Here is a 71,180-nt window from a genome sequence, read left to right on the forward strand (position 1 = left end):
ATGAATCATGATTCTGTTACTGCGTTGCCTATTTCTTAAATCAAATGTTTTTAGAAACATATTTTAGTGTACTGTTTAGCTGTAAAATTGGAAAGTTTGTGATCACCCACCAGATGGAACAACTTTCATATTTTACATCTTAACAGTAGACGGTACAGTGCAGGGACATGATTTTTGTCATGTACTCCTTTCAGAATATAAAGTCATCTGAAGTAAATATGACACATATTTTCATAAAAGTTCCAGCTGTATCTTTAATGACTCCACTTGATGTACTGCCAAAATTATTTAATTATTTAATTGGAGCCCATGACTGAATCATTACAGGGGAAGATTTAATTTATAGTAGAAATTGTATCTTGTGCTTTCTCCCTCCCTCTCTCTCTGTCTCTGACCACTCCCGGACTCTGTAATTTTTATTTTCTTACCACTTAGCTTCAGTTTCCATGTAAAAGAAAAAATTTATTTATTTGTTATTTATTTATTTCTTGACCCTGAGTTCTTGCACATACAGTGTTGCAAAATTAAATTAGACTTGGTGTAGTATAAACAAAAATCTAAAAACAGTTACATGATGAAGTTATATCAAAAACGACAAATTTCATAACTGATAGTTTTCTAAGTACTGTAAATATATATATATATATATATATATATATATGTACTTATATGAAAGAAAGGTTATTGATTGTGACCCACATAAACTGTGAAATGTCATCATAATTTCTTCCCAACAAAACGTGGTATAAGCAAGGACTTCATGTACTAAATGCTGAGCTTCATGACTGTATGACATTTTGAATAAAACCACATAAAATGTGACTCAACACTCACAATTATTGTTTACAATTATTCTATAGACAGTTACATGAAATTAAATTAACAAAGAACAAATATCATAGCTTTCTTAGTAATACAGATATATATATGTATATAAATAAGAGAGCTTATTGATTGTGAACCAAATAATTTGTGAAATGTCATCATGTCTTCCCAATAAAATTGGGTATGAACGAGGACTTTATGTACTTGATGCTGAGCTTCATGACTGTGTGACATTTTGAACAAAACCACATAAAACGCGGCTCAACACTCAAAATTATTGATTGCCATGAAAAACATTTCTTAACAGCAGTGCTTTAGGCTCCCTGTGTCACTCTGGATCAATTATTTTCTGTACAAACAATTTTTCACATAAAAAACTGTTAAAAACTGCTTTATGTGATTTTTGGACATGTGATAGGTTTGGGGGAATTTCTTTTCCAGAGCCAACACTTTCCATTGTGCTCTGCTATCACAGAAGTTAAAATCTTGTCTTGTCATTCTCAATTTCACAGTAAAATGAGATATGACACAACTCTTTATGAAACTTTTGAATTTGATTTTTTTTTTTAACTTTTAACTACTTTCACTGTTACAAATGACTTTTACCATCATTCCATATCTACTGCTTGTTGTCACATTGGCTGTTGTGGGTTTTTAATAGGTTCGCTTTATAAAAGTTTCATCTAGTTTTAGGAACAGAAATCTTTATGGTTTGACTGAACTCTACAGTTATTGTTTGCCACATTAGAGTAATAGTTTGACATTTTAGGAAATAAAGTTCTACTTAAAGTTCCAAAAGTATAAGTACCCATTATGTAGAATGGCCCTTTTCAGAATAATATGTATTATTGCCTCCTAATTAATTTTAATTTTAATTAGCACACAAGATTAGAAAAAAACAAGTAGATAATAACAAACATAACAAAAGCTGTGCAGGAGAGGTTAAAATACCTGCAGGGGCTCATCGTAAAAAACTCCCCTCTAGAATTTACAATCTATTCAAATACTAACGATAATTTCCCCCTTAACATGACAATATTACAGACAAGTAGTTATACTAAACATAAATGAAAACAATTCTTGATGCACTGATGTGTACACCATAATAATGTTGCAGCTGGTAAAGGTGGGGTTAATTTTAATTACTTCTATACTGCTGGGTTGTTTAATATATAATACGATATCATAATTTATTTGTCTATTTGTATTTTATATCAATAATCTAAATCTTCAAAGTAACTAGTAACTTAAGCTGTCAACTAAATGTAGTGGAGTAAGTACAATATTTGCCTCTGAAATGTGTGGGAGTACAAATAAGTGAGTATAATCAAGAATATTATAAGTAAATTAAAACTGTACTTAAATAAGCTTACAGTACTTGAATAAATCCATTTATTCATCACAACTGTAAACACAAATACATTTAACTGATTTCCAATCTTTAGTCAAGACATGTTTTTAAAAAAAAGCAGTTGTAAAGTAATTTCTTTCAGTAAGTATGAGCGCTACTGTGGGCAAATGTGTCAGTATAGCTTTAATTGACCATTTTTGCAGTGTCCTACATTTCTGTTTATAGTTTAGTTTAAAAAAAACAACAACAAACAGACCAACCAATCACAGCACAAATGTAAATTAACACAAACAAATGTAAAATAAAGCTTCCATACTTGATTAAAGAAAAAAAATCCAAAAGTAAAATGTATAATAGCAAGTAAAAGTGACAACAAAACTAAAGTGCTGAAAGATCAAAATAAATAAGCCTGTGTAAACAAACTTTTTAACAGTTGAATCAGTTTATTAGTATGTAAAAATAGTTGGGCTACACACTACTGCCCTCAGAATTAAAACTGACTTAATCCCAGAGGCGAAAATTCTGTTAATTCCTTCAATAGTTCAAACTGACTGGGCAGCCAGTAGGACAGTACCTGGGGTGGCCAGTCAGATTTCAAGGGGGGCCAATACCGTCCTATGCCATTCCCTAAACACACCCCTGGCCAGGGTGCATGTAGAGCATTAAAACAGAGCTTGTTTATCAAAAAGATGAGATAATCATTTAAAAGTCCCACAACAGGGAAATTTGCATTATTTCAATAGCAAAGGGATATCAAAGCAAGATAAATAATGCAAAAAGAACAATATGAACAGTATAAAGAAGAGGCAAAACTCAAATTGGGGATTAAGTGTATAAGGGTGATTACGTCAATGGCATCAAAATCTCTCTCCAGCCAGTCAATTGAAGTTGGCTGACCTGAATTATGAAACTAAACCCAGAAGACAGTTAGTTTCGCTTTAAGACTGGAAGCAGCGAGAAACAGCTTACAGGCTCTGTCCAAATGTGTTTGTACAGATTAAAGGACTGACATGTAACATGTTCATTAGTGAGCCTCAGGTGCTGGATTTTGTTCCTTCAGACAGAGCCAGACTGGCTGTTTCCCTGTTTCCATTCAGCTAACTGACTGCTGGCTGTAGTTTTATTTGACCGACATGAGAATGGTATTAATCTTCTCATCCATCAGCAAGAATCTGAACAAGCTTATTTTCCTGAAAAGTCAAACGATTGATTAAAAAAAAAGAAATTCAAATCTCCCATGCTGCACATACAGTGTATTTGATTATATTTGTGTTCTACTTAACTGCTGTTTTTCCTCAAATGAAGTTCTGTACCCACAGAGCAGCATGAACATGTGACTGACAGAGGGATATGATTAACCTCAAAAAATAGCTCTAACCTCATTATTTACACTTGTCTCCCCTCATTTTCCCCCTCTGACTCCCTGGCACTGTATGAAGTCCCTCTCACTACATTCCTCGGCTAATAAGGACATTCTAGCTTCCACTTCTTCTTTCACTCGACAAACACGGCTTCAAAGGACAGATGAGAGCAATTTAGTGTTCATCACTCGTCACTTTGGGTTGAGACATCCTTCAAACACTGTTACACGAGAAGTTACGAAAATAAATATTCCAGCACAAGTCAAATAGCTGAGTGTTATTCACGTTTGAAATCTTTCCTGGAAAAAGGGGGAAGAAAAAAAAAAGAAGAAAATGGAAGATGACCAAGTTTAATGTCTTTAATTTATTTTGCTAATCGTTCCAATGAACTCAAGGCTAATAGACATTTAACATACATATTTATGACACATCATATGTTAATTCCAACAAAATACAAAACAGAAAACTGTACAAATATTTGAATGTGACATTATCAAAGCTTTTCCAACTTTTTAATGTATAAAAAAGCAAACAAACGAAGGTAAAAAATGTTTACAGTTTGTTTGTAAAACTCGTGTGCGACAGCTTCATAGTCACACGTACATGATGCTCTTCATTCCATGGGTTGCTCCTGCCTCTCTTTGAACTCATTAACTCTTGCCTGGAACAAAATAAAAGAAAACAGAGTCAGAACTGGAGTTAAGACCGCATAGGGAGCGCAACATTTAATCACAATGACTGACTTTCTTTCTGCTACGGGACTGATATCCAGAGCCATCCAGGGTTTATTCATGTTATTTTAGTGTGATTTTCCATGTGTGGAAACTAGAGATCAGAGCTCCGGGGTCAGCTCCTGATTAGAAGCCCTGATGCAGGCAGAGACTCTGCAGGAGGGCAAAAGTCACCAACAACTGACAAAGACTAATGGTGCCCCCTGCTCACTACACAAGCCGTCACTAAACTTCTAAAGATCAGTTTCCATCCAATACAGTCAACACATAATGAGAGCAGGCGAAATATCAGTAAACTGGACAGATTTTGGTCAGACTGTGTTCCACTAGCACGTACTTAAATCTGGGACTGGAGCTAATTTTTAATTATTCAGATTATCCTTCCTTTGATCATTATTCAGTTTTCATATTTGAAAACCCCAACACTTCACAATTAAATTAAGTAAATAATTAATGAATGCAGATCTCCGTGTTTATAATACATTGATTTATTGGTGGTGACCTGTCCCAACATTAACACTGACTGCCACATATTGATTTTTAGGGATGGACAGTATTGGATTTGTTGCTAATATCTGATATGCCAATATAAAATTGACCCATTTTGCCAATTACTGATACCAATATCTATATATATTTATACATCCACTTTTATCCCCACCTAATTTTAGTGATCATCAAGTCTCTCCTGTAGTGAAATAACATTGTTATGCATATTGTTATCGTGATGGCCCACCAGCAGATGGAGCCATAAAATACAATGCTTTTAAATGTATGTAATGTTAATTTAGTGTGTAAAATAAGAAGAATATATCATTTTGCATCCCTAGTTAACACTGGGATTCTAACATTAGCTTTAAAAACAAACAAACAAAAAAAACAACTTAAAAGAAAATTAGGGAAATTATGAATTCATAAATCTCAGTGTTTGGAATGCATTGATTTATTTGTGGTGGCCTGTTCCAATATTAACACTGAGCGCCACATATTGATTTTATATAGATTTTTAGCTTTTTACTAAAGGTCTAGTGTGTAGGACATAGGGGGATATATTGGCAGAACTGAAATATAACATTCAAAACTCCAATTTCCATAAACTCCACATATTTGTTCACAGAGAGCTGCTCCTCCTCTCCCACAGTAATTCATGAGGTGTGTGTAATACTAGGTAGATGAGTATGTTACAGAGGAAGAAGTGGGTATCCTGTCCTGTGTGATGCAATGGCATTTTGGCTGATATGTGGATTTACTGTAAACAGCTATTAAAGAAGTGAGTACAACCCCATACATCTGCACATACCCTCCACTAAACCACTGTCCCACAGAGTCCATGCTGCTTCTGTAGTTACCAAGAACAGACAAACCAAACACTGTCCATGTTTTCACATTGGCCACCATTGTTGTCCGACACACTTGGCACATGAGAAAAGTTTCAGTTAGTTGCAATGTGGAACCTCACCATTAGATGCCACTAAATCCCACACACTGCTCCTTTTAAATGGGTAAAATCTTATTTCATTGTAGAGCCTTTCATTGCTCTGCAACCCACAGTCTCTTTGCCTTCCTGCTGGCCGGACACTACTGCTGTGGGAATGTGAGCTCCACACAGTGACAGGGTTAACTAGCATAACACAACTGATGTTATCCAATAGTTACTATCAGGTTCAACTACAGGGTCAAGCCAGTTGGTGTCACTGTTAGTTTGTTTGGACTGTTTAACAGCTAAGAGCCAAATGTTAGCAACTGCTGTGGTAGTTTATGCCAACCGGACAAACGCTGAGCTGACTGATTGCAGGTAGCAGGTACCGAAGACGGTCCCTCAGCGCTGAGATTAACCAGTGTATGTTAACATAAAACACTGAATCTCATAGACATAAATCTCAAAATCTTAAAATTGTTAGAGCTGGAATAGTGTTTCTGCTCTTAGGTTTCACAGCACTTTGTCATATGATGTTATCTGGGATTTGGAGCTTATTGCTATGAGAATTTTATTTCCCCCCTCCTTACTGCTATCAAAGATCGGATGTCGCTAAATTTTTTGCAGCTGAATACTGACAAAACAGAACTTTTGGTCATCGGCCCAGACAGAGTTTCAAAGACTATTAATCCTTACCTCAGTCTGCTAGCAGGAAATATAAAACCATCTGCCTGAAATCAGTGTTGCGTTTGATCACAATCTCAATTTTTACCACCACATTAAGAAATTGGTTCAGTCTTGTGTTTTGCAACTCAGAAATACCATCAGAATCAGTTCAGCTTTGCCAAAGAGCATCGTGGAGCAAATCATCCAAGCTTTTAATCTCTTCCCGCCTGGATGACTTTAACTCCTTATTTTCTTATCTAAGCAGGTCTGTTGTTGTTCTAGATCATTAGGTTCAGAACGCAGCGGTTAGGCTTTTAACAAATGCTAAACAAGGAGAGCATACCACCCCCATTCTAATTCTCTTATTTTGGTTTCCTGTACACTTCAGACTTGAGTTCCTCCTGATTACATTCACAGCCCTCCATGGCACCCGCTTATATTTCTGAACGTACAACCAAATACTCTGCACCAAGATCACTCATTTTCTGACTAATTGCTCCTACAACCAACTTAAAAAGGCACGCTTTTTATTTTTGTGATTCTTTTGGTTTTAATTGTCTTTTATTCTGTAACTTTATATTGCTTTTATTGTTGAGTCTCTGTTTCTGTTTTACAAACTATTTTTTTTTGCTGTTTTATGCCGTGCACCACTATGCTTTTTTTATTAACTGTGACACTTTTGATGTGCGGCTCTGAAAAGTGCTCGATAAATTAAGTTTATTATCACAACCCCAATTCTAAACAATTTGCTATGTAGCGTTTAAAACTTTGTTTTGTCGATGGAGAGACAAACTGTTTTCTGACGAAAGTTTTCCAAAGTGTTCCTGAGCCCATGTGATAATATCCTTTATGCAATCATGCTAGTTTTTGATGCAGTGTAGCCTGAGAGGTCAAAGGTCACTGCCACTTATGACTGGATTTCAGCCATGCCCATTACATGCAGAGATTTCTCAGATTCTCTGAATCTTTTGATGATATTGTGGATTGTGAAATTCCTAAATTCCTTTCAAATGTGTTTTGAGAAACTTTGTTCTTAAACTATTGGACAGTTTTTCACAAAGTGGTGAACCTCACGCCATCCTTGCTAGTGAACGACTGAACCATTTGAGGAAGCCCCTTTCATACCCAGCAAATTCAGAATAAGTGTATAATTACAAAGTTTGAACATTAGGTGTTTTGTCTTTGTACTGCATTCAATCTAACAGAAGTCGAAAAGGACTTGCAAATCTTTGCATTCTTTTTTTAGTTACGTTTTATAAAGCGTCCCAGCTTTTGGGGTTGTATGTGATTGAACCAAATGGACACACAGGTTTACCTGAAAGGTGTTGAGAACATGTTGAGAAACATCACTGAGCTCATTCAGGCCCCTCCGCAGCACCTCTGTGGCTGGAATTCCCCCTGAAACAGAAAACAGATACCTCTGAAAAAAACAAAACAAAAAAAACAAAAAACTGCACATCTGATAGTAAAAACAAAGATGACATGAGTGATGAATTGCACTTCATGGGTCAATCATCTCTGCAGGATTCAGCAAAAGGTGGACTTAGTTCTGTAGCAGTGCTCCCCAAACAGCTGTAGAAGCTCACACCTTTTTTTTTTTTTACATTCAGTGCTGATATATGCAGCCATGCTGAAGGCTGTCAGAGTTAGTAAAGAAATCAACAAACTGAACAAAATGGGAGATGAGGGGCCCATTTCAACAAATTAGCAACATGCAAGCTGAAAATAACAGGGATAATTTTCCATCTGCTTCTCACTGATAAAAGCTACATATTTAATCCATGTCAAATTTATAAGCAATTGGCAGGTGACAATCATTCCCAAACCATGAACTGCCACTAACTGCAATCTGTTTGTGAGCACTGGCTCACAAACTGCCTTTAGGGGAAAGGGATGCCAGTCTGATCAAGCACTCAACCAGACAAATTACAGGAAATGCATGTTTCCCTTAAAAACTGTGCCAGAGAAGTCTGTTGCAGCATATTTAATTTGATCAAAGCCAGAAGTGACACATCTGTCCTGGCCCTTGAGATAAACATATTTTTAATAAAAAAAAATAATGCAGTTGATGTTACAGGAAGTCAACAGGAAATGAAAAATCAATGTGAATCAATCCAAAGTAATTACAACTGTTCACATATACAAAAGAGTTACTTGTTTATTCAGGTTGTTATAATCAAAGACTGCCTACTTTTGCTTTATTGGATGCTGATTAAACTAAGCAAGAGGTTTTTAGACATAACTATGCTTGAGTATCTTATTGAGGGATGAAAAAGTTTGACATGCAAAAGAAATGAATTACAAGAATTGTTTTCAGCCCCGGCCCCCTTTTCCCTATTTATATGGAGGACGTCTAACTGCCCATTTTCATTGTGGTCATGGTGGGGAATAAGCAATAAATATTGAAATATCTCTTTGCTGAATATCTGAAGGCACAGTGGAAATTGTTTTTCCTGGTGCCTAAAAAGGTAATTATGTTTTTCTTTGATGAAGCCATAAGAAAAAGAGCCTTCAGGCATCTTAAAACTTAATTCAACAACAAAAACAAGTTGTTTTCTGTCTCAGAGTCCTTTCATGTGACAGGGCTGCTGTTATCTGTAGGCACTTTGTGCAAAGCGGATAACAGATCTATTTGTAACAAGGAAAGTGGTAGTTCTCCATGGGGAGGAACAAGAGAGGGAGTGTATGTGCATGTGTTTTACTTTAAGTCAGCCACTGGCTTTTCTTGTTCGGCTGAGCAGACAAAGTGAAGGCACCAGACTCCAATCAACATATTTACTCTCAAACACAGCCCCTAAAACTTTCCCTCTATAGCTGCGCCAGAGAAGTATGCACACCTAAAAACTAACATTCATTGTAAGAAACAAAGATTTAGTGACAGAGATTCAAGGAGTGTCCCTCACCTCGGGTCTGAATGCGAAAGTTGATCTTGCTCTCAGACGGATGGGTGATGGTGTAGCCACAAAAATCCACATCCACGCTGGAAGGAAAACAAGAAAATGAAAGCAAGATTTGTGATTAACTTCCATGTTTTGCTTTATATGGGTGGAGGCATATTAGTGTTATTACAGTGTTTCCAACATCAACTCATTCCAGCTGACTGGGGCTGAATGAGAACCAAAACACTGAGAACATTAACATTTAAGAGTCCCTTTGTCATGTCACTATTACCAATTGTCCGATTGACGTCAACGCGTTGTCCCCTTCAGCTGGATTCAAGTCACAAACTACACAAATTAAACATCAGTCTTTGTTCTTTGGACGTGTCTTTTGAGAGCAGAGGGAAATGGTTTCAAATACAAAATAAAAAAAGAAAACAGGTCAAACCCATGATCACAACATGCTGAATTTACAGCAGCTGATTGTTAAAAAAAACAACAAAAAAACACCTACGTCTTCATGATCATATATCTGAGGGAGTTGCCCAAAGTATGGTCTTCATCATGCAGCACAAATGTCACACAGCCTTCATCAGCCCCATCAGCCTGGACCTAAGACGCAAAACAAGTTATTATTTATGACATCACACTTAATTCTGAACAGAAACCTCCTCAGAGATTATTCAGTGAGAATCAATCACACTGAGAATGAACTATTATGTACTGACAATTCATCCAATACTTATTATCTCACAGATGCACATATAAAAGCGTCAGCTGAACATGTTGAACCGAGAAGCTGAGGGACTGTTTCAACACTGCCCCCCAGTGGAGAAACTCTGAGCCAGCTCTGGACTGAGACCTAAAGTGGGTAAAGTGATGGCTATATCGTTTAACTTTGACTGAACATTACATCATACCACGAGTGAAAACAGCTCATAACCATTGTTTCATTAAAGAGAAGCAACTTTTAATGTAATTTGCGTCACAGGTGGAATAACGATGGCTGTTTTTACACTGCTAGCTTCTGTGGCTATCTTAGCCACGTGAGACGTTTACGGGCGGTCGAAACGTTATTGTTTGCTTATTTCGTTGAATATTTTCTTACATACAGAGTTAACAATGACAATGGAATCTAGCTACATAAAATATCAAAGTGCAAAACGCATTTAATCTTCTTACCATCGCCAGCACTTTCTTTTCGCTTTCCCCAGCCATGCTTCACATACCGACCCTGTACGTCAACAGAGACGCCGTGATGTTTCAGCCCTCACTGTCGTCTGACAGGCAAGAGGTAGGCCTTTGTCCCACGGAAAGGGTTTTTTTGTTTTGTATACTAACGCAGGCAGGGTGCGCGATTATAGCCGTAAATCAAATTTCGAAGTATTCTAAAATATGATAATTAAAAGAACGGAAAAAGGTCCTATATTATGCTCATTTTCTGGTTTTTACTTGTATTTCATGTTTCTACTAGAACATGTTTGCATGCTTTAATGTACAAATTACTTATTATTTTTTCTCATACTGTCTGCCCAAATATTCTTGTAATAATCTAATAATAATAATATTTTTTATTATTACTGTTGTTGTTGTTGACAAAATGAACATGTACAAAACCCTAAGATAAAGTATTTTTCTTATTTTGCAGAGTGAATAAATATTACTTACATTGAAATTCATTGTATTTTATGTCTGTATCTGCTGGTGGGCCGTCATGATAAGAGTATGGATAATATGACGTTAATTCTACTACTGAAGAGACTTAATTATCACTAAAATTAGGTGTGGAATGAGTTGATATATATTAAAATATCGGATATTGGAAAAAAAATCCGATATTGTGCATCCCTTAATTTATTGACTTTTTTAAAAAAGTAAATATTTTAAAGAGCATATTCCTGTTTATAGATATATAATTAAAAAAAGTGAAAATTAGTCATGGCAGCAACCATTAATTTGTCTGTAAGACCTTGGGTAGGGATCTAATACCCATATCAAATCCCCCACCCACTTCACCCCAATTTGTCGCCATAACGTGACGTAAGAATGAAAACATCTGACGATTCACTGTATGACAGGAAGTTAAAAATGTAGTTCTAAAAAATTAACAATATAATTGAGTAGTGGGCCCAATGCATGTAGTAAGGACTACATTTCCCAGTACAAGAGTGAATTCATTTCCGGTCTGGAGGTCTTGGCTATTTGCAAAGCAGAAGTCACTCGAAAAGGATTAGCTAGCTTGCTAGCAGGTGGAATCTCTTTAGATGTTGGGATTTGCGCTAAATGAGCTGCTTTGAACAGCACTGACACATCGAGGTACTGTATCTATTATTATATGCCACGACTAACTGCGTTTGCTCCGTTGCTATAGACGATAATTGGTATTGCGATGAGTCGAAACTGTTACCTACCAAACGCCGTCATGTACATTGGTCAACAGCATTATTAGCTAACTAGCTTGTTGTTTTCCTGCCACAGTTAATCTGACTTTCGTTTTCATTTCTCGTGATAACTGGATCGTGTAGCTAGAAGTTAGCTTTGAGGCTATTAACGGTAATTGAGTTATACATATTCACATGCATAATTTCCTTTTCTTTGTGTCTGTATTATCTGTAACATCTCTCTGAAATGTTTCACCGGAATCATCCTCTGTTAGGCAACCTCCTCTTTCCCCAGCCGGTCCTGTTAGTTTCCAGCTCTTCCTGTAACATCTCACCGTTGTGTTTTTTTTACTGTGTTGTCAGCGAGTTACAGAGCTGAGACTCCGGCTGTTGCCATGGCAATCCTGTTTGCTGTGGTGGCTCGTGGTACCACCATCCTGGCAAAGCATGCATGGTGTGGCGGCAACTTCCTGGAAGTGACTGAACAGATTTTAGCCAAAATCCCATCAGAGAATAACAAATTGACCTACAGCCACGGCAGGTAGGACTTTCACACACACTGCCTTACACATCTGTCACACGGCAGTCACACACTTCTGTGTAATCAAGTAAGGATCATCTTTTCTAAATCTGCAAATGAAAGAAAATACACGATCTTTATTAAATGTCTCAGTTGGGCCAAGCTAGACGGCCAAACTAAGTATAGAGCATATTAGTGCACCTTGGAGAAAAACAGTGGCAAACTTACCTAAAGAGTGCTGCCTCTTACCTGATGGACCAACCATGAAGGCGTATCTACCCCCATGAGTTCCCAGTAAATTCCTAGGGCAAACTTTGGTTGTCAACAATTGTCAAATAAGACTATGTACACAAAAACAGGCTACACCTGTCTACAGATTAAGGCAAGCCATTGTGTATATGTTTGGCCATGTTCGAGTGATATTTCTAAAATACCTGTTATCATGCAGTTTGATCAGATTTTTTTTTGTCTTCTACAAAATAGTGTGACATTAATTTAAGCCATGCGCTTTTGTAAGTGTCGATCAGCCATGTAGATCATATATACCTGCAAATCATAACTTTTTCCGGTTAATTTGGTATTGCAGTTTATTGCTGCCAGTATAAGCTGATATGATGAATTCCTCCGACATCATTTGGCTTCCATCACGGAGAGTCTTTTTCATGCACGTAGACACATTTGTGATGTCATGAAGAACGGTTTTTGTTGACAAGTAATCAAGATTTTCAAGCAGAAATACAACTGAGTTCACTAACTTATTTTTGAAACCTAGAAAAAATAACAGCGATGAGCTCCAGATCACTCATAGCTCAGATGTTACAGAGGACAAGGAAGCACAACCTGAAACAATAAAGTGGTATCACATGCTACAAAAATACATAAAAGAAGGTGTCCTTTAGAGTTACAGCTTGTTTTCAACTCTTTATTTGTAGTTAATGTTTTCTGAGACGTTTGATGCTGCATGGAGGGTACTGTGTTAAAGTGCGTACTTTAAACTGTATATGTAAAGTGTTGACACATTGTTCTTTTTTTTTCTTTTTCAGCTATCTTTTCCATTACATCTGCCATGACAGAATCATATACCTGTGTATCACTGATGATGTAAGTATAGACTTGGCTCAGATGTTTGTATCATTTTTAGTGAAGGGGTGAGTGGGAATAGTGTGTTTATGTATATAATTGAATATACAAAGGAGTTCAGAAGTAGAGTTAAGTAACCCAGCCACTTTGATAAACAGAAATCAAGCTATTGCACCAAACTCCAACCCATGTTTGCGGTAGGGGTCGACAGATAATCATCCTGGCCAGCTATTGGGACTGATATTTAGCATTTTGCCGATTATCTTTATCGGGATTGTATTTTAATTAACGCATAAAATAAAGATAAAAAATTAAAGATAAAATAAATGAATTAAAAAGTGCAAAGAGAGTGCCAGCATGAGGGGAACATTTACTTTTTAAAACCTCAGGGAGCTATTTCTATTTATTCATTTTTTTTAAAACTTCACTTGACTTTATTAAAAAAAAAAGTTGCTGGGAAGTTGCCGTATATGATGTTAAATGTTCAGTTGTGATGAAATATTTGCTAAAGGCATTTAAATGAAAGTTTTGTGCTGGAGTTTGTTATATTCCAAACTCTAAATATTGACAGAAAGATTTTCATTTTTATTGTCAATGCATATCGGTTCCAGATATAGGTTATTGTTCTCATTAACTACCAGTAATTGGTATCAGTATTGGCCCCGAAAAAACATTATTGGCTGACTCCTAGCTTGTAGAGCAATATATTGAGCAAGAAGCAGAATAATACACTTTGAGACACATGGTGACAATATAGAAAATCCCTTTTCATTGGACCTCGTAATAGAAATGTCCTTAAAATAATAACCCTTTTTTTTTACCTGTTTATTGCACTTAAGGACTTTGAGAGGTCACGTGCATTCAGCTTCCTCAGCGAAGTCAAGAAGCGCTTTCAGACAACGTACGGGTCCAGAGCGCAAACAGCCCTGCCTTATGCCATGAACAGCGAGTTTTCCTCAACACTGGCAGCTCAGATGGTGAGTGTGAGAAGAGCCTGAGCATATTGAGCAACATTGTCTTGTGAGCACCCTGTGACTGCTCTGTAGTAATGTAGTCTATAAAAAAACATAACACACATATCAGATTTAGCAATCACACATCTGATCTCCTTTCATTTCCTTCTCTTCTCCTACCTTTCTCTTTGTAGAAACACCACTCAGACCCGCGAGGATCAGATCGTGTCACTGAGACTCAGATGCAAGTGGATGACCTGAAGGGCATTATGGTCCGCAACATAGGTGAGGTTCTCATTAGTTTCCCCATGGCACATTGATGCTTAAAGGGATACTTTACAGATTTTGTATAGTATGTATAAATGAACTGTGGTGCCCTCCCCTTTATCAAACCAATGCAGAGAGCTCCCTCTTTCCACCCCAGCAAAACACTTTTTGAGATTATGCAAAACATGTCACCCGACAGTGTTTTGCTGGCTCTTAGGCTGTTGCTCCAACTACAGGCTGTACTTCTGCATATTCCTATTGCCTGCCACCCATCCCACCACCACAGACACAAAGAGCATAGAAGTGCACCCCCCCCACCCCTCTTTCTCTCAATCTAATTCAATTCAGTTTGTTTTATTGGCAGGAATGTTTGTAAAACAATATTGCCAAAGCCTCATATACAATTAAATGATTATATAAATAAATACAAGAAAAAAAATAATAATGATATTTTAATCAACAGCAATCCATTTGATTTGTGTGTGTGTGTGGTATTAAAAAAATGAAAACAAAAAGTGAGATGTGCAGGAGAAATATAGTATAAACATCATGTCTCTCTCTCTCTCTCCCTCTCTCTCTCAAACTCAGACCAAACTGTGATCAAACAGTAAAACTAGGAAGTGCTGATCAAATATAAAGAGTTAAAGATAATGTAACTGCACCACCTATTTTTTGCCTAAAAGAAATTCAAATAAATAATTTAGCGCCCCGTTTAGTTTGTGAACAGGAAGCGGGCGCCATAGTGCTTCCTGCACAGTGAAAACAGAGGCTGAAAAACTGAGCTCAAACCATAAAACCACGCAGCGCTGATCAAACATTAACCAAGACTCTCTGACTGTGTTGAAGACGTATTTTGCGCTTTGAGAAAAATATTTAAGCGTACAGTTTAACTGTAATATGAGTGTTACCAGCCAGCTGCCATTGTGACACGCAGAGGTGTTCCCATTATGTCACCTACAAGGGAGAACATCTGTTGGTCTGGTGTGCAGTGCATTCTGGTAGTTGTAGGTTTTCTGCCTCTTGAAGCAAAAGTGAATACCACAGTCCTTTTTCTCTGTTTTTCTGGTCATGTAGCACCAATTGCAAAAGTATTTGCATCTTTTTTACAGCATAAGTAGCCTATTCTTACTAAAAAAGACTTTCCAGTGGTGAAATAGTTCTTTATATTGGATTAAAAACAAGCTTATGTAAGTGTTTTTCTTCACTTTGAAATGAATGCAGTGTGTAGAGGTCGCGTCAGTGACCTCTACATTATGCTATGCCAGTGAAGCTCTGGTATTTGTTGGCCTTTTTGCCAAAAGCAAATGCTCTGGCTGAAAAATTACACTAATTTAAATACTTAAAATTCTGATGAAAAGTGGGAGACCACAGTCTCAAATGTCAGTCAGATTTTACCAGCCATTTAATATCAACCTCACCACACTGGGCCTTCTGTGTCTCCCAGGTTAACTCCCTTGGATCTCTCTGTGTATTTTTGCAGATTTGGTAGCTCAGAGAGGAGAGAAACTGGAGTTGCTGATTGACAAGACAGACAATCTGGTTGATTCAGTGAGTTTGAAGACCAATGTTTATATTTTGACAATAATCTAGAAAGCTACTTATCCACTGATTGTTGAAATCACTGATGTCACTTTCTCTTCCCACTTCATTTAGTCGGTCACATTTAAGACCACAAGTCGTAACCTGGCACGAGCCATGTGTATGAAAAACCTCAAGCTGACTATTGTCATTGTGCTGGTGTGCCTGGTGAGTACAGACAGAAATGGTAATGGATGAGATGTTGGTTATTAGTGGGACAGTTTCATGGTTCTTTAGCATATTTTGTGGATTACTATTGATACTGATAAAGGTTAACTAAGGTATTTTTCAGTCTGGACCCTCTTTTCGTGTGTTTTTGTTTTTAAAGGCATAATGGAGAAAAAACATTTTTTAAAGTGGTCCAGTGCTGAGCGAGACCACTGTAGCCGACTGCAACCAAAAAGGCTGCAATGTAACCACAAACATGGCCACATTTGTGCACTGTTAATTTATGTCACTAAAAGTGCTTGTTATTGCCACTGATGTGCTCAAATAATTAGTCTGGTAACATAATGGAAAGGATCCCACCAGAAAAAAAGGCAGTTTTGTTAAAGAGTAAGATCCTTTTTGTTTAACCGGAAACAGTCTCGCCACCATCCTAATCAGACCACATTTAACATAACATATTTTCACAAATGACTGTGTTAATTAAGGATTTAAAGCTGAAATATTTGCTTTTATTAATAGGACAGCTATGTAGACAGGAGAGGTGAGGGAAAGAGTGTGGGAATGGAATGCAGCAAAGGGCCAGGAGTCAAATTGAGTCTGTCATTGGCAAAAACAAACACTTTTAGTGGATGTCAATTGACGGTACACAATTGCAGTTTAACGTTATATTGCATTCTGTTTTGCAGCTGCTAACTGCAGCGTTCTCTGCTGGATCAGCTGAGTCTCTTAGACACAAAAACATAGGGAAATAGTGTCCAGGCTGAAGAAATACAGAAGTTACCCTTGAAGTAAGCTCTGTATTGTCTTTCTTAATGAGACCTTTTCTATGTGTGCACATCTTGTTTTATGTTTTATTTGTTGTGTGTGGACCCCAGGAAGAGTCGCAGCTTCAGCAGTTTCACCTAATGGGGGTCCAAATAAAGCACAACTTTTTTCATTATCATAAAAAAAATACCCAGATTACTCAGCCACTACAGCTTTGAATTTTAGCTATGATGAGGCTCGGCTGCCTTGTAAAACTGCTATAATATTCTTCACATAATTAACTTACTGAAAACACGTTGCTGTAATGATCTTTCCGAAGAGGGCTCTTCAGTATTGTCTGACGCTGACTGAAGGAATTCCTCTTATGTCTTGCTACTGTACGACTCGCTGTGTGATAAATCAAACAGCGGCTCAAGAAGTGAACTTTTGTTTCTGTGCTCCTCTTTAGGTGGTCCTTTACATTATCGTTTCTGCTGCCTGTGGAGGCCTCACCTGGCATAACTGTGTCAAATGAAAGGAGAGCGGAGATAAAAGAGAAGGAGATAAAGGAAAAAAAGGAAGAGGAGGAGAAGCATTTGTTCAACTCTGCCTGCCAGCGGACACAAAAGGAATCACAACTTTCCTCCCTTTGCTCCTCCAGCTTCAACATCCCCAGAAGATACATGCTGCTGCTGCTGCTCCTCCTCCTGCCTCCTTCTTCGCCCCCTCTTTGATAGTGTGCACATTGACTTGCCTTCTGGACAGGGAGTCCCACCTCATACCCACACTAATGGACAGCAGCCATGTGGCCTAAAACTGATGTGGAACAATAATGTTGTCTTATTACGTTCATCCTGTCTCATGCACTCAGTGGCCTGATGTATCATTTTGTGATACTGTCCTGCACCAATTGTGTATTTAATCCATTCAGACTGATACCATAGCAAACCACAAAGATAGCAAACGTTGCTTGTCCTGCTTTTCCTTCATTGTCCACAGAGATATATGTGACCTGTATAGGTAGCATGTTGCAGATCCACCAAGAAGGAATCCAACAATAGTGTCTGGCCCTGTGTTATATTAATGTAAACTAACTTTTTTGACAAAATTGATGCAGTAAACAATATGTCTCAAGTGTCGAATATACCATGGTAGTGGTTTCTCAATAATGAGGTAGCCTGTTTTTGCTCTGAAACACAGATTTCCTTCATGTTTTACCACCAAGCACAGTAGTATATTCAAAATGGATGTTGTAAAATATCAGATATGATCATATAAATAAATATTGTAAATTGGATTGATATCACTGACTCTAAAGATGTAATCGTTTCTTTTAAATCAAGCCTGATTTTCCTTCTTTTTTTTCCACCTTGGTAGGAGATTTCCTCTCACCTCTGCTGGGATGTTCAGTGTGCCCTTATGTTCTTTCTGTTAACACAATGCACTTTTTACATTGTACATAGATTTGCTTCCTGGCATCATATATGGTTTATAATCATGTACTTATTTCATTATTGTACATCCAGATTTGAAATAATAAAACCTGATGTTATCAAGTGATTGATCTCTTCAGATGGAAAACAACAGAGATATGTGCCTCTCATTTTAAACAATGACCTCATGAGATTGATAAGAGCTTAATTGATAAAGTCAGAGGTCCATTCATTGATTGATTACAGCTATTAGTGACTAAATGTTAGTTGTAAGGGCCAACTCATCTCACTGTGTCAAAGGTCAAGCTACTAACAGTAGTTCATCACTTCTGCAGGACAATATGAGCTGAACTCTGGTGTGACGGTCTGTAGTTTTTTTGAATGACAGAGTGACATTTGATTGGTCAGGATGCTCTGAAACGGCCAGGTGAAGATAATTAGGACGTCGTGCGCGGCGCGCCCCCGTCGGTGCTGCGCGCGTCTGTGACAGGTAACATCACAAGAGATAAAACAAGTGCTTTGTGGACTTTTTACGTTTAACAATGGACTTTTCATTAACTTAAATGATAACTTACTTGTATGTCGTAGTTGTTGGGTAAGTAATAAAGCAGTCTATATATTTTCTACCACATTGCTTTAACGAAAGTTTTGTAATTTCGACACTTCAGGTATCAAAAAGTCAACGGAAATTAATGTTAGCACCGTTAGCTAGCTAACACAAAGCTAGCCTCTTTTTTATCAACCGCTGTGCGCTATTTTTGTTTTTCCACAGTCATGGTTGAAACTGAGCTAGTGGTAGTCCGCTGTATTCCTAACTATATTCAAGACTGCTATCGTTAGCCTAACCCACGAAACATTTGAACGTTTCTTAGTTTATTTCGTAATCTTCTAAAGCGACTCAAAGCTGTTGTGTAGTCTGCTGTGTTTAAAGCCATTTATGGACTTGAGTATTTTCCTTGCTATTTGTAGATGCATACCGTGTTTACTCCTGATCTAATAATAGACCTAACTTGCTGGAGGAGGCCTCACACAGGGATTATCTGTCAGGTACAAAATGTTGCTACCAATGGCCTCATCAAGTGTTACTCGAGGAGCCGGGGGGGATAAGGTACTACAAACACACTCAGCAAGATTCACACAAGTTATTTTCGCGAAAAGCACACCTTTGACAAGATGTTTGTGGACTCACTATTTTTCTGCTTGCACACTGATTATACTGTGCTTTTAGGACAAAAATTCAATAAGCATGTGATGTTGATGCACGCCTTGCAAGATGACAAGAAATGTTTAGCAAGGACAGTTTATAGATGGTACAGGCAGGTAAATTATTCCCACAATTGGTTCCATTTTTCAATTGCTGCAGTACTGTGCAATTACTCAGCTGTGCAGTATTCTTCAGTATACTAACTTATTCTCATCAACACCTCTTGAATGTATATTTAAAATATAATGCACATGTTGTACATATCATTTCTATTGACATATATATTGAGTTGAACATTGTAGCATAATACATAAGCATAATAATTTTTATATTTCTGAAACTTTACATACAATTTTTATACATTGTAATATATCATAATGCACATCTCTCTCTCTCTCTAAATATATATATATTAAACTTTACATACTTAGCACATTATACATATTTTATTTTTATTTTTTACATACAGATTTCATACTTCTCATTTCTACTTTCTTATAATTCTGTATGCTTTACATCAGAGCGACTGTAACAAATCACAGTTTTCCCCCAGGGATCAACAAAGTCTTTCTCATTATGATTTTGATCTGATACACACAGTACAACTCTAAAAATACTCTCAAATGTTACCATAAACATAGTGTAAGTATCACAGTTTTGGCTGACTGAATGGGTAGCTGACCAGGATGCATTTGCACAGCTGCTGACACATCTGACATGCCTCTGTTTTTCACTAGATGGCATAGGCCCCACAGCTTTGCATTGAAAGCCTTTTGTATTTCTTCTTGCCTGAGCAGACTGACTGATATTCTGGTGATTGAAAGACAGCACTGTGCTATTCTTTTAAGCAGGCTCATTGGTGTGGTTTTGTCCCCTGTGCTTTACAGAGGACAGCGTTGTCCCTGTGGTATGCTGGCTGGAATCCCCCAGCTTGACCTGGTGCCCTGCTCCAGTGCAGTGCAGCTCTGTGCCAGGGCTTTTGATGGCTGTCCCAGCTACTCATAACTGCTCACTGTATGATACTGATGTGTCCAGTCACCCGTACAGAGTCGAGGAAAGGCCATTCTGGCCTTTCTGCACAGTGCCTGAAGGGCTTCAGAAATAGAGGAGCATTGTTCTGTTTGTCTGACACTTTTAAAATTATAATTCAATTTGAAGGCAGTAGTCTGCATTGGTTTTCTCTTTGAGTAACAGACGTTCTTGGTGAGGCCATATATGAAACGGTAATTTTGTTAATGAAACTGCGGCAATCACATTCTAACCACATTTTATTGTTTGACAATGCAGAATGTACTGGGTCCAGCAGATGGCATAGTACTTGCCAGTTTACTGTGAGTGTTGGGTATCAGAGAGCTCTTGACCTGCCATCCTTTTGCTTTTGAATGTGTTGTACATGCTTTCAGAGTGTATACTGTTTAGGAGGCAGCGTACATCACTGAGGTTTCAGGCCTGAATCTCGGACTGGAGACTCTGCTAAAAATACAAGGTCCAAGGTAGATTTATTTGTCATTTTTCTTAAATGTGGTTTAATGAGAAGTGAAATTAAGGTTGACCCTAAATCCTGCTACATATGTTTGGTGTTGAAGGAGGAGTTGAGGAGTCTCACAGCCAGGGGATAGAAGCTGCTCCATAGTCTGGTGGTTTGGCAGCGGAATAAATTAATAATTAATTAATTAATTCTGCATTCTTGTTAACCAAGACAGCTGAACACCAGTTTGAAAATGCTTAGATTACCCAACTAGACCCACTAACTAACAAGTATTATAGGATATAACCCATGGTCCCTGCATATTAAAAATCTCAAAGGGCACTGAATTCATAATTTGAAAATAAATCAATTATTCAAAAAAACCTTAAAAATTTGGAATTGCATTGTTAAATCTAAAAAAAATTGGTAACATCTTTTTTTGTTTTAATTTATAATAATTTACCAAATGCCTCTTGCATTAACATCATACAGATCAGGATGAAATCACCAAAGCTCATATTTTGTTTCTGGCTGGGATACTCAGAGCAAAGGATCCACTGTCTGCTGGCTAGCTTTTATTGTACTGTACTGTTGCTGAAATGGGGAAATAAATTCAACAGTAACTCGCTATTTTCCCAACATTTGGCAGCATGGCTGCAATCGGTATCAGGCAATGCATACGAGGCTTGGTGTATTTAACGCAAAAAAAATTTCAAACACTGCGTGATGGGAATCATGGCAGTGGAATCCAAAAAGGAACAGTGCGAAACACAAAGTTGCCATGAAAGCCAGCCACATAAACAGAAGGTATTTCCTAATTCTATTTTACCATTATCTTCGTCATGCCTAGAAAATGTTGATGAAATAGATCATCTAACTTTTTATTGGCTGAAAATGCAATGGTTTTTTTTTTGTTAGAATAAACAAATTGTCCCTACCCCAAGTAATTGATATCTGTTCTTGTTTTTTTTTTCCCTTTTGATTTTGGTTATAGTAAAATTTGTATTAAATTTAATTCAGAGTGGCATTAAAAAGTCTTAAATGTGGCTTGCCTTAAGCTATAATCCCCGAAGCCTAATTCTCAGAACTCTGAGGCGATAATAAACCAGCTCTATACCATGATTTACATCTTGTCTCTAGTTAAGATTAGACTGTAGTTCCCAGGGTCAGGGGCCTTGTATAGATTAAGCAGAAATAGCATAGGTCTTAGGGTTCTAAGACTGGTGTCACACCACTGCTGCAGTGTTGGGATCAAGTGTCAAGTTGTTTGTGTACGACATGAAGTGGTGTCATCAGACAGTTACATTATCGGTGCAGGACTTTGGAGAACTTATCAGCTATAACCATCACTTTAACGCATCTGGGAGTAAATTCGTTTCTATGCAAATTCTTGTTGTGACCTACCATTTAAAACTGCCAAAGCGCAACATTCTCCGAGAGACCCAGGCCTCTCGTCATTCTGCTCCTGTTTTCATGTATCCCTTAGTAAAAAGCAGTCTGATCCATTCCCTCATGAAAGAGGGACTTTGGCTGCTTAGCAACACTGAATGCCAACGCTGCCTGGCAGGCCATGGCCACTCCCCCAGAGCTGGGCTCGGCATGGATAAGGTGACGTGTTGCTGTCTTCCTTACTTGCTCCCTCTGTAAACTTGGGAGTGGAGCTTTACATAGAGTGCAGTTTCTAGCTGGACCTTGACATGCCTGCAGTGGGGAGCAGTGTGCAGCCAAGTCACTGATGGTGTCTGACACAGTGGATGGTTTGAGAGATTGCTGATCCACTGCTGCAGTAGGCCTGCTGGACTTAGTCACGTTACCTCAGGGAGGGGAGGGAAAAAAACTCTGTAATGCCTGCACAGGGAGCACCCTCATTCAAGCTGTGATGTTACTGATGCACGGTTGACTCTGAACACGAGGAGGGAGGAGTAGTAGGACGGGGGTCGTTGGTGTGTTGGCTGGGCACACTCGCACACCACTGCCTGCCCAGTTGGCTGGATTTAGCATGTTAGAAGGAAAGCAGTAATGGGATTGTCTCTGAGAGAGTAAAATAAGCTGGATGAACCTGCAGAAAACTGAGTGATCTGACGCTTTGCATAGCAGGACACACAACTGACAGTGGCACTTACTTTTCAACTCATTGAATGAAGAATGGCGGTACTGAGTTAGTTCGTACAAGAGTTGATATTTTTCAGGTAAGTGTTGTAGACATGCTTTTAAAAATTGTTTTTCTGCAGTGTTGCTTTCTATTTGTTGGCTCAGTGTCTTGTGGCTTATTTTCATGGCTTTGTTTTTCCATAAACATTATCAGGTCATGGTTTGTCTCAGGTGCAGTTTTACTTTACATAACAATGTTGTGCCTATAGTCACGATTTAACCAGCAAAATCACTGTTCTGCATTGTTTTATTGTGTGGGTAGATACTGCAGTGGTGTTGAAGGTGCAGTTCTTGCCAAGGTTCAATGTGCACAGCAGCTTGCCAAGGCTGTATATTTTATCTAATTGTACTGATTGTGGTTATGTACAGTAAGGTGTGTTGTTTCTCTGCCTGTCTAACAAACATATTATTCATCCAGATTTAGACATGTTGATAAAATCAGAGCTTCGTTGTAATAGCTTATCAGCAGCAGTGTCAAAAGCAAGGCAGATTTTTAATATTGACACCTAATTATTTTTGGTTGTATTTTGGAAATATGAGTCTGCCAAATGTCTAAGCCAAAGATTACTTCCAAATCTAGAGTAAAACGCAAATATTTCAGATGAGGACTCTTAATTCCTTCATGACATGATTGTCTTTACAGACTGATTGTGCTTTAAGGCTGAACATTTTTTATCATTTAAAATTTAAAAACTGTGTCTTTGGAGGCTTTATATTATAGGAATCATAGTCAACATGTGCCTTGTTTGATGAAAAATGTATTCATTTGAGTCAACACTTGCAGAAATGCTACAATGCTAAAAATTAAACTTCTATCTTAGTAGTACTAAACTCAGACAAGCTACATGCAAGCCGTGTGCTTCTCAAGGATGAAAACATGAGGATAATATGCTGAATTTTCTCAACTGAACCATCACTTTCATTACACATGTAGGCCTGATGTTTTGTGTTTTTAAATTGGAATGCTCTGACAACCACAAGAAACTCCAAAGCAAAGGTTTTTTATACCTCTGCACTGGTAGTAGATGTGGCTGGAAGCATTATGTTTTTTGGGCTGTACATACACTCGCCTGTCCGTCCAATTTTTGTGAATGCAAGATTTTGGTGGTCAAAAGTCAAGGCCACTGTGACCATGCACCCTTGTCACTCTCACAAACGCAGTATCTTAAGAAGGGAATTACTTCAAATTTGGCACAAATGGCCATTTGGACTCGAGGATGAAGTGATGACATTTTGGTGGTCAGAGACCCAGGTCACTGTGATCTTGCATCCATCTCATACTGGTCAGCGCAGTATCACAAGAAGGCCTAAAGGGAATATCTTTAATTTGGCACAAACATCCACATGGACTCAAGGTTGAACTGATTACATTTTGGTGGTCGAATTAGAGATCACTGTGACCTCACAAAACATGTTTTTGGCCATAACTCAAAAATTCATACTCTACTTATGACAAATTTTCAGACAAATGTTTAACGGAATGAAATAATAAAGAGATGACATTTCATATCATGTCAAAGGTTAACTTCACAGTGACATCATAATGTTAGGCAGAAACATTTTCTGTCCAAACCTCAGGAACAGAAGGGGGGACATTTGGTCAGATACTGAATTGGTGACGTAATCTTGGGCAGTGGTGGATAAAGTACCCCAAAGCTATACTTAAATGAAAGTACAGAATTCTAACCAAATGATTTTGGAAGAAGTTAATGTCACCTATTAGAATATAAATTCAGTAAAAGTCTTAAAGTATCTGCGATTTACTGTACCTAAGAACCAGAAAAAATTGTATGATATTAAATGTATTTTAGTATTGACAGTAAAAGCACGGGTAAATAGTGTGAATACAAAAGCTAGCAGTCAAAACTTTGAGAATTCTGAAATGTATTTATGTGTACCATACACCACCTTAAATATGGCACATACGTTGCAATTGAAGAAAAGCTAGGTCCTTTTTTTTTTTTACAACTTAATGGATTTAAAGAACAGAATTATGTTTTTCATTGACCCCCATTCCTACATTTGTCCATCTGTCCCTCCCCCTACCTTCCCCATCTTGTAGTAAGTAACTAAGTTGCTTTGGGGAAATGTAATGAAGTAAAAGTATACATTTTATTTGGCAATGTAGTGGAGTAAAAGTAGAAGTTGACAGAAATATAAAACCTCAAGTGAAGTACAAATACTCCCAAAAAACAGTTAATTACACCGCTGATCTTGGTTGTCCATCTTAAAACTGTGCTGATTGTATATATCTTATGTGCTGCAGTATACTCTCTGTCTCATCAACCTGACAGAACTGCAGCAGACTATGCACTTTTTTTTCCCCCAATCAAAATCTAAGATATCTTTGAGTTTCATTCACTATTTTAAGGTGATTACACCTGGGAAAGATGGACAAAGTCAACATTTTGTCATAGCAACATGAACATTATTTATGATTCTGCTTACCTTTAATTGTTCAATTTTCTTAAATGCAGCAGGATGTCTGGAGTCTGGTTACTGGAACATTTTCAGGCTGCTGGTGACTTGATATCTTACTCTCCGGTGGTACATGCCACAATGGTGCTTTTGTTGTTGTAGTGGCTGTCTGGCAAGCTTAGCAGTCCAGTCAGCTTAAAAAAACACAACAGTACACAACAAAGCAGTTAAGACTGCCGTTTATTTCTCATGCCAACCGTATGTCGGCTTGTTTCAGAGTAGCAACACGACTTGTAACGGCCGGTCCAGACTCTCAACTAAGCTTTAATGAAAGCCGGTGGGACAGCAGGTATGTCTGGTAAAACATATCTTTAGAAAATGCATAGATATTCAGGTAATCTAATATTCAACAATTTTAATGAAATTACATATTGTTGCACTTAGCACACCTAGGAGATAATTAAGATAGACTTGCAGTGCAGTATACTCCAAGCATGATTCTAATGACTTTTGCATTTTTCATTGAGCTAAGTCATAAATAATTAGAGTATTCAGCTACTGTTACAATGACCAGTGGCTGCAAAGGTTTACCAGGGCAAACTAAAGCCTTTTTGGACCTATGAGCTCAGTTTGTGTTGCTCCTGTTAATATTGTAATTGCTAAAATATTAATACATCTTATGTAGTAACATGAAAACAAAGATTCTACCTTTTCCTTCTCTTTACAGATACTAATGCCTGATCAACAAAATTGATGGATTATAGTGCTGCCAGCTGAGCGTGAGGTTATTTACAGCTACAGAAGAAGTCCTGTCTCAACTCCAAAATGTCTAATACGACATTCAACATGTCAACTGACAAAGTTGAGAGCACAGTTCCTCTGCCCCACAGAAAGGCCATCTCCCCTGAGAGTCATTACAGCAACTCGTCACTGTCGCCTTCACCTGACTCCAACAGTAGTATTTCAGATCAGAGTGACAGAGAGGCCAGTAGCTCCCCAGACTTTAACATGCAGGTCTGTCTCAGCGATGACTCCTCTGTGGATAACCACTACGACACCACCTTACCTCAGGGTAATGGACTTTGTGGTGTGAACAAAAACATGAACTGCACTTTTGTCACATCTCTCAGTGGCAGTGGGGATTTCTGGAATGAAAACTTGAGTCTGAGCAACAATGATACAGAATCTGAGAGGCAGCAGACTTTCAGTGAGAACACAGAGGATGGAAGTAACAGCGCAGTGACGTCTCCAGAATCTGCTGGGAGGGAAAGCCAACTGAGTTCAGGTGAGACCTCCCGTAGAGGATCCACTGAGAATGACTGCTGCTCCCTGAGCTCTGGAGAAATGGTTTTAAGGAGCAACAGTTTTTGCCTGGGGGATGAGTCACTCTTGCTAGTCTCCTCTCTGGAGGAGTCATCAGTATCTCTAGCTGCAGGCCATCCAGCATTGCCTGCTGAATTTAACCTACTGTCAACCACACTGCCGGATGTCCTTGAAAAATCCACAGTAAGAGTCGTTGAGGAGAACACAGGCCATCCATGTCTTGGCATGACTTTCACTCAGGCAGAGCTCCCCACTGAGGAAAATGATATGACCACATCCAACTCTCTTGTAGCTCTGCCAAGTCACTATGAGGGAGGTCTTTTGATGACCTTTGTTTGTGAAACATCTCCTCCAGACTGTGCAAAAGAGACTGTGTTTGCTACTGCTGAGGTGGAGCCCCATTTCCCTGAAACATTTACACCAGAACAAGGCAAGACCTGTGTGTCCACTATGTCAGCTTTCCAAGACGCCAATAAGGATATTCATACCTCCACTCCACTACAAAACAATGGAAACATGATACTCAGCCTCCCCTCCTTCTCAGACTCTCCCTGCAATGGAAGCCAGGCGGCCAGCCCAGGACTTCACTTTGTTAAACGGCAGCCAATCTCTGCGACTCCTAATCGTTTGGTTGCAGGACTACCGCTTTCAGCCGGCAAAGTCAGGAAAATTGGAATCAAGAAGTTTCCCAAGACAGATTTCAGCAACGTAAAATGCAAAGTCATGACAAGAAGTGTGCATCAAATGTCAAGGCCAGGTCCAGCTCCTCTGCACAAACCATCACAAGTTAATGAGAACGATGAACGCACTGAAGCACAGAGAGGAGCAACCATCAGGATTAGTCCTGCCAAGATAAGGAATAGCACTGCTGTTGTCTCTACCACCACGAGAATGATCAGTGATGCTCAGAGAAGAGGCAATACAGGAGGTGTTGATTTGGGTGCAGCAGTTGCACAGTCACCTGGGCATACTGCTGTGGAGGGACAGGTCAACAGTACAGCATCCCAACCTAACCACCACCCAGCTGCAAACCAACAGGCTCTAACAGTCCAATGCAGTAATGCCAGCCCTAAAACAGCACAGGCAGCCTCAAGCCAAGTAGCATGCGCTGCAGCACAGCATCCTGGCAACCAAACCTTCTGCCTCTCATCCTTAGAAAAATCCCCAGATAGAAGTGGCCAAAAAGATCACAAACCAACTCCAAAAAAGGGCGTGTTAAACAAAATTGAGGTCAGATCAGGCTCAGCTTTAGGTCAGGACAAACCTCCTTTCCTGAAGACTCGACCCCGCTGCTCATGGGAGAGTTCATCATTGTCATCTATGCCACCCAGGGAGAAAAGAACATCTCTAAGGACCTCGAATAGCTTTACCATTCCCAACGCTGACGGCCACCTGGGCCAGACCAGAACAAGCAACCTCACTTGCTCCTCTCAGAATAAGCAGCCTAAACAGGCTGAGACCACGAGCAGACCTGCTGGAAAAGTCACAAGAGAGGTTAAGAGGCTCAGCCTGGTGGTAAGTATGGAATTATAATGTGAACAATTAAAAATTTAGCAACAATTAATTTCCGTTAAGTACTGTCAATATTCATACATATAAGCCATACATAAATTCATACATAAATTCATTTAAGTTCACATAAGTAAGTTGAATAACACATAGACTTGGTTGAAGCCAGCAGGGAACATTTTGTGTGTGTCTGTGTGTGTGTGTGTCTGTGTGTGTGTGTGCGTGTGTGTGTCTTTGTGTCTGTGTGTCTGTGTGCGTGCGTGCGTGCGCGTGCGTGCGGTGAACCATTGGAGCCCATTGCATAGAGCTGAGAGACTGAGAAATTGCTCTTTTTGCAGGCAGAGTCCAGCAAATCACCATCAGCAGGAGCCTCATGGGATGAGAGCAAGAGCAGATTTCGAGGACGGCCATATCCTAAACAAACGAGAGCACCAGCAACTTCACAACCTCCATCTGACAGTCCCAGACCAGCTACTCTCTCAGCCAGGCAGAGGCAGGGCACCCTGGGGAGGGATGAGTGCAGGACCTCCAAAGCTGTAGGGACACCACAGTGCAAGCAGAGGAGCAGTACAGGTGAGACTAGATCATTAGATTATTATCGTAAATGCTTTGTGTTTTCCTTCCAGTTAAGCTGAGCCTGTGAAAAGATAGCAAGGGTCTTGAGAAAAGTTTAAAGGGTGGTTCCATCTGCATTCAGGGCTTTTCAAATGAAAACGCTCGGCAATGTGGGTGAGAGCAGTGAGTGCTGATGACAATAACAGCTGAAAAGTTTAGTTTTTAAAGTGGGGTTGTATGAGGTACATCGTCGGTGAAATATATTCATTGCTTTGCCTTGTTGTCAGACAGTCCTTCTCAATGGGGAAGTGAAGCCATTATCACTCTTTTTACACCATCAGAATCCTTTGACCATAGCACTAATTTTACTTTGCTTAACACAAGAGTTGCTGGTCTGCCATTGCCTCAGTTAGTTTATTTGTTTTATTTTGTGACTTTACGAACTGAATGAAAGGGTATCCACAGCAGCACATAACGTTATTTCTGTGTTGGTTAGGGGTTAGAGGAATATAGCTATTTTTTTTAGATCAATAACACACAATTCTCAAAATTTGTATGTTTTGATTTAAATACATAAGATACAATACTGTAAAGCTGCATAATGATATCAAAATCTCCAAAAAGCAAAAAAAAAAAAAAAATTTAAAAAAATGGTGGACTTGCCCTTTGAAGTTGTCCTTCAATTGTTTCACAACTGGGAAAGTTGACCTATAAATGTCAGTAAATAAACATTGACAGTAGGTTAAAATCAATACCCTAACAAGACTCATGACCTGCCTTTGACTAAGCTGGGAGCTAATGATTTCTTAACTATTTCCTCTGTTGTGTAAACAGAGGCAGTTGCGCAGTAGGTCTATGTGGCCCTGTGTGTAAGTGAAACAAGCACAGTGGAGAAGTTGACTCGAAGTTGACGTGTACTGTAGCTGCAGTAGGATACTTCAAAGCTACAAAGTAATGACACAAGATAGTGCTTTATACTCTTCAGATAACTAATAGAAATGTTTAACTTATTCACTTTCTTGCCGGCATCATTTCAGAAATAATGAAAATGACAAGCAGTAATAAATAAACAATGCTATTTGATTATTTTGAAGATCTGCTCACCCAGATACTTCAATGTAAAGTTAGAATATTTAGGTTGCAGTAAAGCAGTCTCACCATCAGAGGGTGACATTGAGCAGTTCCTCATATAGACCTTTTCTTGTTCCTCCTGATGGGCTCAGCCATGTTCCACAGGAACAGTGTTGGATACAGATGTCAAGTCCGGTCTCTTGTCCAGGTCTTCGGGACAAACGGCTAGCTCCCTCTGCCCTTTTGCTCCTCATAGTAAGAGGAGTCCTGGGGAAGGAGGGGGGACTCTTCCTCTGATGGGAAGCCATCTGTGCAAGGGGAAAAAGCAGGGGAAGGAAAGGGAGGTTTGGAACTCACCAGCAGTTTTAAAGCGTGAAAACAATGTTTGAAACAACCACCCCGAGCACAATAAAATAGCAGTAACCTTCTCAAACTACAGGGACACTTCACAGGGATGCATTATTTTGCCTAAATTGCAACCATTTTTTTTAGTTTGTTTTTATTTGACATGTTTGCCGTAGTGAGAAAGATACATGCAGGTAAGTTTTGTACATTTTTTATATTAAATTTGATCAAAGTAGGTAAGCTGTGGGGGGGGTCATATTTTTCTATTTTTTTGGGGTGTATTAACACTGACATTGTTTTCTGAGCTTTTAAAGGTATACTCTGCAGGATTTTCCTAAATATATAAGTGATAGACTCAGACAAAAGTAATCCTTCTTAGTCATCACTCATGGCCCACGAGCAGTCTGTTCTGTTGTATTTATCTGTAGAGACTCTGCCTGTATTTTCTTATTTTGTTATGTTCAGGACATTCCTTGGAACAGCCTGCAGGTGAGGTCGTGACTTTATATAAAGGTAGCAACCATGTACCAAATGCACATCCAAGAGGAAGCTCTGAAAATCTCTGGGCTTGACTTTCACTTGCGATACTATTTACAAACAGCTTACCATTCCTTCGTAATATACCTTTTAAATGTGCTTTTTACTAGTTTTACATAGAGACAAATGTCTCTAAAATATCCTCTGAAAGGACTTATTATAATAATATCTTCCTTAAGGGAAAGATTGACCTGTTTATCAGGCCTTCTTGGCCTGTGGGGAGTTCTGTGGACATTTTTAAAGCCCACACTTGTATTTATGACCACTACACTGGCAAGCTAAAAATGTGTCCTTTTAATAAAGTGAATATCGCTGCTGACCTCAATGTTTATTTTTGCTCCGTTGCTTCCCAGGCAGCCAGAGGGCGCGGGCAACAGGAGAGCCATCCCTTGGAACTGCCTCAACAGCAAGTGTTACGCCTCAACTAAATGGATCCCGACCTCCTCATACTCCCACTCGCCCCTCAATTATGGGCCCTCCCCCTACTCCTACTTCTAGACCACCACGCAAGGCCCTAGGGCAATCAAGGAGCCTTACTGGAAGTGAAGATGGGGCTACACCAGGTAAGCCTCATGAGGATTTAGACAGTTTTTAGAAATAGGATGTTTAGTCCCCACAGGCGATTACATAAAGGTATTAAGTCTTTTTTAAGCAGGTGTTGTCCAGGGTCAGGCCACAGTGTTTATTGTGCTTTTAGGACACATCTGGACATAGAGGGGAGGGGCCGCTGTTCTGAACGGTGACCCACTTGAGGGCTGATGTAAATCTCCCTGAGGCAAATCTGTCACTGATTTAATACCTCCACATCTGCCAAGATACAGGGGCTTGGCATCTTAAAAAACATTGTAACATTTTTCAGATTTCTTGATTTTTGTTCTCTGTAAGAAAGTAGAGCATCTTTCAAAGCTGTCAGAAACCCTGTCATCTGTCTGTTTCCACCAAATCAGCTCTCATCCTTGAACTGGTTCTCTTCAGGATTTATGGATCCATGAACCATCCTGTATTTCCACCAGTTTTGTGCAGAACCTATCGTAATCAAGGATGTGTTATCAACGGAGGGCGTTGTGCAACAGAAGTAAACAGTAGCAGCAAAATCGGGGATTACGCTGATAGTCTGTGAACTTTGGTTTTATCATTACAGGTATTCCTCCCCGCCACTTACCAACAATTACACGCTTTTTATTCTGACTTGACTTCTCCATCCTTTGTTTCCAATCTGTGTAATAGAACACGCCCGATGATGCCGTTCAGGTTCACACTTCAGATCAAGGGAAACCTGCTATTTTTTGGTTCCAGCTGAGAACCAAATTTTCCGATTCTGAACCAGTTTCAGTTTGATGGACATGCTTTGAATGGTTAAACGTTAGGTGTTGGGAAACAGAACGAAATCAGTTCCATGTTGGTGGAAAAGCAGTCTTGGTGTTGGTGCTGAGCTTCACATGCTTCTAATGTGATCTACTCGTATTTTATTTCTTACTGGTGTATTGTATAAAGAGAAGGACAGACAGTGGGGCTCTTCTCCTCCCAGCATCTTCAACAGCATGCAAGTCTATGATTGGCTGAGAGGACCTATTTTCCAAGCTGGGGACCCCCCCCACCCCCCACCCCCCCTTATGTGGTTGTCATGGCAATAGGTTCTATTCCACTCTAGTTCACACACACACACACACACACACACACACACACAGCATTGCCTGGAGGAAAGTGAGCAGACATACTCTACAACTGATGCCCTCTGATGTGCAGAAGAAGGAGCAGTTTTGTTGTTTGTATTTTTTCTTTTTCTTTTTTTTTTTTAAATTAAAAACCAATGGCTGGTTACACTGGTCTTCGAAGCTGCACTTGGACTGAATTTCCAGCTCACGTTTTCAACAGCTCTTCTTTAATGGCACAAGGCGGTGCAGCATCCAACTGTGATCTCACCCTCTTGACATGTCTGCTTGTTGGATCCTATCGTTTCTGTATCATCCCTTTGTTAGCCGCCTTTAATGGAAACCATAGGAAGCTTTGGAGAAGTAAGTGAGACTGGAAGTTGAAGCATAATTGCAGTAGCTGTGGTAAAGTGTTGTTTTAAAAGAACTTGATATTACTAGTGTTGCTGTTTTACATGCCAGATATTCATTCAGTCATTGATTGTTTATATATTTGATTCTTTATTTTCTAAATCATCTGTGGTCATTTTTTGTCATAATGGTCAAATAAGCATCATCTTTTGTATAATATAATCATTAGGGTCAAAAACAGGGGATCTTCTCTCACCTTAATTCTAATATTTAATCACATTATTAAATTGTCAAAGAAAAAATGTATTAATCTTGTTGCACTTGAGGTTGTTTGTTATACCAAAAATGGTCTGTTTACATTTCTATAAGCAGATTGACATGTCATGTTGGTGATGATGACAGCAACGCTTTATTAAAAGCTTTATTCAAATGTCCAGTGCATTAAACAAGAGCTTTGACAAAACACATGCAATCTCCGAAACTGAACTTGTGTGTCTCTACTTGTCGAACAGTTTCCGGAGGAGCTGCGCATAAACCATCCTCTTTCAAAACTGTGCTGAAAGCTAGACTCATTGCAACTCCTGGGAAAAACACTGGATCATGTAAGATCACATCTTTACACACACACACACACACACACACACACACACACACACATTTCAGACCTTTTTGTTCTGTACAAGGATGTCTCAGTTTTTAGAACTTTTGTTTTGATGAGATTTAAGTCTGCCTATCAGGACGTCCACTTGAAAAGTAAAAGAGTGAGACCACAGACTTAGCAAATCTTCTCATGATAACAAAAGGGCCTCATTTAAATCTGACTTGGGTTGAAAGTGATTAAACACTAACATACAAAAAGCTTTTGTTTCTTCCTAATGTTGTTTAGATTGTGTGATAATCACGTTTGATAAGTTTTCTTTGATTGAATCACTCGTATCTTTGTTTTTCAGTTGAACAGTATGTTTGATCAAACCTCATCAAATTGGTTCTAGCATAAAAGCTGTCTGTGGATGTGGGTCATTTGTTAGTTTGTTCTGCATTATGGGTCAGATTAACTCCAGCCAGTCGTCTCACCTAGATCTTCTGCTTGTGACAGCTTTGGCCACAGGATGCAAACCTGCGGCATCCACCAGCAAAGCAAATTCTACAGCCAGTTCTCTGAAAAGGACCACTTCACCGAGGATTATTCGTCTAACTTCAAGTGGACCTGGTAAGAGTTTAGTTGTATCCGTTTGATTTGTAAGCGGTGTTTTAACCTAATGTTTAGGTGGCTTGTTGTTTTGCTTTCTATAATGGTTTAATGTAACAACAAAAACGTTTAAACCTCTGTACTATTAATGTGCTAACCTTGTTCGGTTATCTTAATAGAGACCTGATAAATTATGGTATTGCTATATTTGTATTGGCTAAAAAGGGCAGTGTATTGTGCTGCCTTTTCTTTCATTGGCATTTAGTATATGCTAAGAAGAATGTTAAGTGTAAAGATTAACTGTTTACTGTAACGAAAACATAAATCACATTTTCTTTTCTTTTTTTTCTTTTTTTTTTAATCCCTGAATGATATCTGTGGTAAACCGCTCAGGCTGCATACAGTTTAAACAATTTCAGTTTCAGGGGTGAAAAAAGCAAACAATAAGAAATAGAAGTTACCCAGACAAGTCTGTTATCATTTTTATCAACTCCTCTTTCCTCTTGTTTATATCAGGGCTGGGAGTCACAAGTGGCTCTAAAATTAGATGTTCAGATCATGATAATACATTTGTGATAAAATATTATTGCGATTTGCTGAGTATTACAGTAACATATTGTGATATATTGCATTTATTACTTCTTTCTCCAACTCCAAATTATGTTCCCAAAGGGAAAAAAATTACACCATCTATTTTAACTAAAGAGATAAAATTTTAAAGATGAAATTCTCACTTGTCATTTTTATTGCAGCAAAATGTTTTCCAGTGGACTGAAAAACCGTAGATCCATTCTCGTCAAAACATGGCATTAGAGTCCTTGTATCAATACAATATTGCAACACACGCTATTGCAACTCTTCACTGTATCTATTTTTTTTGAGAGGACAGTCATTAGAGGTTTAAGTAATGACACATTAATCTTAAACTTCAAAATCTAGGGTGAGAATAGGACTCCCTTGTGACTTGAATTCAGAGAATCCTTTCACATTTAGCTGTAACTAATGGTAAATTATTACTTTATTGCTGCAGATAGCCATAAGGAACTTGCGGTAATTTAGTAAATCAGTTATGGTGTGTGCTCATTCAAGTTCTGGTATTCTTGATGTTTATCAGTGGCCACATCTTTAAACATTAATCACACTAAAGCTGTAATGTGTGCTCTCTTCATGTGTTTTGCTTTACTGCCTTTTACACCAGCTAGATGAAAAAACTTGCTGATTTTTTGTATTTTTAGATTAATTAATTATTTTTCAGTTGTTGTGTTTTTTGGCCTTTGGACAGGACAGCTAAGCGTGAGGGGGGTGACATGCAGCAAAGGGCCGAGGGTGGAATTGAACCTGCGGCTGCTGTGGGGAGGACTTAGCCATTGTACCCAGATGATTGTTTTTTTTTTTTTTAATAAATTTTTATAACACTCAATTAGTCAGCACATTCTTTTAGTCTTAGTGTAGATATGTGTCACAGTCATGGCTGAGGACACATTTTCACAAAGAGCTGTGCCAACCGAGCTGTTTGCAGCTCAGCTCATCAGACCAAACCATACCACGAGAAGTCTCATCTCTCGCAATCCCAGTGCTGGTGACACAGCGCCAGAGAGTAAATGAGAGGAAGACTGGGGGGCTGGATTAAATTCCTATTGGCTGCAGTTATGCAGTTAGCTCCACCCTCTCCTTTCTCTCTCACCCTACCCCCCTCGGCTCTCTTCCTTGCATCCTGGCTCTGCCACAGCACCGCCATCATTAAGCTTGGAGATGCTGTTTTGCTCTGCTGGGAGAAATTCAAATGTTTGGTGAAGCTGGGTTTTACCAAGAGGATTAAGGGATTTTATTTTTTTTTTCTGCCCCTATCACATCTATCAGGCTGTGCCACAAACCACTGGCCAGCCTTTGGCCATCTATGTCTTCCAGCCCTCACAGCTGGGAATTAGATTTAAGTTGGGAGACCTGCCATGCTGAACTGGGTGCCTTCACTTTTTTCAAGGCTGCCTCAGTGGTGTAAATCCTACTATTGTTTTTTATTGATTTATTTATTTTTTGCCTGTCAGTTCAGCTGTCACTGGAGGCATGATACACTGAGAGACACCATGGCATGTGGTTCATAGCCAGCATTAAGCTTCTGCATTTTGAAACAGTATTTTTAATTCATTTTTGGCTAAAAAAGTTGGCCCTCCTGCCTTGTTTTTGAGAGATGTTATGGTCTCCAAAGCTCTCCCTGTCGAACATCCACGTGCGTCTGACAGCCAAGGGTTTACTCCGAAACATTCAGGTGCTGTCAGGATGCCAGAAGAACACTGTGATTTTCCAAGCAGGTCTGTCAGTTATTTCAGTATTCAATATTACTACTAACATTTGCATTGTTTGTAGATCTCTGTGCTGTAAGATTTAAGCCAAGCCCATTAGTGTTTGCCTCTAATGTAGACCTGTGCAGCTAGCTGGTTCTGAAATCTATTTTTAGCATGGCTATTTACTTGCTGGCAAAACAGGAGGTTCATCTTTCATTTACCTACCTTGGTCACCAAAAGGAGTGACCCTGACCAGAAATATTGTAGGATATGATCTTGAATTCAGGAATAGATATATATAAATAAACAACAAAAAGGTCTCTTAAAAGTCAACATGTCAGGATAGTGTGCATTAATTTTGAGGCCAGCTTTTTATTACTGTCAGAACACACTTCGTCTGGCTCACTGGACACCCAGTGCTCCTGTTTCACCCTGAGATAAACCAAGGTTATTTTGGTTCTAGGTCTCTGGGTTGAACTGTGGGATCCTTGTTGTGATAGTTGAACACGACTGTAGGAATGCAGAATTTCTTCCTGTGGTTCCTACATCATTTAAAGTATTCTTCTCCTGTTTTTAAAGGTTATGAACAAATATGGTAGCTGAGGTTAAGCCCTGTCGCTAGAGGAAAATGGCAGCATCGTACATTTCTGCAAACTATTGATACTATGATTGGATGTGGATGCTGTCAGACCTAGGCGAGATGGCTGCTAAGCTGCAGACCTCTGTTACAGACCAACAAATAACAGAACAGGTTATATTTTTTTATTGTTTTTTTAACAAGATATTAGTGGCATTTCCGACAGTGGTTTGGCCACCAGGGCTGGGTGTTTTCTGGCAAGACCTCAGTGGTATTTCCAGTCAGAACTGGGTATTTCAAGCCAAAACATGATCTTTCCCTAAACATATCCAAGTTCTTTTTGTGTCTAAATGTAACCACAGTATTATTTGCATAAAATACCAACATTAATGCCTACAATTGGGTTTTTAGTTTTAGTGTTTCGAAGGTTTTAGTAACAGAGGGAAGCGTTATGAGTTCAGGTCATTCATTTTGTATGTAGCAAGTATCCCATGCATCAGTTAGTTGAGACACTTATTTAGTTATAATTTACTTTAGACAAGTGGTCAGTGAATGTTACACTGACAATAATTGTCTGGTGTTGTGTCAACCAAGCATCATAACAAGTGCTTGATTGTGAGGGGTCTCATCACCCATCATGCTTTGCGCTATGGTGTGATGTCTCCTCACAGCAGCAATCAGAGCACTAAGCTGTGGAGCTACCAAATCACTCAGTATTTGTTGTGATGTGTCCTCGTTGAATTGGTCAAAAAAATGATTCTTTGAGCCTGGGAGTATGAAATAAAGAGGGCAATGTGTGTCATCAACACTGTGTTGAGACAGAAAATAGCTGCAGGTCTTGTGTTTCCATGGAGCAGCAGTGAAACAGAGAGTCAAATTTAAAGGAAAAGCCTTAAAGAAATGTGTCTCTCAATGAAAGATTGAAAAAGAGCCATTTAATTTTATATATATATACACACACACATCTCTGAATCGTCCTCCTCTTTGGACCATTATAAATTATTTAAAAAGGTGAAAGCATGAATTTTTTAGATTCAGCAGAAATCTGTTGCATAATTTTTACTTCTGGTATAATGAGGAAAAAAAAACCATACAGTGTGTGGGAAGATTTCTGTCTTCAGGGATCCCTATGATCCCACTCTGTATTGTTTAAATTGTTATGGGAGGTCAAGCAAAAAGCAAACTGCCATAACTATATTTTAATTTTCAAAATCGACCTACCTCTATGAAAAGACAAAAAATTAAAATTACAGGGGGATAAGAGATTCACATGTTACAAACTAAGAGCGACTTCTTTTGCACTTACATATTGTTTCCACCATCACATGGATATTTCCAAAAAACAATGTGAACTGCCACTCTGCAGAAGCTCAACAACCTGAGTCTGTCATGGAGCTTGACATGTTTGTGGTGCATGATGAGAAGTTGTCCCTTTGTGCTCTTTGCACAACCAGCAGAGGGCACCCTGATTTAAAGAAATCCTGTTAGATTTAATAAACTGCAGCATCATCAAAATGATTAAAAGCTGAGCAGTACAGCTCCACAGTCTGGATCTGTGTCAGAAAAAAAGGACTTCTATTTTGACATTTCTCTACCTTTACCTTTATGTACTTTATATGATGGAAAAATAAAATAAAAAAACAAGTTATTTATATTAGAAGGATGCAGTTAGGACATTGAGTTGGAAATCTGTTTTTCTGGCATTAAATGATCTTTGTCACCTATTTCAGTCTGAAAATTCCATACAAGTAAATTTGTTGACCAACTTTTAAAGCATAAGAGGCAACATTATGAAATTTACCTAAATGGTACAGTAAGGTGTGTCTCTTGTTTTGTTTGTCTTGAAGGCTGTTCCTGTCTTTTATGCTGAACAGTTTACTTTGGCTGTGAGACACTGAGAAACGAGCTTTGAGGTGAATTGCACTTCCACATACAGAGCTATGTAAACTCAAGTCAGCCTTTGGCATTAATGCCGCATATAATTATTCAGATGAAGTGGATCTGGCTCTTTAAGATCCTGTTCTCAGGTATAAGGTTTTGCTCCATCACAACAGTGTTCTTTCCGTTGATTTGGCCGGCACAGAGTGTTATATTCTCTGCAGTGTCATTTTGCCCCAATCAGTCCAGAGTTATCTGCTCTGCAGCTCCCGGATCAGCTGTCTGCAGTAGGCAGGGAAGATATTTCCTGCTGCCAATAGAAATTGCAGGGTCTTATTTTGAAAGGCATCCAAGTAAATGCAGCATTATTTTGCTCTGAAAGATATCTCAGTTACATGCTGGTGTTATTCTGGGATGTTATGATGCTCTTAAATGTTACTCTGCTTAGTGCATCTAAATTTAACTTGATCCAAGTCTTGTTGTCCATAAAGTATATGGATTTAAACACCTCATGGGCAGCAGTCATGCCTGCACAGTATTAATGTACTGCACCAGGGTGGATTCACTACAGTACCTTCTTTAAAGTAGATTTCTCCAGGGTTTTATAGCTCTAAATTCACTTGCAACTCTTTAATATTCGTTGTTTGTTCTTCTAATTGGCTCTTACAGTTGTCATCTAAAACAGCAGACGGCTGAGTGAGTCAGGCCACAGGTGGTATAGTATATTCCACTCACTGGTATTCCCCATGCATCTCTGGATATCCTCATTGCTGTGTTACGTAACGTTCACTACAGTCTCCCAGTAAACAAACTGTGCTTTCAAAGAAACACACAGGTGTCCACTATCAGTGCTAAATCCTTTTCTTTTCTCTTGTATCACTCTGTGGCACTGAGGTCCTCTCCTCTGTCGGCTCAGTGTAACAGAGAAAACAAAGCCTTCTTCATTAGTAGGATTTATGGTAGCTGCTGTACGGGAGTGATGTATTTATAAAGCTGATGTAAATAAAAGCTACAGTAGCAAGGCCTTGCTAAAATAGTTGTCCTTGGTCACCAGTGTCTGCACGGCATAAGATTGAATTAGGATATGGAAAACTGATTGCATTCAGAGGATCCATTTTCATGTCTGGGCTGTCGCAGGAGCAGCACTGGGAATCATCAGATTGACTGATTGGACAGATCAGTTCTGGACTGCAGAAAATATTCAGCGCTTTGACACTGGAGCTTTGCTGCATTTGTGACCCTGACATGAGCGTATAGGGCGGGTGGTGCTGCTTTCAGATCAGCTGTAGCCCTTATTGAGGGGGGTATGATGATGATTAACGTTGTCACGACACTCAACCCATGTTCTTTCACAGTGGACAAGAACAAACCCAAGGCCAGCTGCCGCCAGCAACACCCTCAGCAACAAGCGTCCCAACCAAACCAGCGTAGTGGACCTCCGGATGTGGTGCCACCGAGTGTCACCGAGGGTGGAAGAAAGGACCAGAGCATCCAGCTGCTTAGAGGACTCCTGGCAGCTAGTAACCGTGGATTTGAGGCTGTTGCCATTGTCTTGCAGCAAGCTTTAGCTGAGGTATGAAAATTTTATTGATAACGAGAAATATATTTTCTGAACAGAATGGACTCTTAATTTTTTTTACTGACAATTTATCCAATAAATAAAGAGGAAATAGTGAAGCATATTGCACAATTATTGCACTTTGCAGCATCAACCTTTAATTCAGAGAAAAATAAAGAGAGGTCTTCAAATATAAAGATGTGTCACGTATAATATCAGGAGATTACTAGCCTAATTCAGTTTGTGATTGTTGGCATTGAATCAGTTTTAAAGCTGTAATCAGTGTTGCTCACTCTACCATGTTATACCACTAGGTTGCTCAGTATAAAGAAGGTATCTCAGTTATATCAGACTGGTATTTGTGAGGAATCACATATCTGTCAAACTAGTGGGAACATGCATATCATAAAATTCAAATAGCAGAAGTTTCATATATTCTTGCTGTGTTGTGCTTTCCATGATACTTAACTTTATAGAAAGCTGAGATTAAACCATGTACAAGACAAAAAAAAAAACATCAGAGCTATGATGTCCTAAAAAAACAAAGGGTCGTCTTGAGCTCAGAGTCTAAGATATTGTCTCTTTATCTCTAAATTTTCAATTTGTGGTAGTGTACGCACAAACACTGAATTCATCTTTATTACATAACTACAAGTGTTACGACATCAAATCCTGCATGTTGATACGAGGAAAACCAAATGGCATTTCTATTTACAGCGACAGCATGGGGGGTGATAGTAAGGGTACAAGTGGCTGCACACAAAGACATACTTGAAAGTTGTCCAACACAGAACAGCCCTGTTGTTGTCATCCACTGAACAACTGAAGCATTCTGGGATCAAAGTTAAATTCTGCTCCTTTTAAAATGAATTGCAGCATGTTTTGCATGTTCTTGTGAAGATTTTAACAGAAGAGCTGAACTCTTTGTGGTTGTTATCTAGAGGCTTGCTATGAGTATTTGAGTGTTACTGGCATGTCCCTTTCATAGATTCTTAGGTTATTGAGACAGGCTAGCATGACTCTGTAAGCTTTTAAAATATGAATGTTTAAACTTGCTGTTTGTTTTGGATCTGTTTTAATAGTGGTGCCATGTGATTGGCTTCCAGGAACTGGATGCCCCAAGGGATTAATCTTCCCACAGTGCAGTACAAACAGGCTTATCCCATCAGCTACCCTCCACCCGACCCCACCAACCATATTCCCTCATTTAGCTCTTATCAAAACAAAATTAGGATGTGAAGCTTGGGCTCTGTTAAGTATATTTAGTCAGAAGCCCCACAGGGTAATATGAGTGAATTATAAAATTAAATTACATTGATCTTATGCAGTCAGTAAATATTTGTATCTATGTTTTCCTGTAAACCTAAAGGAAAAAGCAGATACACGGTTACCCCCTTTGAGTACATAAAATGTCACAAGCTATTTTAGTCCCTCTGGTTAACTTTAGAAGTGTCCTTGTCAAATCTTTTCACACCATATGTGTTGATTGAGGGAAACAACTGGAACGTACCATCCAAATGTAAATTGATTTAAGGCACAATATCATAAATACTTTTCACCACTCAATGTCTTAACTCATCTGTATTTGATAAATACAGTAAGGTCAGTGTTGAGATGTCCCTATCAGTTATTAGTTCTTTTTATTTTAGTTAATTTTCTTGATGTTTCATCTCATTTTAAGTTCACAGATAGATTTAAGTGAGAAACAACAAAACACTGATGTCTGTTGTCAAAGATCAGCATTTAACCGGCACGCTGAAATAGTTTGAGCAAAAAATATAGAAACACTTCCTGATCCAAGGTTAATGTGGTTATCAAGTTGCTATCTTATTCCTTTCTTACTTAATGTTTGTAAAAAAAAAATAAAAATAAAAAATTTCCACATTACATGAGAATGCAGTGGCATAAGGGGCAGACGTTACAGCTGCCAGGACTTTCCTCGAGAGGCCACTTTGAACTTGCCTTCATTCCTTTGTAATCCACCGGACCTTATCTGATACAGTTGCTACCCGTCTGATACATCAGCACAGGATGTTGAGGCCAAATTCATTAATACACAGTATGAGGTTGTAAAAATAACTTGCTTGAACACATAACTCTTTATTCAGTTTAACATCCCTGTACTTCAGATTAAGTAGATTTACAGGGCACTAGGGCGATGCAGAGATAAAAACACTACAGTGGTGACCCTGTTTCAAACCATACTGTAGCTGTGGTGCGTCCAGCTTAGACAGTTGCTTCATCACACACAAATTAGCAATGTTTGTGGGTGAGGGATCAATTGCTTGTTGCTGCTGTAGTGGCTCCTTTTGGTTTGTTGCTGCTGTAAAGTGAATCAGTGGGTTTCCAAGTTCTTAACAAGCTGTTGTTTGCAAGCAATGCACTACTGTAAGTATTATCAAGTGCCACAGGGACTCAGAGTAGCAGGAGGATGTTTGCCGACAAGATTTTAAGCAGTGTGTTTAAGTGGTTGTGCATTTAAGCGCTTAGCTGCTGAGAACTATTTCAGAAAAGTGGACCACTGCTCCTCTCAGTTGTGATGCAGAAAGTCACTTAATGCATTTATTTCCTTTGGCCTAGATTACAGCATCTCCCTTTACTCTTGCCTTACTCCAGAGTTTGACACCTAACAGATCCCTTGTGGCAGTGCTCTGGATAGTTGCAGTTGTGACAGAGTTCCTTTCAGCTCTGTTTTAGCCTCGGTGAGCTGCAGTGAGTACTGTTGTTTCGTAAAAGGTGAAAAAATGAAAGTATTCTGATCACGCAGTCAGGTGTCTTACGTTATTTTGACAAATGTCCTTCAGATGGTTAGGGGTCATCTCGGGAGCATTTTTTCCTGTTGTAACTTTGGTGCACATTCCAGGCATTAGAAAGCCCATAGTAACCTATTTTTTGATTTGTTGATGTTGACTGATGAATGTATACAAACAAAAAACAAATAGCATTTAAAGCAAAGTGTGTGATCTTGAGTCACTGAAGTTTGACTGATGTGTCATGTTTGGGTGACAGGATTATGAAACCGATTACATCAACAAATATTAAAAACACGTTTGTTCCTCTCTTAGAAAAAAAAGCTGTCATAACTTTAACCATAGTATGTCCTGTTTCTTTGGACACTAATACTTGCAGTATAAAAAACAGATATAACTTGCATTTGATATCAAAACATCATTCAGTATGAACAGATTAGTTTGCAAGGTGTGTTAATGGATGCGTCTGCGTGCTTGTAGTGTGCAGTGGAATCTGGTGGCCACTCACCAGACCAAGAATAGGAGGCAGGTCCTTACCAGCATAGTGTGAGAATGTCCCAGCTGTTGACTTGATATGGTTATGAACAGCAGCCAAACACAAAGCGTGGGCTGAGCACTGTTTCTGATCATGTGTTTGGACAGAGTGTGTAAGCACTGGACCTGGTCTGGCATACCTTCTCTCAGAAAATGCTGTGAAACACGTTGCATTTCAGTGTAGGAATGCAGGCGCATTCCTGAATAACCAGAAACAGGATTAAGAGTCTTGATTTACTTCACTCACTTTCTGATATTCACAATATTTCTTGGAATTTGAAACTTGATCTAAAGCAATCTGAAGCATTGATCTCAGTCTACCATCAAGTGTTATTCTACACCTGATGTGGTATCATATTGATATACACTGGGGGATATGTCTACTCTGTGCACTGGGCTCAATGTCCCTTCGAGAAACTGGATATGAAGTTAAAATGAAAAATACATGCAAAGCATAACATAGATGTATGTAATAGAAACTATTTTTAGACTAATAAAAAGGTTTTATGTGCGCTGATCATTGAGCTGACTTGTGGCAGTTGTTTTGCTCAATAATTATGCCTGAAAAAGATGACTTGCATGTTATTTTTAAGTGCATATTCACATTTTTAACTGACACATATTGCCTACAGAAATATTAGCATACATCCATAAAGAGAAACTTGAATCTGAAGTCAGCAAAAATAAAAGCCACAAGCTTGTTTTGATCAGTTCACCTGTACACAGGAAGCAGGTGACTTCATGGAGAGCATCAGTGTCTTATTCAGTCACGTAAATTACGAGAGTCAAAACATGATCTCAGTGACAGTCACTGATTTAGATTTGCTGTTTCTTATGCAGTCTGAGAAATAATTACCAAGGCATGTGGTGGTTAGTCAACAAGTGACCGTTTGTTTTTTTTATTAAATTGCCAACTAATTTGATCATGGATTAATTGGTTTTAATTCTACATGTGAATATTTTTTGTTTCTTTGCTCTTCTATGAAAGTAAACTGAAAATCTTTGGGTTGTAAACAAGACATTTAAAGGCGTCATCTTGGGCTCTGGAAAACTGTGATAGATGGGGTTTTTTTTTTAACCATTTTCTAACATTTTATTGACCAAACAATCCATTAATTGAGAAAATAACAGTCATTAATCGACAAAGAGTGGTGCACACGCAGGAGCTGGAAATGTAATCTGTCTCATCATGATATCATCTTGTAACGGAGAGACTGTACCCATGGAGCCTGTAGCTGCACAGTAGACTGTAGTGATGCAGAAGGGTGAGGGGATGATTTAATGTAGTTTTGGTCGAGTGGTGGGGGATGGTGGTAATGAAGCCTCTCCATGTATCCCTTGGGAAGGTCACTGCATAAGCCAAGTCCTGCTCCATCAGCCTGATGTCAGTCAGCTCTGTACAAATGATCCGTTTGCTCCAGCCCGGCTGCCTTTAGTGCCTCTTAAAGTGACCTCACCTCCGTGATGAGGAGGCTGTTCTGTGCACACTGTAGCCTGCCCCTTTTGTTTTTTTTTTTTAGGTGTAATACGGTAATGCACTCTGCAGTCACTCACCACAGCCAGTGAAGCGGCTTTTTCAGTCCTGCCTCAGATGTAGTCAGAGCAGTCTGGGAGGAGGTGTGTGTGGAGGTGGTGCGTCCACCTGGACCACTGTTTGTCCTGGAGTACTGGGTCTCCACAGCTGCAGGGGGGAGACTCCTGCACCCAAGCCTCAGGCTGAGGCTGGATCATGGGCTGTTCTGGCAGCAGAGCGTGCCTTAGTGCTCCCTGCGCTGCAGAGAGGGTAACTGGCTTCTACATTGTTCTACTCTGCAGTGAGGAAGAGATGCAGATTTGAGGGACAGCAGGACAGAGTGGATTATATATGCTTTTGTAAACTGATCAGTGAGTTCATGTTCGGCTTGTCTTACTGGGCTTATTGTCACAGGCTCATAACTTTAATTTTGCAGGCTTTGTGATGTTTAGTTTGTCGGGCTGCTTATGTGAATCAGCATAATGAGAGAACGGTATTAGCAGGAGGTAAACAGTTTGAAATTGGATGTGTCAGTTTGAAATCTGGGGGAGCACTGCAGCTACAGCGCAGCCTCCTCTGCAGAACTGAGTCAGAAAGGGAGAAGTGAAGGAGTTATGTTTTCAGTCTTAGCACATGCCTTCTGTTAGCCTGAGATGAATGTCTGTTTTTCCCTGATCTCTCTGCTGAGGTGCTGTGAATGTATTTGCATTTGGCAGTCACACAATATCCTGGAAGGAAAAACTGTCATCATTAGACTGTTATGTGTTAGGGTGTTTCCCTGACAGACCCTTTCTTCCAATAGTAAATGATCTCTCAAATTCATAAAACTGTCATTTTGTGTGCTTAATTGTATTAGTTTAAGCTACTAAAATTACCTTGACATCTCAGTGTGCATGACTGTTTATGTTTTTGTTTTCTTTTCTCTGCAGCGTGATGAAGCCACAAGGCAGCGCAGGGATCTGTCCCAAGAGCTGGTCAACCTTCGAGGAGAGCTGGGTAAGTTGGGTCACCTTGGTCACACACCAGCTATGTTTGAAGTTGTTATCACCAAACTACACACTCCTGATATAGGGTCTGAATTTAATTTCCCTTTCTGATGTGTTTTTGGCCTTACGATTTTTCAGTTTAGATAAAAAGTCAGGCTCGCATTGTTTAGATAATGAGGACAGTGTGCTTTGCTCTGCTATGTTTGTTTCAATCATCACGTCTATTCGGTTGTTTACTGGGGTCACTTATTTTGTTTCTGTGATCTAATGCAGTTATTGATCTGAGTCACTGGTGCTTTAAATTAATGTTCATAGCATGTGTGGGGCATTATTTTAATACATTTAGTCACTCGTTACATGCACTAATTTCTCTTGAAAGACAATCATGCAGTTCAATGTAATCTTTTTTTATTTAGGTAATAATAAGAGAGTTCAGTACTGTGCCTTGAATTGGTAAAACTTTTATTATTATGTTGAACTGGTGTGTAGATTACCTCATGACTGAAACAGTAGTATTATTGTATGCAGGGGACGTCCTACTCGTTTGCTTTTTCCCTGCGGTTCTTCCTCCACCTGTTAATTGCTTTGTCCTCAGCTTAAAATCACATACGTATTTATCAAGGCATGTGTACAGAGTGGTGTCAGTCTCCAGGGAGAACACGCTGACCTCTGACCTTGCACAGGAAGGGATTCCAGTGGTGCAGTGCCACACCACCTGAGGCCTTGTCAAGTCTAAAGGACAATAACTCATCTTCTCTGTCCAGCCTAAGTGCTGTCACACAGAATAGCTCTGCACTTACAGGCACTGCACCCTCACACGCCAGCTTTTATGTCTCTTACTTGAGGCAGCAGTAGTGTTGTAGCTCCTCCTTTTCCTCACAGCCTCGGGACTTCCACATGACTGCTCTTATACGCTGAGCGCTGTTTTATCTGCGCCTTAACACATTCTTTACTGAAGGGCGGCTGTGAAACCTACACTGACCTCAGGTGGACCTTTTTGTATTATTTACAGTAAAATATATTTGGAAGTCCAGATGCATTCTTAGAAATCCACTTTTAGTTCATTCCCTCCTCAGACTGTGTCCCTGCCTGCTTCCACAGTGATCTCACTCCTTGCACAGCAATAAATTACGGTCTTGGGCCATGGCCAGAACTATGATACAACCACACACCCTTTTATCATTCCTCACACGTCAAGTTATATCTAAGAGGATCTGCATTTTTCACCATCTGCTTTATATGCGACACTTCCAAACCCCGTCACCCTGCTGACTGTGGGCCAGAGTGCAGCTAACTTTAGGTTAACTGGGCCCTCCTCCCCCTTATGAGCCATGAGGTGTTTTTGTGGGGTTGGATTTGGACTAGACAGGCTCATATGACCAGAATTCTGTTACACATGATAGCTGGGCTCAGTTGTTTGAGCTGTACATGCCAAAGCCTGATAGATAGTCCCTGTGTTCGCTTGGCTGCTGTTCCTGGTTCTGCTGCCATTATTCCACTCTTGGTAAGGTGAATCTTCATGCAGTGCAGTGGTTCTTTATACTGAAGCTCAATGTGTAGCTGCGCAAATACACACACTCTTTATTTAACTTCAGAGAGCAACAGGAATACACTGACTATTTGTCTGTAACAGTGTTGTCCAACATGACTTAAATTGCAACACTCAATACAGATAAGTGAACATTCAGTAAACATATCGAGTACAGCACGTGCCCCTCATAACAGGGGGAAACTGCATATGTGCAAAATCTGAATTAAACAGGCTTTTCACGACTCTTTTATTTAAACCATGATGACATTGTACTGTGGCCTCCTGATGGGTTATCCTATTGTAAGTTAACTTTTAGTCCATAGAGTAATTGTGCCTTTATTTTGCTCTGATGGTTTGTGAGAACAGTGAATGTACATGCCACACATGTTGTAGCAAAGCAGAGCAACATCTGGGTTCGGTGTTATCTTACACCCACTGTTGAAGTCATACATAGTTTCAAGTTCTAAGTAGTTATCGTTTATTGTCATGCCATGTCTTTGAGACCAAACCTTTGAGAGAAAATGCTGCTTAACATGGCAGTGGACGTTCTATTTACTCACAGCTGCCTTTCTTACTGTACACCATCACTGTGACTTCACCACTTAGCTGAAGTTCTTATTTGGCTGCCAGCTGCTGGGTATCAACAGTGTTTGTGCAAAAGCACTCAAACTGGAGACAGCTTATGGAGTTGGTCACTGTCGCCCACTTCAGAGCAGATATAAACACTTGGTGATGGAAACATTCGGAAAATAGCGAGATGGTTTACAGAACAAAAACAAAAGCCACCAATTGTGCGTATTTATAAATGGCAAATGAACATCTGTGGAGGGAAAAAAAAGGTGCTTCTCATTTAGGAAACATTACCTATGTTGCAGACTTTGAGATATTGTAAAAGTTATTAGCAGACCTGTTGCTATATCTTCATCTGCCTATAAATAACTTCAGTGTAGCTGGCATATGCAGTCAAGTGCAAAAGGAACCTCCCCTTGAAAGTCAGTTTTTCCATTCCTTTTTGGAGCGCATTTAGTGTCACACATTTACATGAAGGGAGAACTTTGCTAAACAGACTTCCTCAGTGGACGTATCATATTTCTTACACAAGCAGTTAAGAGTAACATTTTTACTTTGCTCTATTTGACTGAATATTACAGTCTGCATAAAGTGACAGAACTACATGCAAATGTCCTGACACCTTTTTTTACCATTATAAAATTCTTACTTTCTGTTTTTTTACTTCTAGTTTGCTCCATTGAATCTTCTGAACGTCTGGAGAAGGAGAAGGAAGAGCTGCGTGTCGCTCTGGAGGATGCACTGCACAAACTGCAGGAGCAGCATCAGAAGGACCTGGCCGAGGTGGAGCAGAGGCTACAGGCCTTCTATCAGGCTGAGTGGGACAAGGTCCACCTCACCTACCAGGAGGAGACGGACAAGTGCAAGACTCTCATGGAACAGCAGGTTTGTCCCCACTCCACCTTTTCATTATGATTCATATTATAGACTTTAATTATTTATCTAGGAATGTTTGCTATTGCCTCTGAGTATTCCACAGTGTTATTTAAAGGCTCTTCTATTTTTAATTACATAAAATGGAAAGCCGTTTTCTTTAAAGGGTCAGATACCAGCCCAGGGTGTTTTTATTCAATATACTGTCATTATAATCCTTGATGCGATAACATTTGTAAAATGTTAGTGTTTTTTTGGGTTTTTTTTTACTTAAAATAACTTGAAATAACTGCAAAGCATCTTAATGTAAAGCCGTTCTTAGTGGGATCAGTAATGCTGTGGTTAAAAATGAATACTTGCCTGTGTTCTTTTTAAAGATGGGAGAGCTTAAAGAAAATCATGAAGCCATGAAGCTGGAGCTAGAGAGCAACCATGCAGAACAGCTGCAGTCTTTTAAACAGAAATATGAAATGTCACTGGAAGGTGAGTGAACAAAAATCGATTCAGTGAACGAAACTACATCCTCCCTCTGAAACTTACTCAATCTCAGAAGCATTTGATGTTTTGGAACTTTTTAGTTTCTGCCCCTTCTGGATTTTTTGTATTACATGAAAACATGACATTGTGATTATGTGGAGCTTTGTTCTATAGTTTGGGTTTTCTGAAATATTTGTAATGTCATTAAACTCTTTAGAGCTCAGCAAAGTCCACAGTGAGGAGCTGCAATCTTTGGACAAAACTTTGAAAGAGACAGGAGCTGTTCTATCAGTAAGCCTTACCCACCCCCCCCCTTTTTATTAAAGCAATTCACACAAACAATAGCATCATGACACGAAGATAACTCATGGATTGATGAACCAGTCTATAAAAGCTTTTACTCAGTGACTTTGTTGTGTTGCGTACATCCACAGGGACGAATTGAAGAGCTGACTGCAGAGAACAATGCCCTGATTGAGAAGCTAACTGCAGAAGAGAAAAGGAGGAAGCAGCTGGCCGAAAAAAGTCAGGTACTCTTATCTGTGTGCTTTTTATAACACAACTCCACTTTAAAACATCTTATGACTCCAGTGTTGTCTGCCCTTAAGCATCAAAGAGGGCAAAACCACGAAGCCAGTGATTACCCAAAATATAAACCAAACATTAGAAAAAAATTGGGTCCTTTAACCATTTTTTTTACCAGATAAATGAACAAGAGTAAGTTAAACTCTGTTAGCCACAGCACTGCCCTGAGTCTGAGCCCAGGGTGTAGATTTTAATCTTCCCAGAGTGCTGTTGCACAGTGAGGATGCCACTCCTCATCAGTGTTAAGTGGCTGCCACATATACTCAGCATTTTGCCCTGGCTCAGTCAAGTCATTAAGGTAACTACCTCACATTACCCTGCCACTCCACAGCTGCTATTCTTAATAAGAGCAGCTCAATATTACAAAATGACCACTTGCAGCTAAAAAGGGAGGAGGAGTATTTGAAACACTACCTTCCTGCAGAGGGATGTCGCGTGTTTGTCATCTTTATGTCGTTGTGTATAACACGTAAACATCCAGAGGCTCATTGTCCCTGCGAGCTCAGAGCAATGACTAATTTGTAAGTGATGCATGGCGCCCTCTGTTGTGTGGTTCTGGTTTTATGGCCGCATGACATTTACAACGCTGGCTGTACTCATTTTTAAGTCTTTAACAGTCCTTGAACATCTTGGCACTTCTTTGTCCCTGCAGAAGGACGCCCACACGCTGTATCTGGAGCAGGAGCTCGAGAGCCTCAAAGTGGTGCTGGACATCAAAAACACACAGCTCCACCAGCAGGAAAAGAAGCTGATGGAGATAGATAAACTGGTGAGACCGGAGGCAGATGCTCCTGAGTGCAGCACAGCATGACGGCCAGTCTTGATGCTAGGCATCAAGACAAGCAATGCTCCTACCATGAAAGTAACACACGCAGTCATTCTGTTTTGTTTGTTTCTTTGCAGACAGAGAAAAATGTGAAGCTGGACGAGAGCCTTAAGAAGGTCCAGCAGGAGAATGAGGACCTCAAAGCCCGCATGGAGAGACATTATGCACTGTCAAGGTAAGAGTTCACTGTATGAACTCATCTGTAGTTATGGAAACCCAACTTTGAAGCATCTAACCGTACATCCCAGTTCAGAGTCCTTATGCTTTACTGAACTTTTGAATGGCCACGTTGAATTTAAAGGGATACTTTGCCTATTTTCTGAAAGCTTTGTATCACAACAATGTGGGTAGTACTGAACGGACTGAGGTCAACTTCCCTCCATCTTACCAGCACACAGATCTCCCTGCTCACCTCTCAGCTCAAATCCACCAGATGATGCTTTTCGTTGACACTAAGGGTTGTTTGCTTGAACTACTGATTGTACTTCTGCATTTTCATACACCACAGACACAAAGAGTATAGAGAGCAACCCTTCTCTCTCTTTTTCTGTCTCAAACTCTGTTCAAACTGTGAAACTAGGCAGTGCTGAGGGGATATAAACCAAGGTCCTGTCACTATATTACATATTTCTCAACTAAAATCTCTTATATTGTGTAATAATATAATCTCTAATATTTTAGTGCACTGTTTGGCAGTAATATGAGAATTTATGAACAGGACGTGGGCGTAATACTGTTTTCTGTATTTTAAAAACAAAGGCTGATAATACTGAGATCAAATGATAAAAGTAAGCAGCGCTGATCAAATATGACCAAACATCCCACCTCGAATGTTTTCAGAACTATATTTTAGGCTATTATTGAACTCTAATTCAAGATGGTTTGTTACCAGCTGGCCGTCATGCTGTTTCTGTCAAAACACGCAAGCTAGCATTACATCAGCCACCAGCGGGAGCATTTATTGGTCTGGTGTGGCTCAGTGCAGTTTGGTAATTACAAAAGTATTTGCATCTTTCTACAACATAAACAGCCCAGTTTAATGAAAAGAATGTCATTCCAGCAGAAAAGTACTTCTTGAAGTGCATACTCCTCTGTGCCATAGACATACACCATTTTCCAAAAGTTATTAACCAGTCATCCACACAATTGTACTTTGTGACATACAGTATTCCTCTGATGAATATTGGCACTGTTTGTTTTGTAATAATCCCATATACGGTCTCTGCGGCCGAAAATAATCACCAGCAAATACACTCCAGTTTGAATATTGTTTGATAAAATCTACAGTGCTAAGCTGCTGATTACTGTGCATTTGAATAAATGAGTAAATGAAAGAAGAAGACATATTTTATTAATCCCTGAGGAAAATCCAATTATTTCACTCTGTTGTCATTTACATGTTACAGACACAGGTCTGAAATACACACATGCACAAACAGGACCTATACATAGGCACTGAGTATAGAGATGTCAGAGCGAGGGGGCTGCCCATGGTCAGAGGCCCCAAGCAGTTGGGGCTTCAGTGTCTTGCTCAAGAGCACCTCTCCAGTTACCAGTCTACATTCCATACTGGGTCCAGATGGGGAGTTGAACCCGTGACCCTCCGGTTCCCAAGCAAAGTCCTTGGTCCTGGACTGAGTTACTACCACCTCAAATAAAGATAAGAAATGAAAGTATATAATGTATATAAAGACCTGTTTTATAAAGAATTACATCTCCAATGTGCTTGGAGCAACAACGAGGCTGGGGAAGTCAGATTATGGAGAGACTCATTAATGTATTATTTATTTGGGTCTTAGCATGGGATTCGTTGACAGTTCAAAAAATGAATATTGTATGTTTTATCCTTCAGGCTTTCCAAAGCAACCTCTGTAATCGTAATTTATTTAAGATGTTTGTCTAATCAAATAATTATTATACTAATAATAAGATTTGAGGTATGCTGTGGGTGAGAATGTAATGCCTTTCCGTGGGTGAGAATTTAACAGTGAGGTTCTAGCACTCACCCACTGAAGGCCTCCGAGTGCAGCACCACTGTCGTAAAACACACATAGGGTCAACGCCTCCCACTCGTAGACAACGTGCATTTGTTGACAAGCTGAGGGACGTGAGCCGGCAAAGACATTTTGAGAACCAAAGAACCGCGTCAACTAACAAGGTACAGTATTATTACTGGACTATTCTTGCCGTGCAACAGTCATGGGCTGCACAACCACTGCACTAAACTAAAGTACCACCTGTAGCAAACCTATCAGGGGACAGTAACATGATGCCACTAACTTCAGGCTGTAACACGTTACCTGTGTCTAGATAGGCTAATTGGGTTTATGATTTCAAAAAAATTACTCAATAACTATCATAACAGAGCCAACAACAATAAAGTGCCACAAATAAGACATAAAGCTTATAAACGAGCATATTACTCATCTGTCCAACGGCAACATAGCCAGCTCGGCATCAGACTTGCAGCCTACTTTTTCACAAAGCTCTCGCCCCCGTGTAAAAGTCTGATCAGTATTTGCTCTGGTCCGACTTCTTGCTCGGTCAGTCTTGTTTTTTCTCTTTGTAGCTTCCTCCATCACCGTCCTCTTCCATCTCTTTGCTTTAGACATTGTATCAAACAGTACTGAGACGAGCTAACTGGCTTTTTATTAAATATAACTTTCTTTATTAAACACAAGATTATTTACAAAAATGCATACAGATACATAGAAACTATCTAGCTTCAGTTTAGCTGAAGGCTGGTCTGTACCATATTGCCGCAAAGCTGATGCACTTCTCAGCAGGGAACCACGACCCGATGGCCAAGTTACAGTGCTGAAAGCAGGCGACTGAGGCGTTCTGTGGGAGTGGGATAGAAACCAGTCTCCCAGTTGAAAGTTAACGTACTATGAGATCAACTTTGAAACTGTTATTTTTAAAGTGGAAAAGCTACATAATGTTGCTTTAGATTTTTCCGTGTCTGTAAATATTTGTACTTCAGAGCGTTCCTAACTTGTCTGTTGCGTTGTTGCATCACAGGCAGCTGTCGTCAGAGCAGGCCGTGCTGCAAGAGTCCCTTCAGAAGGAGTCCAAGGTGAACAAGCGTTTGTCGATGGAGAACGAGGAGCTGATGTGGAAGCTCCATAACGGAGACCTGAGTAGCCCTCGCAAGGTGTCCCCCACCTCCACCTCCCCCTCCCGCTCCTTCAGCCTCCAATCACCTCGCAGCTCGGGCGTGTTCTCCAGCACTCCTGTCTCGCCCAGATAACGATGGGCTCCTGCTTCCAGGAAGCACTCCCTCTCTGTTGAGTTATCATTCTGGAATTAAGAGCCATGTTTGCTTCCCGTTTGCTTAGCAACACAACAGCCCGACTTTGGCTCCTTCAGGATTGGATGAACTCTGAAACGTTCTGTACAGACATGCTACAGACTGTTAAAAAAAAAAAAAAACAACCTTTGCACAGAAGCACTTAATAAGCAAGGTCGCCTTGTTTTTGCCTTTCACGTCTGATACTATAAATGGGAGGGTGGGAGAGAGAATCTCAGGACTTCTATGTAATGATACACTATTTTTGTTACTTGTTGGTAGAGGCTTGTATGTCCTGAGGCTCAGCGCACACACACTACATGCAGTAAAAGATGCACACATGCATGCATATCAACATGTGCAGATACAACCCAGCTCCTTTGTGTCCCTGGCAACCACAGCCATGGAAAGTCTGAATACAGAATAGCTTTGAACACAGACGACACTCCTCAGAGTGCATTTTATTTGAAGTACGCATGAAACATGGAATTGCTTCTTTTGGATTCCTGCACCATTTATCGCAGCTAACTGCGCAAGAGTGACAGTCAGATTGTCATATCAATAACATCTTGCTGCTGATAGGTACACCAGCGCTGTACAAGCCTCAATATTTGTTCAGAATTTCTTTGAGGTTTTTTTTTAAGGGTTGGGATTTTGTACACTTAGGTTGTCAGTTTAAGTATCATCTGTGGCCTCGAACATTTTTTTTCCTTCACATTTGTTTGACCAAGGGACCAATCCAAGTCTTTGTGCATGTGTTTGAGTCTTGGTAATCACCCCTTACTGAACCCTCCTAATGCAGCTTTAAAGTGGGCGTCTTTGCAAATAGTCACGCAAAAGAGGCTTTCTTGTACATGTCAAAAAGAGTATTTTATGTGGAATTGATATTATTGGTTTGTTGACCCTGTTTGAAATATGCAATTAATAAAGTCTTGTATCAAATTCAAAACGTGTAACTGTGATCTTCATATTCTGACTTGCAGCACATGGAAAAAATGATGGTTACCGTCAGAAATATATTAAAGGAATTCAGTTTTTCCTGGAACTCGGCAGGTATCAGTCTGACATTGTGACTGTCGTGTTTGAGTCAAATATACTTAAATATTTTTTAAACCACAAACATTCGTATCCTAAGCTAATCCCACAATCATAACAACCAGCAACTACTCAGCAAAGTGGAAACTGCAGCAAGTGTTGCAGTGGGCTGAAATAAGTTCTGGGCCTGCAGTTCACATTCCACATACGGAGTGCATTAGGACATCAGCCCGGCACACAGCTCAGCTTTAAACCAGATTCTCCTCTTCACAACATGCTACAAAGCCAGAGCAAGCCTTTAATGGCTGCTGCGCTCTATATTTCATTTAAATATAACATGAAGGCTAAATATGATGAGTCAGAGATGTTTGATCAGGTGTCCAACACAACAGAGTGCCAGGGTTTACAGCAGCAGGGTGTTGTCTCTGTCACAGAGACTCCACCTCCCAAAACTCTGGGAGGTGGAGTAAGAAGTTACTTATAAAAGTAACATTTATTTACTTGTCTTAGTTACAGTTTTTCTGTGGCGTTTGAAAATCCTCATTGAATCTCCACCCTGTTGTCAAACATTCTGGGCTTTTCTCTGATCAAATGTTTCCAGAGATGTTGAGTAGATTTGAGGTCTGGTGACTGTGGAGAAGAAAACCCTGCAGGTCAGCACTCCTTGTTTTTTGGACTTCAGATATTTGGGTACTGTGTAGGCTCATTGTCCTAAAATGAAACCCTTCCTCAGAGGAAGTGTAAAGCCTCTGCACAAATACAACTTGTTTTTTATTAAGATACAAAATGAGAACATTTTTTTAATGAACAACTCAACAAAAGATGTACCAAATCTTTATTATGTTCTCACAATCTGCAAACTAAAAATACACCCGTTTTTATGTATATACATGATGATTTCGTCAGGTCTCGCTGGTTAGTGTGTTCCAGTTATATTTCAACACATCAGACATAACGCAGGCTCTTTTGCTGCAGCTATTTGGAGACGATGTTGGTCGTCACAATCGTCTCACCGTGCTGGTTTTTGGCTTTACAGACGTAGTTTCCAAAGTCGATGGTCTCCATGTCCTCCACAGTCATGACACTCTGTGAGACCCGTGTGGTGTGGCTCATACCTCTGCTAACCAGCCTCCAGGAAGTGTGGATGTGAACTGGACGGTGGCCCTTCACAATAAAACAAAAATTTACAACCATTATACTCTTTGTTGGTGATAATCTTGGCAGGAAGACTGATCAAATATGATCGCACTTTAATGTTTGAGCTTCTCTTCTCTCTTTGTTTTCACATTCACCTGCTGAAGGGTTAAAGTTTCTATGTGAGTTTAATACCTGAATGTATCAGCAGGTTCTTGTTTGGAGCCAAATATGCAGCCTACACGAGTGATGTGGAAACTTGAAACCCTCTGACGCACAGACTATTAACTTATCAGTGGAGACTTCTTATATCCAGAAGTCAAACTTTTGAAATAAAAAATATTTGTGTATTCATAGACTCAGGATTTGTAAAGCACCGTGACGGTGTGGCTGGTTACCTTCCACTATGATACATTATATTAAAGGGAGAGTTGGATTGAAAAAATCCCCTGTGGCCCAAAAAGCATTTTTCCCATCGACCACCACAGCTAAAGAGACTTCTGTAAAATGGTTGACAGGACACTGAGCTGTGGTGGTTTTATGTTTGTAAAAATTTCCTCAAGCTGAAAAAAGCAATTTCAAAATCTGAAACGTCCACACAGCGTTAAGTCAGTGAGCTGAGCAGGAATTTGCAGGCAGGGCCAATGGGAGAAACGCTACTGTGCATATTCAGTGGGCCACATACTGCAGAAGTAAACCCATAAGCTAGTTTTGGTGAATGCACCAGGCTAGTAATTACACTGAAATGAATGGGCGCCATCTTGGCATCAGGCATGTGGATATTACAGTAGATCTATCCTCTATCCTAACTGAGGTGTCGCTGTGGAGGCAGTTTATCAATCCAAGGTAGCCACACCCTAAATTAGCCTATTTTACTCTAAATAGGACCATAATTTGCAAAATGAACATCATGCTGATTTGGAGGAGACTTGAAACAAGCGATAGAGGCCATACACTCAACAGGAAAATGTTTACTGAGGTAATAAATCAAGTGAGAAGTAGGGTCATTTTCTCATAGAATTTTAGGAAAATGTGACTTATCTTTGCAACCAGTGTAGTCGCCCCTAGCCGGTCATTAGAAGGAATGCAGATTTAAGGCACTTTTGCATCGGCTTGGCTATGTCATCTTCTTTTATACAGTCTCTGGTCACACTTGAGACTCCATAGATCTACAGTCAGAATACTGTAAACTATATATATTTTTGTTAATTTACTCCTGGTTACAAAATAAATTTCTCTGTTGAGCCATTCTCATTTACGTGAGATGACATTATAAGCACAGGTTTCTAACTGCTGGATTTTGTCCTGAATCTGGTTTGACTTTTGGTTTTAAGCCTAGTTGTCCTCTTACCTGACCAGGATAAGACCAGGTGAAGCTAACATCCTCCTCCGGCTCCCCCAGTACTGTGCAGGTCACGTTGACGTTGTCGCCTCCTCTCACAGACTCCGGGGAAGCTTCAAGGCTCACAAATGGTGCCCCACTAGGAACTGTCAACAAGAAACACTAAACAGTTTCTAACGATTATAGATGAAAGCTTGGTGGTATTTAAACCTCCATCACATCTCCAAAGTGTTTTTCTCTCCATCTACCAGTCAAGGTTCATTTACCTGAACCTCACACAATTTCCATTTTATAAAATCACCCCTCCCATTTGCAAAATCCAGAATGTGTTTCCATTTTAGTTGGTGAGTGTACACATGAGCTTAGCTCAGCAGCAAAGGGTGAGGAGGCTTTGACATCTCTGACATACACCCTTTTCCTGGAAGCTGATGAAGCAAAGTAGCCAGCACTTGATTTGTGACTTTGTGAAAATGCCTCTCACGGTGGCTATAGACGCTTTTAATCAATATAGCGACAAGTTACGTGGTTATGTTTGACAGTTAAGCTGACACTGACATGTGACTGCTGCGTCCTTACCCTCTACATAGAGTAGCTGGTACTTGGTGGAGATTTGTGGCGTGCCTTTGGTCACAGCCTTACAGTAGAAAACCCCCTGATGCTCTGGGCTGGGGTTCTGCAGGACAAACCCCTTGGTGGGGTCATAGGTCACCTGCGTCCCGTTGGCTATGATCTCCTCTGGTGGGACTTCTCTGTGCAGGGACACCTTGGCCTGCGGGTCAGTCACACGGCAGGGCACCACAGCGGGCCTGTCTGGGCGCAGGTACACGATCTCAAAGTGAATGGCAGAGGGGACGAAGAGGTTGTCTTTGTCTGTGTAAAGGGACACATGTCAAACACTTGAATTGACCACTGTGGCACTCATGTAAAAATACATCTAAATAAAGACAAGTAATATAAAACCACATTAAACTAGACATTAACCTCCCGTCAAACCATTTTCAGGAATTAGACTGATGATGGTTAACAGAGTAGGCAGAGCACTGAGGTGAAAATTCAGCCAAAAAGAGTGATATTTATGGCTTGATGGCTTATAATGATTTAAATAATACAAAATACCTTTCAGCCTAAAGGTATAACTGTTGGAAATGGATGTAGCAGGGTTGACTATTTTTGTGCCACATAAATCAAACAGTCTGCATGTTTTTGCACCCACTGATAAACACTCCTCAAACCTACATTAAGTGATTTTTTTTTTGCCACTTTGGGCCAACAGATAAATTATAAGAACCCTGTCTTCTAGAAATTACGTTTCTCTGTTGCCACTTTCTTAATTATGTTGTTCAGGTAATGTAATAACTGCCTGAATTATGTTCAGAGACAAAGTTTCTGTAAGGATACGAGACACTTATTCATGTACGACGTAGGCTTTGCAGTGTAGGTGGTTGGGGAGGATGGTAGTTGTACAATGAAGTGAGCATGACCATGAAACCTCCTGTCTTAGGTTTACGTAACACATGCATTTTGGTTAAGATTAGGGAAAGATTATGATTTTGAATTTTGATTAAAAACGTGATGAAAATATTAATGCTGTAGTCACAACAAGGGGAGTACTGTACTGCAAGACTGCCTATTTTGGTGGCAAAAAACTGCTAAATGGTTGGTACCAGTGGATTATTCAAGTCTTTGCATTTCATATGACTCCCTAGCTTTAAAACTATGCCCAGTACAGCCTCTTGAAGATGTTGGCCAGGGATTGACACGAAAAAACTGACATGAAAAAAAAAGTTATGTCTCGACCATAACGAAATCTCAATTAACTTTTTTTTTTTGTTTTTACAAGGCTGTAAACATGTTTATTTGTGCTGTAAAGTTGGGCATTTTAGCCTGGGGGTCTATGGGGATCGACTCTATTTTTGAGCCAGACTCAAGTGGCCATAAGAGGAACTGCAGTTTGGACTGCATTGGCCTAATTTTTGAGCCTCGGAGGTTGCCGCTTTCTCTCAACTTGGCACCTAAAAGTTTGCGTCTATTTTTGCATCGTGATGCCATGTTACTGATCTTATTACTGATAATATAGCATAAATAAATACCATACATGTATATTATATTTCATTATTAATCAAAGCCATGAGTAACATTCTGTACTCTTTGTAAATATCTCTTATTTCTAATTTAAAAAAATGCAAATGTAATGTGCCATGTGCTATGTCCTCTATAACTCACCTGTGAAATAGATGTATGAGACATAGCTGCGATCATGGTCCTTCTCACACTCTGTGCCATCACACACTATCACCCAGCAGCTGTAGGGTCCTGTGTCAGCGGCAGACGGCGACATCAGGATCAGCTGACTGTACTTGTCACTCTGCTTGATGCTGGAGGCGAGAAACAAAAATACAAGACTTAGCATGTAGCATATGACAAGACAAACAGGTGATGTGCTCTCGCAGCACCTGAGGCGTGAGTCATTGAAGGTGTCCAGGTAGCTCGGGTATGACCATCCGATAGAATTTCCTTTGCAGCGCAGCTCTATGTTCTTCCCAGGAGTCAGATTCATGCTATCGCCCAGGCGCAGGAAGCGTCCCTTATCTAAAACCTGGGTCAAGAGAGACTGGCCTTTTCCTACTCCATCTTTTAGTTTGGGGCCTCGCACCTTCACCCGCTTCCCTCCTGGACGGATGCGATTCTCTCCTACGTCTTTTCTCCGCTTGACTTGCTGGCAGGCACCTGGACACACACAGAGGGGGGACGAGTTAGAGGCAAGAGTAAAAATAATAACGATAACAAAAATGAGACACAAAACCAACTGTTGCTGCACTGTATAGAGTCCAGACTGGTATTCAGTAGGCCCATCCAGAGAGCTACTCTTTGTGTTTCCCCCAGCTGTGACAACAGCTGAACAGGAAGTGCAAAATCCTTATTACTGGCACAAAATGTCCAGAACCTGCAGCCTCTCTTTCAGCTTGTGCTGTGAATTTCTCGGTGGGCACTGAAGACTTAGCCTGTCAACGACAAGAAACAAACGAACAGTCTGTAGTGTAGAATTTAAGGGTTTGTTGTTTTATTCCTCGGTGCAGCATTAATGAGAACTCAGACGAAAGGTCAGCAGTAAAGGCCAGTTAATTAGAAACGCCTGCTGCATGCCTCAGATGCAGCTGGTTTGAGTTGTTCTGCAGAAATGCTTTGCAAAAACTCACACAACTTCACACAGCTCTTATGCAAACATTTGCAGTTTCCATGCATTAAATTTAAACGTTACAGATTAGTTGTAGTGTAAGGCTGAAGAAGGACAAACGAATGGCAAATGGATTGTTTGTCTTTGCCTCATGTGAATGAGATTTACTTCCTCTTGAATCCACCTCCTATTCCCTTTTCACCCATCACAGAGGCTGAACCCAGCCAGTATTTACACAACCTGAGATTATCTACCACCAGGTTACACTCCAAGTTCTCGTGATTCAAGTAACAGTCATTTCAATCATAAATCTACGAGACAGATGTGGAGACTTTACTCACCATTTTGGAGCTCCACCCAGAGCAGTGCCAGGCAAAGCACAAACCAGAGCTTCATCGTGTATTGACGGGATGGTCTGGTCTGCGGGGGCTGGAGAGATCAGGGAGTTTTGGTGAGGGGTACAGTAGGAACTTTGCAGGCTCCAGCTGCCCTGTTTAGATTTCCAGCTCCATCCTCACAGACTGAGAGGAAAAGGGAAAATAACTTCAGAGCCCTTCTGTTTACTCCCTCTCCTAAGATCTGAAGAGCAGAAACTCAGACTCTAGAGCCCTCTGCTGGACCTGAGTGTGCTTTTTAAAGGATAGCTTCACATTTTTATGCCTCTGTGCCGGTGATAGCCGAGGCCAGAGGTATTACTGTTTCTGGGTTGTCCGTCAGTATGTCTGTATGTCCTTATGTCTGCATGTTTTTACATCTGTACGTCTGTACATCTGAAACATTCTTGTGAATGCAATATGTAAAGAGGAAATTCTTCAAATGTAGCTAAAACATACAGTCAGATGCAAGGATGAACTGATTATATTTTGGTGGTCGTAGGTCGAAGGTCAGGTGCACCAAGACCTTGTCTGTCTCATTCCTGTGAACGCAGTTTCTCGAGAACACTTGTATGGAATTTCTCCAAACTTTGCTCATATGTTTGATTAGACTAAAGAAGAAGGTAGATTTATTAGTCATTTTTTAAACAAAGTTTTAAAAAAGAAATTACATTTGTCCTTGATCCTGCTGCATCTTTGGAGTTGAAGGATGCTGGTGGCATTATTTAATTCCCGCAGGGCATTTTTTGAATTTGCATCAGAGTCTTATGTCCTTATGGCTCCCAACAAGGTCCATCTGGCCAGTGAAACAGCTTGATCTGGGATGTTAAGGGTTAACCATGTCTCTGTGAAGATCTGCACAGTGTAGTCTCTGATCTCCCCTTGCTGAGTAAGCCTCAATCACATCTTATACATATTATGACATGTCAAAATATGAATGAATTTTTGGACGTTTTTTTCAACATTGTATACCATGACATGTCTCTAAAAGCTATAATGTGCTGTTTCTTTGACAAGATTTGAAGCTTTTCCACATACTTTACTACGGTGTTTTCGACTGCTTTTTGACATGCTAAATAATGACGTTTTTGACCTTTATTTCGACATTGTATAATATGACGTGTCTCTACAAGCCATAATATGTTGTTTTCAGCCATTTTTTGACATGTCAAAATTTTCAGCCTTTTTTCAACATGCTATATTATGACGTTTTTAGCCTTTTTTTGACATTGTATGCTATGACAAGTCTCTATACGCTATAGTATGTTGTTTTCAGTATTTTTTTACATGTAAAATTAGGTGTTTTCATCATACTATGGCATTTAAGGCCTTTTTTTTTTTTGACTTACTAAAGTATGACGTTTCTGGGCTTTTTTTCAACACTGTAAACTATGACATGTCTCTACAAGCTATTATATGTCATTTTTAGTGATTTTTTTACATGTCAAAATTTGACAATTTTCGACATACGCTGAAAAACATCAAAATATGACATGTCAAAAAAAGGGCTGAGAAGAACAAAGAACAGCATGTCGAGAAGTGCCAAAGAGTAGCATGTTGAAAAAACGACTAAAAACAACCAAAATCAACCAAAAACGGCATATTTTTGCATGTCGAAAAAAGACCAAAATCGCATAGTGAAGTATATAGAAAAATGTCAAAATACTACAGATCAAAAAATGGCTGGAAATAAAAAAGAATAGCATGTCACGGAGAGTGACATATTGAAACATGTTGAAAAAATGACCTAAAATGACCAAAAATGTAATATTTTAGTATGTCAAAAAAAAAAAACAACAACCAAAAATCAGTTTAGTATGTTGAAAAATTCAAAATATGTCATGTCAAAAAAAAGGAATTGCAGACTGTACTTTGGAACAAAACGCTCAAAATGTTGACTTTTTTGACCGTTGTTTCAACATGCTATAAAATAAACTGCCTCAACATGCTGCTTTTTTCAACATTTGGAGCTATCAATTTTTTGACCAATTTTCCCTGGACTATAATATGGCTTTTTTGGCAGTACTATAATTTTGTAAAAAACGCTAAAAATATTGACTTTATGGACCGTTCTTTCAACAGGTTGTACAATAAACTACCTCACCATGTTACTTTATGACTGCTTTCAGTATTTGGAGCAATCACTTTTTTGACAGGTTTTCCCTGTGCTATACTTTTGTGTCCATACTATATAATTTGGTCGAAGACGCTCAAAACATTGACTTTTTAGGCCCCTTTTTCAACAAACTATACTATTTAGTGCCTCAACATTGTGTTCTATCACTTTTTCCAACATTTGGAAAAATCACTTTTTTGACCATTCTCCCTGTACTATAGTATGGCTTTTTTTTTCCAAACTAAATTTTGGCGTAAAACGCTCAAAATATTGACTTTTTAGACCGTTTTTTCAGGAAGCTATACTATAAACAGCCTCAACATGCTGTTCTATGACTTTGTTCAGCATTCGGAGCGATCACTTTTTTGACTATTTTTCCCTGGGCTATAGTATGACTTTTTTTCTAAACTAAACTTTTGCCTAAAACTCTCAATGTATTGACTTTTTAGACCGTTTTTGAAACAGGCTATACTATAAACAGCCTCAACATGCTTTTCTATGACTTTGTTCAGCATTTGGAGCGGTCACTTTTTTCACCATTTTTCCCTGGGCTATAGTATGACTTTTTTTCCAAACTAAACTTTTGCCTAAAACTCTCAAAGTATTGACTTTTTAGACCGTTTTTTCAACAGGCTATACTATAAACAGCCTGAAGATGCTGTTCTATGACTTTGTTCAGCATTTGGAGCGGTCACTTTTTTCACCATTTTTCCCTGGGCTATAGTATGACTTTTTTTCCAAACTAAACTTTGGCGTAAAACGCTCAAGATATTGACTCTTTAGACCGTTTTTTCAACAGGCTGTACTATAAACAGCCTTAACATGCTTTTCTATGACTTTTTTGAGCATTTCGAAGGATCACTTCCTTCACCATTTTTCCCTGGGCTATAGTATGACTTTTTTTCCAAAGGAAACTTTTGCCTAAAACGCTCAAAATATTGACTTTTTAGACCGTTTCTTCAATAGGCTACACTATAAACAGCCTCAACATGCTTTTCTATGACTTTTTTGAGCATTTTGAGGGATCAGTTTTTTGACCATTTTTCCCTGGGCTATAGTATGACTTTTTTTCCAAACTAAACTTTGGCCAAAAACTCTCAAAATACTGACTTTTTAGACCGTTTTTTCAACAGGCTGTACTATAAACAGCCTCAACATGCTTTTCTATGACTTTTTTGAGCATTTTGAAGGATCCCTTTTTTCACCATTTTTCCCTGAGCTATAGTATGACTTTTTTCTAAACTAAACTTTTGCCTAAAACGCTCAAAATATTGACTTTTTAGACCGTTTTTTCAACAGGCTATGCTATAAACAGCCTAAATATGCTTTTCTATGACTCTTTTGAGCATTTCGAAGGATCACTTTTTTCACCATTTTTCCCTGGGCTATAGTATGACTTTTTTTCCAAACTAAACTTTTGCCTAAAACTCTCAAAATATTGACTTTTTAGACCGTTTTTTCAACAGGCTATACTATAAACAGCCTAAACATGCTGTCCTATGACTCTTTTGAGCATTTCAAGGATCACTTTTTTCACCATTTTTCCCTGAGCTATAGTATGACTTTTTTCCAAACTAAACTTTGGCCTGAAACGCTCAAAATACTGACTTTTTAGACCGTTTTCAACAGGCTATACTATAAACAGCCTGAACTTGCTTTTCTATGACTTTTTTGAGCATTTTGAGGATCACTTTTTTCACCATTTTCCCTGGGCTATAGTATGACTTTTTTCCAAACTAAACTTTGGCCTAAAACTCTCAAAATACTGACTTTTTAGACCGTTTTTTCAACAGGCTATACTATAAACAGCCTAAACATGCTGTCCTATGACTCTTTTGAGCATTTCGAAGGATCACTTTTTTCACCATTTTTCCCTGGGCTATAGTATGACTTTTTTTCCAAACTAAACTTTTGCCTAAAACGCTCAAAATATTGACTTTTTAGACCGTTTCTTCAACAGGCTACACTATAAAAAGCCTAAACATGCTTTTCTATGACTCTTTTGAGCATTTCGAAGGATCACTTTTTTCACCATTTTTCCCTGGGCTATAGTATGACTTTTTTTCCAAACTAAACTTTGGTCTGAAATGCTCAAAATATTGACTTTTTAGACGGTTTTTTCAACAGGCTATACTATAAACAGCCTGAAGATGCTGTCCTATGACTCTTTTGAGCATTTCGAAGGATCACTTTTTTCACCATTTTTACCTGGGCTATAGTATGACTTTTTTTCCAAACTAAACTTTTGCCTAAAACTCTCAAAGTATTGACTTTTTAGACTTGTTTTTCAACAGGCTATACTATAAACAGCCTGAAGATGCTGTTCTATGACTTTTTTGAGCATTTTGAAGGATCACTTTTTTCACCATTTTTCCCTGGGCTATAGTATGACTTTTTTTCCAAACTAAACTTTTGCCTAAAACTCTCAAAGTATTGACTTTTTAGACCGTTTTTTCAACAGGCTATACTATAAACAGCCTCAACATGCTTTTCTATGACTTTTTTGAGCATTTGGAGCGGTCACTTTTTTCACCATTTTTCCCTGGGCTATAGTATGACTTTTTTTCCAAACTAAACTTTGGCCTAAAACTCTCAAAATACTGACTTTTTAGACCGTTTTTTCAACAGGCTGTACTGTAAACAGCCTCAACATGCTGTCCTATGACTTTTTTGAGCATTTTGAAGGATCACTTTTTTCACCATTTTTCCCTGGGCTATAGTATGACTTTTTTTCCAAACTAAACTTTGGCCTAAAACGCTGAAAATATTGACTTTTTAGACCGTTTTTTCAACAGGCTATACTATAAACAGCCTAAACATGCTGTCCTATGACTCTTTTGAGCATTTTGAAGGATCACTTTTTTCACCATTTTTCCCTGGGCTATAGTATGACTTTTTTCCAAACTAAACTTTGGTCTAAAACGCTGAAAATATTGACTTTTTAGACCGTTTCTTCAACAGGCTATACTATAAACAGCCTGAAGATGCTGTTCTATGACTTTGTTCAGCATTTGGAGCGGTCACTTTTTTCACCATTTTTCCCTGGGCTATAGTATGACTTTTTTTCCAAACTAAACTTTGGTCTGAAACGCTCAAAATATTGACTTTTTAGACCGTTTTTTCAACAAGCTATACTATAAAAAGCCTAAACATGCTTTTCTATGACTCTTTTGAGCATTTCGAAGGATCACTTTTTTCACCATTTTTCCCTGGGCTATAGTATGACTTTTTTTCCAAACTAAACTTTGGCCTAAAACGCTCAAAATATTGACTTTTTAGACCGTTTTTTCAACAGGCTATACTATAAACAGCCTAAACATGCTGTTCTATGACTTTTTTGAGCATTTCGAAGGATCACTTTTTTGACCATTTTTCCCTGAGCTATAGTATGACTTATTTTCTAAACTAAACTTTTGCCTAAAACACTCAAAATATTGACTTTTTAGACCGTTTTTTCAACAGGCTATACTATAAACAGCCTCAACATGCTGTCCTATGACTCTTTTGAGCATTTCGAAGGATCACTTTTTTCACCATTTTTCCCTGGGCTATAGTATGACTTTTTTCCAAACTAAACTTTGCCTAAAACGCTCAAAATATTGACTTTTTAGACCGTTTTTTCAACAGGCTATACTATAAACAGCCTCAACATGCTTTTCTATGACTTTTTGAGCATTTTGAGGATCACTTTTCACCATTTTTACCTGGGCTATAGTATGACTTTTTTTCCAAACTAAACTTTGGCCTAAAACTCTCAAAATACTGACTTTTTAGACCGTTTTTCAACAGGCTATACTATGAACAGCCTTAACATGCTGTCCTATGACTTTTTTGAGCATTTCAAGGATCACTTTATTCACCATTTTTCCCTGGGCTATAGTATGACTTTTTTCCAAACTAAACTTTGGCCTAAAACTCTCAAAATACTGACTTTTTAGACCGTTTTTTCAACAGGCTGTACTATGAACAGCCTTAACATGCTGTCCTATGACTTTTTTGAGCATTTTGAAGGATCACTTTTTTCACCATTTTTCCCTGGGCTATAGTATGACTTTTTTTTCTAAACTAAACTTTGGCGTAAAACGCTGAAAATATTGACTTTTTAGACCGTTTTTCAACAGGCTATACTATAAACAGCCTAAACATGCTGTCCTATGACTCTTTTGAGCATTTCAAGGATCACTTTTTTCACCATTTTTCCCTGAGCTATAGTATGACTTTTTGCCAAACTAAACTTTGGTCTAAAACGCTCAAAATATTGACTTTTTAGACTGTTTTTTTTTTTAAAAAAGGTTATACTGTAAATAGCCTTAACATGCTGTCCTATGACTTTTTTGAGCATTTTCAAGGGTCACTTTTTTCACCATTTTTCCCTGGGCTATAGTATGACTTTTTTTTCTAAACTAAACTTTGGCGTAAAACGCTCAAAATATTGACTTTTAGACCGTTCTTTCAACAGGCTATACTATAAACAGCCTTAACATGCTGTCCTATGACTTTTTGAGCATTTTCAAGGGTCACTTTTTTCACCATTTTTCCCTGGGCTATAGTATGACTTTTTTTTCTAAACTAAACTTTGGCGTAAAACGCTCAAAATATTGACTTTTTAGACCGTTTTTTCAACAGGCTATACTATAAACAGCCTCAACATGCTGTCCTATGACTCTTTTGAGCATTTCGAAGGATCACTTTTTTCACCATTTTTCCCTGAGCTATAGTATGACTTTTTTCCAAACTAAACTTTGGCCTAAAATGCTCAAAATATTGACTTTTTAGACCGTTTTTTCAACAGGCTATACTATAAACAGCCTTAACATGCTTTTCTATGACTTTTTTGAGCATTTCGAAGGATCACTTTTTTCACCATTTTTCCCTGGGCTATAGTATGACTTTTTTCCAAACTAAACTTTGGCCTAAAACTCTCAAAATATTGACTTTTTACACCATTTTTTTAAAAGGCTATACTATAAACAACCTTAACATGCTGTCCTATGACTTTTTGAGCATTTCGAAGGATCACTTTTTTCACCATTTTTCCCTGGGCTATAGTATGACTTTTTTTCCAAAGGAAACTTTTGCCTAAAACGCTCAAAATATTGACTTTTTAGACCGTTTCTTCAATAGGCTACACTATAAAAAGCCTAAACATGCTTTTCTATGACTTTTTTGAGCATTTTGAGGGATCAGTTTTTTGACCATTTTTCCCTGGGCTATTGTATGACTTTTTTTCCAAACTAAACTTTGGCCTAAAACTCTCAAAATACTGACTTTTTAGACCGTTTTTTCAACAGGCTGTACTATGAACAGCCTTAACATGCTGTCCTATGACTTTTTTGAGCATTTTCAAGGATCACTTTTTTCACCATTTTTCCCTGGGCTATAGTATGACTTTTTTTCCAAACTAAACTTTGGCCTAAAACTCTCAAAGTATTGACTTTTTAGACCGTTTTTTTCAACAGGCTATACTATAAACAGCCTAAACATGCTGTCCTATGACTCTTTTGAGCATTTGAAGGATCACTTTTTTCACCATTTTTCCCTGGGCTATAGTATGACTTTTTTTCCAAACTAAACTTTGGCCTAAAACGCTCAAAACATTGTGTTTTTAGACGTTTTTTTCAACAGGCTATACTATAAACAGCCTAAACATGCTGTCCTATGACTCTTTTGAGCATTTCGAAGGATCACTTTTTTCACCATTTTTCCCTGGGCTATAGTATGACTTTTTTTCCAAACTAAACTTTGGCCTAAAACGCTCAAAATATTGACTTTTAGACCGTTTCTTCAACAGGCTATACTATAAACAGCCTAAACATGCTGTCCTATGACTCTTTTGAGCATTTCGAAGGATCACTTTTTTCACCATTTTTCCCTGGGCTATAGTATGACTTTTTTTTCTAAACTAAACTTTGGCGTAAAACGCTCAAAATATTGACTTTTTAGACCGTTTTTTCAACAGGCTATACTATAAACAGCCTAAACATGCTGTCCTATGACTCTTTTGAGCATTTCAAGGATCACTTTTTCACCATTTTTCCCTGAGCTATAGTATGACTTTTTTCCAAACTAAACTTTGGCCTAAAATGCTCAAAATATTGACTTTTTAGACCGTTCTTTCAACAGGCTATACTATAAACAGCCTCAACATGCTTTTCTATGACTTTTTGAGCATTTTGAGGGATCACTTTTTCACCATTTTTCCCTGGGCTATAGTATGACTTTTTTCCAAACTAAACTTTGGCCTAAAACTCTCAAAATATTGACTTTTAGACCGTTTTTTCAACAGGCTATACTATAAACAGCCTCAACATGCTTTTCTATGACTTTTTTGAGCATTTTGAGGGATCAGTTTTTTGACCATTTTTCCCTGAGCTATAGTATGACTTTTTTTCGAAACTAAACTTTGGCGTAAAACTCTCAAAATACTGACTTTTTAGACCGTTTTTTCAACAGGCTGTACTATAAACAGCCTCAACATGCTTTTCTATGACTTTTTTGAGCATTTCGAAGGATCACTTTTTTCACCATTTTTCCCTGGGCTATAGTATGACTTTTTTTCTAAACTAAACTTTGGCGTAAAACGCTCAAAATATTGACTTTTTAGACCGTTTTTTCAACAGGCTATACTATAAACAGCCTCAACATGCTGTCCTATGACTCTTTTGAGCATTTTGAAGGATCACTTTTTCACCATTTTTCCCTGAGCTATAGTATGACTTTTTTTTCCAAACTAAACTTTGGCCTAAAACGCTCAAAATACTGACTTTTTGGACCGTTTTTTCAACAGGCCATACTATAAACAGCCTGAACATGCTTTTCTATGACTTTTTTGAGCATTTTGAGGGATCAGTTTTTCACCATTTTTCCCTGGGCTATAGTATGACTTTTTTCCAAACTAAACTTTGGCCTAAAACTCTCAAAATATTGACTTTTTAGACCGTTTTTCAACAGGCTGTACTATAAACAGCCTTAACATCCTGTCCTATGACTTTTTTGAGCATTTTCAAGGATCACTTTTTTCACCATTTTTCCCTGGGCTATAGTATGACTTTTTTTCCAAACTAAATTTTGGCCTAAAATGCTCAAAATATTGACTTTTTAGACCGTTTTTTCAACAGGCTATACTATAAACAGCCTAAACACGCTGTCCTATGACTCTTTTGAGCATTTCGAAGGATCACTTTTTTCACCATTTTTCCCTGGGCTATAGTATGACTTTTTTTCCAAACTAAACTTTGGCCTAAAACGCTCAAAATATTGAATTTTGGACGGTTTTTTTCAACAGGCTATACTATAAACAGCCTAAACATGCTGTCCTATGACTCTTTTGAGCATTTCGAAGGATCACTTTTTTCACCATTTTTCCCTGAGCTATAGTATGACTTTTTTTCTAAACTAAACTTTGGCGTAAAACTCTCAAAATATTGACTTTTTAGACCGTTTTTTCAACAGGCTATACTATAAAAAGCCTAAACATGCTGTCCTATGACTTTTTTGAGCATTTCGAAGGATCACTTTTTCACCATTTTTCCCTGAGCTATAGTATGACTTTTTTTCTAAACTAAACTTTGGCGTAAAATGCTCAAAATATTGACTTTTTAGACCGTTCTTTCAACAGGCTATACTATAAACAGCCTAAACATGCTTT

The 71,180-nt window shown here is 39.0% G+C and overlaps 4 protein-coding genes across 7 annotated transcripts; 2 read left to right on the forward strand and 2 right to left on the reverse strand.

Moving 5' to 3' along the window:
* Positions 1 to 3,882: 3,882 nt before the first annotated feature.
* polr1d (RNA polymerase I and III subunit D) lies at positions 3,883 to 10,564 on the reverse strand. Its single transcript, XM_042493350.2, has 5 exons — positions 10,413 to 10,564; positions 9,745 to 9,842; positions 9,255 to 9,331; positions 7,667 to 7,749; positions 3,883 to 4,198 (listed from the first exon to the last, which is right to left on the reverse strand). Exons 1-5 carry the CDS (start codon positions 10,446 to 10,448, stop codon positions 4,151 to 4,153), a joined length of 342 nt encoding a protein of 113 aa, XP_042349284.2. The 5' UTR covers positions 10,449 to 10,564; the 3' UTR covers positions 3,883 to 4,150.
* An 823-nt stretch (positions 10,565 to 11,387) lies between these two features.
* On the forward strand, positions 11,388 to 18,477 carry vamp7 (vesicle associated membrane protein 7). The gene is made up of 8 exons (XM_042493349.2): positions 11,388 to 11,546; positions 11,975 to 12,152; positions 13,175 to 13,232; positions 14,051 to 14,188; positions 14,359 to 14,449; positions 15,912 to 15,979; positions 16,085 to 16,177; positions 17,391 to 18,477. Exons 2-8 carry the CDS (start codon positions 12,007 to 12,009, stop codon positions 17,454 to 17,456), a joined length of 660 nt encoding a protein of 219 aa, XP_042349283.2. The 5' UTR covers positions 11,388 to 11,546; positions 11,975 to 12,006; the 3' UTR covers positions 17,457 to 18,477.
* A 237-nt stretch (positions 18,478 to 18,714) lies between these two features.
* Positions 18,715 to 54,502, forward strand: mtus1a (microtubule associated tumor suppressor 1a). 4 transcript variants are annotated; one of them, XM_088081335.1, is made up of 15 exons: positions 18,715 to 18,844; positions 26,323 to 28,433; positions 28,766 to 29,000; positions 31,289 to 31,498; positions 33,451 to 33,540; positions 34,035 to 34,148; positions 40,220 to 40,437; positions 46,149 to 46,215; positions 48,977 to 49,191; positions 49,557 to 49,662; positions 49,874 to 49,947; positions 50,091 to 50,186; positions 50,894 to 51,010; positions 51,145 to 51,242; positions 54,089 to 54,502. In XM_088081335.1, exons 2-15 carry the CDS (start codon positions 26,421 to 26,423, stop codon positions 54,315 to 54,317), a joined length of 3,882 nt encoding a protein of 1,293 aa, XP_087937461.1. In that variant the 5' UTR covers positions 18,715 to 18,844; positions 26,323 to 26,420; the 3' UTR covers positions 54,318 to 54,502. The 4 variants fall into 4 exon arrangements, with proteins under 4 accessions (XP_087937461.1, XP_042349088.2, XP_042349087.2 ...); XM_042493154.2 differs by having other exon boundaries at positions 18,843 to 18,949; XM_042493153.2 differs by lacking the exon at positions 18,715 to 18,844 and adding an exon at positions 19,324 to 19,462.
* A 1,707-nt stretch (positions 54,503 to 56,209) lies between these two features.
* Positions 56,210 to 61,609, reverse strand: pdgfrl (platelet-derived growth factor receptor-like). The gene is made up of 6 exons (XM_042493567.2): positions 61,384 to 61,609; positions 60,321 to 60,594; positions 60,091 to 60,242; positions 58,444 to 58,737; positions 57,877 to 58,013; positions 56,210 to 56,555 (listed from the first exon to the last, which is right to left on the reverse strand). Exons 1-6 carry the CDS (start codon positions 61,436 to 61,438, stop codon positions 56,367 to 56,369), a joined length of 1,101 nt encoding a protein of 366 aa, XP_042349501.2. The 5' UTR covers positions 61,439 to 61,609; the 3' UTR covers positions 56,210 to 56,366.
* Between the last annotated feature and the right edge of the window lie 9,571 nt (positions 61,610 to 71,180).

Source organism: Plectropomus leopardus, chromosome 8 (genome assembly GCF_026936395.1).
Source record: "Plectropomus leopardus strain MGB_pleo_1.0 chromosome 8, ASM2693639v1, whole genome shotgun sequence".
In the NCBI taxonomy this organism is placed as follows: Eukaryota; Metazoa; Chordata; class Actinopteri; order Perciformes; family Serranidae; genus Plectropomus; species Plectropomus leopardus.

What these genes read in the sequence shown, in the direction of transcription:
- polr1d (XM_042493350.2), bottom strand. Translation starts at nt 10,448, where the DNA reads ATGGCTGGGGAAAGCGAAAAGAAAGTGCTGGCGATG. An exon ending in AGATATATGATCATGAAGAC is followed by an intron (nt 9,332 to 9,744) that starts GTAGGTGTTTTT and finishes TTTTCCTTCCAG; the next exon opens with CGTGGATGTGGATTTTTGTG. An exon ending in CTTTCGCATTCAGACCCGAG is followed by an intron (nt 7,750 to 9,254) that starts GTGAGGGACACT and finishes TTTCTGTTTCAG; the next exon opens with GGGGAATTCCAGCCACAGAG.
- pdgfrl (XM_042493567.2), bottom strand. Translation starts at nt 61,438, where the DNA reads ATGAAGCTCTGGTTTGTGCTTTGCCTGGCACTGCTCTGGGTGGAGCTC. An exon ending in CCAGCTACTCTATGTAGAGG is followed by an intron (nt 58,014 to 58,443) that starts GTAAGGACGCAG and finishes TCTTGTTGACAG; the next exon opens with TTCCTAGTGGGGCACCATTT. An exon ending in CCTGGTCTTATCCTGGTCAG is followed by an intron (nt 56,556 to 57,876) that starts GTAAGAGGACAA and finishes TTTATTGTGAAG; the next exon opens with GGCCACCGTCCAGTTCACAT.
- mtus1a (XM_088081335.1), top strand. Translation starts at nt 26,421, where the DNA reads ATGTCTAATACGACATTCAACATGTCAACTGACAAAGTTGAGAGCACA. An exon ending in TCTAACTTCAAGTGGACCTG is followed by an intron (nt 34,149 to 40,219) that starts GTAAGAGTTTAG and finishes GTTCTTTCACAG; the next exon opens with TGGACAAGAACAAACCCAAG. An exon ending in ATATGAAATGTCACTGGAAG is followed by an intron (nt 49,663 to 49,873) that starts GTGAGTGAACAA and finishes TAAACTCTTTAG; the next exon opens with AGCTCAGCAAAGTCCACAGT.
- vamp7 (XM_042493349.2), top strand. Translation starts at nt 12,007, where the DNA reads ATGGCAATCCTGTTTGCTGTGGTGGCTCGTGGTACCACCATCCTGGCA. An exon ending in TTGACCTACAGCCACGGCAG is followed by an intron (nt 12,153 to 13,174) that starts GTAGGACTTTCA and finishes TTTCTTTTTCAG; the next exon opens with CTATCTTTTCCATTACATCT. An exon ending in ACCTGTGTATCACTGATGAT is followed by an intron (nt 13,233 to 14,050) that starts GTAAGTATAGAC and finishes ATTGCACTTAAG; the next exon opens with GACTTTGAGAGGTCACGTGC.